Genomic DNA, 50,813 nt, shown 5'->3' with positions numbered 1-50,813 from the left:
TCCTAATAAAAACACAGTAAAAAAAACCCAAAACAAACACAGCTCTTACTTCCTTTTATTATATAGAGACGGGTCAATAAAAAAAATAAAAAAATATACCCCCCCCCCCCCTCCCCCAGGCGTTGTCCGAGGCCCAGGACCCGTACAGCGACATCCTCGACGACGACCTGGAAGGGGACGAGCCTCGGGGAAACCAGGACACCTATTGGTCGGAGCAGGACCGGCGTGTGATTGGCCCGTGCCAGGGGCTGATGAAGGCGTCGGCGGCGAGCCTGAGGAAGCTGACGTCCGCTGTCAGAGCCAAGGGTGATGTCACCACGCATCAGAACCTGGCCCAGCTGGACGACCTGGCCGACATCACCAAGGACATCAGCCCCAGGTGCACGCACGCACACACACACACACACACACACACACACACACACACACAAGCACACACACACACACACATTAGTTTGAGCAGATATCAGTGCTCATTTTCCTCCTTCATTCATTCTTGTCCAGTATGAAAAACAAACTTCCACAGAGCGAGAGAATCCATCTCAGGAAACATGAAGCCAAACTCTCTGTTTTCTCCTTATTTCATTGAACTCTCTCTCTCTCTCTCTCTCTCTCTCTGTCTCTCTCTCTCTCTCTGTCTGTCTCTCTCTCTCTCTCTCCCTCTCCAGTGTTGATGACCTGGCTCTTTGTCTCTACCCGCCCATGGACTACAGCGGAGTGGACAGCAATGTAAGACACACACACACACACACACACACACACACACACACACACACACACACACACCATCATTACTTACTTAGACTCAGACACAGTAACACTTAATTTGCTAAGTAAAAACAATGGTTCCTAGGCCGCTCCGACTAGCAGAAGAGTGCAGCAAGCCACAGCAAATCTTAACAAAATTTGGGGAATTTCCTGGAAATTGTGTACTGCTTCACCTCGAGGAAATCTGTGTTTGTAATATCAGCTACAATGTGTAGAAAATAAAAGTCCCCAAGTAAAGAATCCTGAATTGCTGTACAGACATTTAGCCTCCTGTTTCCACCTGAAGATTACAAGCTCATCAGGACAGTTTTTCATATTCACATGAACAGGCCTATAGAGCGGTCGTATATGTACAGAAAGTTTCTAGTTGTCTAATCCAGCAAAAGCAGCCGGAACAGTGTTTCCCACAGAATTTTGGCAAACTGTGGTGGGGGGCGGCTGGGGGATCTACATGGACCTGGTGCACCTGAACAGTTAATTAGGAGGGTAGATCCATTATGAATTTTGTGCTTTTCTAAGCAATGCAGTCATGACTATATATTATAAATACAAACAAGCTTATGTTATTGAATAATGCATATATTTATGTTGTGCAGTTATATTTTTCATAAAAAATTAGCTCTTGCTCTCTTATTGCCATGCTACCTCTGATGTTGTACCTCTGAAAATTATCATGCAACTTGTGTTTCACAAACTTACTCACCTCTTAACCAAACACGAACTGAATCTTCGCCTCGTGTTACTCGCGCAAGTTTGACCGCGGGATCGTTTGTGTTTACTCGAGTACACAACCCGCAAATATTCAATGTTATGCCGGGAAAGCCAGCTGTGTTGTGCTAACTGGGGCTAATGCTTGTGCTATATTGGTTCATAGTAAAGTACAACAGACACATATTTTCAGAACTTACCAGGTAGTCCAACTTCCTCGCTGACTTTTCTCCAAGCTCTCTCCTTTTTGTTACGGTCTCTGTCTGCCAGGAGGCTTGTGTCATACAGCTCCGGGAGCCCACAGGCGGCTACTATTAGCTTATCCTCCATTTTGTGATTCGACGTCAGGACGTCAGGACGTTGGGAGAATCTCAACGCTGATAGGCTTTCGCGACACAGCGTCATGTAATTTTTCGCGCGGCACGATTACATACAAAGTCAACGCAAAGACGCGAACAGACGCGATTTTTGCGCCGGGCGACACGAATGACGCAAAATTCTCCTCAGTCGCCTCCTGTGTCATCACACACATATTGGGATGGGGGGGGGTGTTTAGCACCTGCCAAAGCAGGCAGGAGGGACAGCCCTTTGAGAGGAGCCTCACTTTTTATGAAGGCAAAGACCGCAATAAAACCGCTAATAATAACGGCAAAATTTCTTTCTCAGCGACGTGGCGGCAGAAATGTGTGACGGTGTGCCACAGTTTAATACATTAATGGGAAACCCTGTGTAAGCATAAACCATAAATTGGGCGGGATGCATTACTACATCGGTCAGGGATGAGTCATAAGAAACAAATGTTAATTCATGGGGATCGGCGTCGACTTTTGTTATTTCTTATATGTTATTAAATATGAGATGTTATGAAAATTGTAATAACATCTGATAAACTTTAAAAGAGTGTAATTAACTATGTAGAGCTCCAGCGATTGAGAAAGAGCTGGACCAGCCACTAGAGGCTTCTGGTGTCATTTTAAAAATCCCTCTCTCTCCCTCGGCCGTTGTTTTGTCTTCATCCTCCAGAAGCTGCTGTCAGTAGCAGTTATGTCATTATAAAGCCACACAAAGCCCAGCGTGGGCAAGTGTCAAGAAAGTAAACTGTCTTGTTCGGTGTACAGAGCCATGGCTCCACCACAACAATACTGAATCATCTCACAAAGTGTTCAGCTATAAGCAAGAAATCCTGGGTCCTCAGGATTCAGAGCCCTGATGGTTTTCGTTCTAGCATCTAATCCAGGACTGATTTACACCTGGGGTGCAGATGAATGCAGGTAACTAGCTGGTAGGATCAGGGTTTCCGTTAGAAAAAATTGGTGTCGGTCCACGTGTCCTGGAAGATTTCAATGTCCCGGACAAATGGGAGAAATTCCGGTCAAATATTATCTGTGTTTATTGAGCTTAAAGGCAGGCTATATAAAGCATGACATCATCAAGGCATGTAGATTTATAATATTTTTTATTGAAAAGTAGGCTACTTTAGCTTAAACATTATATTCCAAATAAAATAAGTCCCGTCAATAGACTCACGTGCATAACGCTATCTCTCTCTAACACACACACAACGTTACCATGCAAAATAGAAAAATAGGATCATCTACTGTGAAGATTTGCACTTTACTTGACATGAATTGTTTGCCAAATAGCCATATGCTTTCACCATTACACAATGCCAAATGCCAAAAACTATGTGTCCTTCTCACCATTACACAATGCCAAAAGTGCAATGTGCATGTCCCGTTAACCATCATCACACTTTGCCAATTGCTAAATATGCAGCCGACAACACAGAAAAACAACACAGTAAATATGTAAAAAGCACAGCCCAGCAAAAAGTCATGAAAATAAACTGCAAAGGCATCTTCCCTTCACCTGACACACAATGTAGGCCTACCTGACACACACACATCGCCCTTGATTGGTTAATACATTACGCTACATTCAAAACAATTTAGTAAATCCTCCCCAGTTGTGTCTCATGTCACTTAAATCAACTCAGGTAGTGCAATATTTATTATTACTTTACTGAAAGAGACTCAAAGCTCCTCGTCAGGAGACAGACTGGGAGTAGAACTCAACCTGTTGCTGTAACTCAGTCTCAGTAAAACAAGGAGCACAATGTTCCAATAATTGTGCTTGGAGGGAATTATTTTCACCGGACATTATGACCGGAGAGATTTAAATATGTCGGACTTCAACAGATTTTACCGGTAAAAAAAAACGGTAATTACCGGATAACGGAAGCACTGGGTAGGATAGAAAACCAGCTGTGGGGCGGACCCGGGGTTCACCTGGTAGAGTGTGTACCATTAAGGTAAAGTCCTCATCGCAGCCGCACAGGTTTGAACCGGCCCGTGTCCTGTGCTGCATGTCATCACCTCTCCCTGTCCCGCCTTTCCTGTCAGTCTGTACTGTGACTGTCTGATAAAGCAAAATGCCAAAAAAAAAAGAACACCAGCTGTGGGACCCACCGACCAGGATTGAAAACCACTGGTTTAGACCACAGACTGAGTAGTTAACCATGAGAAAATGGACTTGTGCACATCTATAAGATCGGTGTGTGAAGGGTGTTGCATGCATTATTAAATGTTTATGGGTAGGTGTGTAAGGTTGTAAGAAACGCTCCCAGGAGCCTGCAGGGCCGAGGCAGAGTGAGTCCAAGCCAAACCCAAACAGGTTTCGGTTGGGTGAAGAAGAACATTGTTCAGTAATCGTGCCAGTAATGTAATTCATAACTCGTCTCAGCATGTTACTGTGTCTTTGCCAGTTTCACCACCAGCTGGCTGACAAGCAGTTGGTTATGCAGGGTGTAAGAGCCATTTCTGTGCATGCGTTTCATTTGTATTTTGTTTATTTACTCGTGCTGTGAGCTTCCCACCACTTGGGGCATCCCTGCTGTGAACTGTGACAGGTCTTATAATCAGCCAGGTGAGGCACTCGGGTGTGGCTGATGGAGGGAAGCAAACAGTTTTAGACCGTGGCGTGACATGGCGTGGCGTGGCGTGTCGTTTAATGGTGTTTGTTTCGTTCTGACCTGGTAAATCTGCATCTGCATTGGTAAGCAGACAGTTATTGGAAAAGTGGTAAAAGTCTGGCTCGTATTGGAAACTGTAGACTTTAAAATGTGAACAATAAACAGCACTATGATTATAATGGATCAAGCAGTGGAGTGGACATGTCATTTACACACGTCGAAACATCCTCACCATCAGCAACCAGGTGCCCTTGACTGATAAGCAAAAAGGGGTCACTACACAGGGTTTGGAAGTGTAGGCGATATTAACTGGTACTGAATTAATTAACTAGATCGTTTTAACTACAGGATCATGGATACACATTGATTTGATTGATTTATTTGAATGTGCAATGTAAAAACACCCACAAGGTTGCTCTGCTGCGTCACATTGCCTCTGGTACAATGAGGTATTTATTTTAATCATTTTTAAACAGATTGTACTTGTTTTTTTACACAGTTCTATGGAGTTTTTACCTGTTTGAGGGCCGCGTAGAGACACGCAAAAATAGAGATGAGAGATTCACCCGTCCATACCAGGCGTGTTTGCTGCAGTTCGCTGGAACTCTGGAGTTTATTCCTGTAGAGTGGCTCCAGGAAATCCCACAAGACAACCATGGAGAGCTCCAGCGATTTAGAAAGAGCTGGACCAGCCACTACAGGCTTCTGGTGTCATTTTAAAAATCCCTCTCCCTCTCTCTCTCTCTCTCTCTCTCTCTCTCTCTCTCTCTCTCTCTCTCTCTCTCTCTCTCGGCCGTTTGTTTTGTCTTCATCCTCCAGAAGCTGCATTCAGCAGCAGTATGAGGGCTTACAGACCTCTGGCTCTGTGCCGGATGTCTGGCGTACGGACGATTTAGATTCACAAACTATTCTCGCAAAAAACAAACCCAAAAAACCCCTCACTCCACATGGGTTTTTGTTTTTGATGCGTTCTATCCAATCATGTTCAGCAAAGCAATATTTTACAATTACCAATGGAATGCGAGTAAAGCAAGTTTTTATTTATCCAGTGAACAGCGAGCTGCTTTCTATCACCATGTAGCACTGATTCCGTGGTGTAGCAGCTGAAATATGGAAACGAAGCTTATGAAAGCTGGTGAAGATGCACGCGCCACCGAGAGGGGAGTAAAAAACAAACTGCGATAGGCATGGACGGAAGAAACGGGTGGAGACGGGAAACCGTTTGACACTTGGTGCGACAAATTAAGGGAAGCGGCTGTCTGTCCTGCACTGGGAGCTCAAAGAGGCTCCAGCAGAGAGAAAGTGCTCTTCCACATGAGCTGTTCTGTATGGAGGCCCCCAGGGGTCACCTGGTAAGGAAAAAAACAATTGATGTGGAAATCCATACCCACGGATTAGTGATCAGTGGGCGCCGATTGGTAAACCGTGCGCACAGATTAGGAAATGTACATTGATCACGTCAAAGAGGGACACCACAGCGGCCCATAGAGTTGCAGATACAGTAACATTTAGAGATGTATGCAGTGACATGCTTTTTCTACAAGCATGATGTAGGGAGTAAATAGGTTTCATATTGTCACCAATTTGGGAATAAAAAGAATGCACATTGGATCCTAATTTACACCTACTCATGTGGTCAATCAATGGTTATGGTTCACATATAGTCCAAGGTACCTAATGGCTATTATAGCTCACTATATGTGTGCCAAGCGGTGCGTAATGGCATTGGCTCACTGTATATAGGCCTACAAGTCCCTCTTTGACGTTATCAGTGTACATATTACAAATCCGTATGTGTATGTTGAACCTTCATTCATTCAGCATAGAAACGTGTCAGTTGTTTTTTCGTTGTTGTTGGTGTTGGACTACTTTTTATAGGTAAATAAATAGAAATAAATGGGTCAATGGTGCCAGCATGGGCATGGGCAAAGGAAGTAACCTGTCTTGGTGTACAGAGCCATGGCTCCACCACAACAATACTGAATCATTCTGATGTTACTGATGCATTCAGCTATTTCTGCAAGCAAGGAAGACGGACCGAGCCAAACTAGCTGACATCTGTGCAAACAAACTCAGAATCAGAATCAGAATCTCATCGCTCTGATGATTGCTAAAGATATGCAACTGCTCAGTACTTGAGAATTATGTAAATAAATCTTTTTGTCTGTAATCTCCTTTAGCCTAAGTAAATTTTGGCATGTATTGAGTATCTGTTTTTTTCCTTCAGACCAGTGGTTTTCAGTCCTGGTCCTCAGGACTCAGAGTGCTGATGGTTTTCATTCTAGCATCTAATCCAGGACTGATTGACACCTGGGATGCAGGTGAATGCAGGTAACTAGCTGGTAGGATAGAAAGCCAGCTGTACTCTGGGTCCCACTGACCAGGACTGAAAACCACTGGTTTTGACCACAGACTGAGTAGTTAACCATGAGAAAATGAACTTTCTTGCACTTTCTTAATATCGGTGTGTGAAGGGTGTTGCCTGCATTATTACATGTTTGTGGGCAGGTGTTGTAAGATGTTCCAGGTGTCCCTGGAACATCAACCAGGCCACAGCCTGCAGGGCCGAGGCAGAGTCCCACAAGCCAAACCCAAACTGTGGTAAACATCCAGTCAGTTAGTAGGAAAGCGGTCGCAATCGATAGAAAAACCAGTTAAATTGTTTATTGGGTGTGTTAAGTAGATCAATGTTCAGTAAATCGTCCCAGCATGTCACTGTGTCTTTGCCAGTTTCACCACCAGTCACTGCCAGACAAGCCTGAGATTTCTCTGACAAATCAAAAGCTGCATCCACACCAGGCAGGTTTGGTGCAGTTTGTTCGATCTCTGGAGCCTTTACTCCTGCCGAGCGGCTCGTTTGGTCAGAATAATAGGAAATGAGAAAAATAGATTAAAATAGCGCACACACACACACCACTGCGGTCTCTTTTGTGGCCTGAGACTCAGACCGCTAACAAGAGAACTAACTCCAGGAAAATCCCACGAAAAACAAGGGATTATGGGTAGAAGGAGACGGATGCGGTTCCTCATGCTGAAGCCTAGCAGAACAAAGTGAAGTCTGGACTGATGCTCATATTCAGCTATTTCTTCACGTGTTCTTAACTGGTAATGAACACCACAGAAGAAGAGACACTGACTCTCTAACCTGCAGGATGACAGGTTCCCAAAACTCTGTCCAAAAATGTAGTCATGTGACTTTTGTTTACAAGCCCTGGTTCTCTTGTACTTGGTCAGTCTGAACCTAAATGAACCAAATACAAAAGTACAAGAGAAAACAAACTGGAGGTGTGATCATACACTAAGTCAAAAATATATGGATTCATTGAACAGCCCCCCATTTGTTTTTTTCCCCTTGTCTTTTTACTGGTCATTTTTCTGAACATCGAAGTGAAAATGTGAAAATCTGTTCTTTGTCTACAGGCGTCTAAACTGGCGGTGCTGTTAAAGAAAGTTCTGGAGATCATCAGGTAAGTTTCACCTATTGGCCCAAAAACTGACCCAACATCTAACAACACCTGTCCTGTGGATCTAAAATTTGAACTGAATTGAGTTGATTGTTGGTCTGAGAGTACGTCATATGTATGTGTATTTTTCTTAGTATTCTTTATTTTTAGTATTAAATGTGACGTAGCATTCTTAGCGTTACTCATATTCTAGGTTTAGTATTACTCGTGTGATGTCGCCATGCGTTAGCGGTTGAAAGCGGGATGTAATTGGAAGCCTGTTCACACCACCGAGTCCGAAGCTAATCCGCATGTACGCATAAATTATCCACCCGCCACCCACCCGAACAAATTATTTCCTACGATTTATAGACCCGCACCCGCATGGACATTTCACTCCACCTCTATATCGCCTTTTAAATTATGTCCAGCAGCACGAGCTTGATTTCTATATTGTGTGTTCATTGTATTGATGTATGAGTGTTTCCTTTAACGATTTACTTTAAAGATTAGAGAGGCTGCTTTCAGTAATTAAACGTTTCCATGGTGATCTGTGCCTTTGCAATACAGTTTCATATTTATGCAGCGGTCCTGTTTCTCTAATAATTGTTATTAGTGTCGACACAGCGTCTCTCTTAATAGGGAGACACACTTATCCTTTCTGCTGCGGTGGGATCGCTGCAGGTATTTAATGAACTCAAAAAAATTTTTTTTTTTTTAATGCGCACCGGATCACACATTACCATTAATCCTCCGTGGGATATACTGTATGTAAGCGTGATGGTATGGTAACATATTACACTGAAGTAGGCTGGTTTTAAATAGCCTAAATAAACAATATTTTCCTCATTAATGATGTATTATTTCACCCACCCGCAACCCATCCGCTATTAATCAGAATGTTAACTTTTATGACCCTCACACGTCCTCGGGGAGTTTGGCTGTTGGAGGCTGGGAACAGTGTGGGTGGCGTGTCGACTTTCTGCCTCCTGATCCCAGATCATCTTATCACGGTGTCACATCAAACCTCAATCAGCCAGTTTGTTCACCTGTTTCCTCATGACAGCCAGCGAGCCGACTGTGAAGTTATTATCTCTCTAAAATCTCTGTCATCTCTCTCTCTTTCACTCTCTCTCTTTCTTTCACTCTCTCTCTTTCTTTCTCTCTCTCTCTCTCTCTCTCTCTCTCTCTCTCTCTCTCTCTCTCTCTCTCTCTCTCTCTCTCTCTCTCTCTTTCTTTTGCTCTCTCTCTGTGTCTCTCTCTTTCTCTCTCTCTCCGTCTCAGGTCCAGTCATGTGTGTGGGGAGTCTGAGCTGTCCTGGGTTCAGTTCTTAGAAGGAGCAGTCGACCACAACCTGCAGAAAGCCAGAGACCTCATCCAGCAGGGCAGCTAGTGTGTGTGTGTGTGTGTGTGTGGTTGTGTGTGGTTGTGTGTGCAAATGCTGAACAAGAATGATTGTAAAGGTGTGTGTGTTTGTACAGTATGAACGTCCATGTTGCAACTTAAATTCAAGAGTGAACATAAGGAATGTGTGTGTTTCTGAAAGCTTGGGTGTGTGTGTGTGTGTGTGGGTGTGTGTGTGGGTGTGTAAATAATGAGAATTAAGGGCTCGAGTCCTTACATCAACTCGTCACAGGTCCTGTTATGTAACCTTTGCATCTGATTTCTCCCACATATATCTTCATCTGACTCTCTGCCAGGAGAATTATGCCACAACTGCCAAGCAAACGGCAACTAAGGACACAGACATACACACACACACACACACACACACACACACACACACACACACATATACACACACTGCTCCCAGAGCGAAGCTGTATATTTACTGTGTAGGAGACTGCAAATATATACGCGGCCTGTTTAACATATTTACACAGTGTTTAGTGTGTTGTGGAGTCATTCATAGTGCCTTGTCCCCGTTAGCTCTGTTAAGCTCTGGTTTGGTTTGGTTTGGTTTGGTTTGGTTTGGATCTCCACTGATTAACCAGCAAGCTAAAGAACATCCAAATATAAAATAACACATCTCACGTACGTTGAATCAAGAGTGAAAGAACAGCGAAACAAACAGCAGACAACTGGCAGTTTCATTATTCCTCTCCCGAGCAGATATCAGTGTTACCATTTAGTTTGACAGCTCAGTGCTGCACAAGGAGGTTTTTTTTTTTACTCATAATATGTAGGCAGCATTGTATTTCAAATCAATAACCATTAATCCTTAATCTGGGAGTCTGTGAGCAGCTTCAGCCGATACTGGTCTGGTTTTGCAAGACAACTGACTCAGCTGTATTCCAGCCTGGATCTAAACAGTGGAGACCCAGACTAACTAACAGCTGATGAACTTACTAGTTGCCCGGTGTCGGGGTTAGACCAGGTTAGACCAGGTTAGACCAGATTAGACCAGGTTTGACCAGGTTATAAAGGCAGTGGAGATGTTGGCTTTGAGTCACACAGACTGCAGCATGACTAAAGAGTGTCCAGTGGAAACCAGGCAGGACTCCTGACCCCTGAACCCAGGTGGTCTGACATAATGAGATGCGTTAAGGTCTGTGGCTTCTGAACCTTATTACAGTACATATTTCAATGCAAATGTACACTGCTAAAAAACAAGAACTGCTAAAAGAAGATGTTGGGAAGAACAACTTGGTTGTAAACATCCGCTTTTATTGATTTTCAATAAATTCCACCAACAACAACTGTACATTCTCTGTCTCCTTCATATTTCTAGTGCTGGAAAGCGTCTCTGGGCTCAAACTGCCTGTTGTGTAATAGTTTCTGTGGTTAATGGGTTACTTTTACAGATTGTCCGTATCTGTTGTAGTGAAATGGGGATTTATGGTAGTGTGGCATTGGGTGAAAACTCTGCTTTTCATGAGTTTCGGGGGAAGTTATAAAAAAGTGGTTAATTTTCAAGCTGAGGTGGATTTATTGGACGAGGTGTTTTGAGTCGGTGGTCCTGCTGTCATGAAACCTGCTCAACATGTCAGACTATCAGAAACAGAATCAGACTCTGTTAAAGTACGATCAGTATACAGGAATTTGTCTTGGTGTCAACATAATGACAACTCAATACAGATAAATACAGATACATTTATATTCCATAAAATGTAAAAATCCATATATATACGCAGTATATACGGAAATATCCACATATATAGGGAAATTTAAGCAGCAAGCCAAAGGAGGCCGTGCTTCAGAGTGATTACACAACAGTTTAAAGGTTGTTAGATGCAGTGCATGATGTGAAACAGCAGTATCATGCCATTGTAATAAAACAAGACTAAATGTTCATAAATCTTTTATTTTTAATCTATTATAATCAAGTGTTATTCTTACGCCAAGAAATACATTTGCAGTAGTGATATGAGTGGTGATTTTAGGTCAGTGCTTAACATTAAAATGAGTTGCAGTTTAGGAAAAAATGCAACTTAAAAGGAACCTTTTAGGTATTGCAGATAGGCCTAGTAAGGATTTGGTATGTTAATATCCATTGTCTGTTTACACTGAATAGGCAAATCCCTCAAATATTGCAACATATTTAGCCACTTAACCTTCAGGCCATGTAAACACAATCAGGTGGCTGCAACACACCCAGGACAGGCCACATTTAAACATGATCACCAATATGTGCACTGACTCTTTATAAGCTCATGAAGAGCGCATGTATTATATATCCAGAGCACCATATCACTATTTCGAGGGCACGTTTTGGCAATTTGTGCACGTGAAGAGGAAATCGAGGGAACGAATTGTATCTTGTGTGCGCGAAAAAAAGAAAACGAGCTCGAATTGCATATCGTGCACGTTACAGTAAATCGTGGTAGTAAATACATTATTTTTCTCCCGATGGCCACTCCCGGGCTCCGTAAAATAGTGGAAGTGGCTTCTATTTGCCGCTGTGGCCGGTGGGTGAAATAGTTTGTTTCCTGCCTTCTCTTTGACCTGAAGAGGCTCAGCAGTCCGTCCAGCAACACACAACAAGCCACGTTCAAGATGAGATGAGATGAGATGGACAGAGATGAAATGAGATGAGATGGGCAGAGATGAGGTGAGATGAGATGGGCAGAGATGAGGTGAGATGAGATGGGCAGAGATGAGGTGAGATGAGATGAGATGAGATGAGATGGGCAGAAATGAGGTGAGATGAGATGAGATGGACAGAGATGAGATGAAGTGAGATGAGATGAGATGAGATGGACAGAGATGAGATGAGATGAGATGGACAGAGATGAGATGAAGTGAGATGAGATGAAGTGAGATGAGATGGACAGAGATGAGATGAAGTGAGATGAGATGAAGTGAGATGAGATGGACAGAGATGAGATGAAGTGAGATGAGATGAGATGGACAGAGATGAGGTGAGATGAGATGAGATGGACAGAGATGAGATGAAGTGAGATGAGATGGACAGAGATGAGATGAGATGAGGTGAGATGAGATGGGCAGAGATGACATCAGGTGACATGAACTGTGATGTTTTACCTTTTTACATTTTTAGTCTCCAATTAAGGACAGGGCAACAGATGTTCTTGATTTCATTTCTGTGATGCATTCATCACAAAATAAAAAATGTGATTATAAACCATCATGTGACCAACACTGACTGGGACCTCCCATACTGACACTGCACATATCACAGTCATGGTGCTTCAACACGCTTCGAATAAAAAGAACCAAGTTGTGAATGAGAGTTGAGATCAGACCGACTCTCAAATGACTAATAACACAACATTAAAACAACAAAACACTCTTTTTAAAGGACAGTACGCATCCTAATTGTTGTTTGACAGACTGGATCTATGATGAATGATGAACTACAAGTAATGAACTTAATTCCAACATATATAGCAGTTGGTAGTTTGGAAATGAGCTCTTCATGTTATGAAATGGCTCCGTTGTTAAAGTGGGGCGTTGCTGATAGAGTGAGCACGCTCCGCCAGCCTCCCTGGATAAATAGAGATTAAAAAAAGGATAATAATCAGATTAGTTGTGGTATTTCCACACTGGCAGACATTTGTTTTGTCAGTGTCCCAGCGCTGCCTGGCTTCACACTGATCTGCCCAGTTCAACCACAGTCTGGGGATTGGAACCAGCAACCTTCCAGTTCCAAACCGCTCCCTGACCTTTAGCCGCTGCCCTCTGCCGGTCCGACCGAAAAGATCAGTCCAGCATTACCATTTGTTTTTTAGAATTTAAAGCTCTCAATCTCCATATACACCATATAATTACAATTTTAGGTTTATTTTCTCCCTCTTTTATGTGAAAAAAAGGTTTCAGCGTTCAGAGGGAAACATAAAGACTGAAAAGGTTCAGGTGCAGCTTCTCTTACAGCATGTAAAACCCAAAGCTGTGTGCAAAATGTACTTATTTAAATAAAAAAAAAATAAAAAAACAAACATCCTGACAGAAACACAGAACAGTGTCTTTATTGTTCTCTGTTAAAGGGCAGAAGTAAGACTCACAAACAGACCAGAATATTTCTGTGTAGGTTGATAAAGTTATTGATCAGTACCAATACAAAACCTCCCCTCCCACTGGAGTTTCAACACTCCTAATTCAGCAACGGATAATGTAATAACTGTTTGATGATGTAATATCTTGCCAAAACAAAATAAAAGCTCCCTCTACATGCCACAAAAATGACATGAAAACTGTTCATCTGGATAATATAATAACATCACATTATTACATTAGTGATTATATCACTACATTAGCAGATGTAGCCACACATGATTAGTGTATTTAGAGGAACTAACATATAACTGCTGGTATGTTCCCATGTTATTTCTTTACATACTACATAATTCATTAGTATTATAATCACCAGTGACTACCAGAGAGATAATGAATACATAAACTGTGACATAATGATAAAATAAACTGTCAGTTAACTTTGTTGTTATTGATTCATTAATAAGTTCTTAATCACTTATCATATTACATAATAGTGACTAAGATGTAGTGAGTAGCTAACTAATATATCAATTAGTAGTTAATCAATGATAAATTAACAACGTAATTAAACTATAAGTATCAACCTGTAATGTAAAATGTTACCGGGTAACAGCAGTTTGTTTGGATTAAAAAAGGAAGGCGATGGCCGATTGCTCCATCTGTATGTGCTATTTACTTGTTTCCTGTCGTATTCCTGTACAATTTATGTATATTTATTATTATTTTATTTATTTATTTATTTATTTTGTTTTACTTGTTTTTCCTTTCAATTTTAACTTTTACATATGGCAGCATCTGTTGTTGGTTTGGGGTGGGATTTTTCTGTTTTGTACGTTTTTCTGTTGTTTATGTTGAGAGGTGTATATGTGTTTGTTAAATTTAAAAATCAATAAAAAAGTAAAAAGAAAGAAGAAATATGCTGGGCCGACTGAGCAGAACACCACAGCAGTGACTGTTCATCACCAAATGAGTCACAGAAATCAAGACAAACAGGAATCGTGCTGTTTATCACTTTAATGTAAAATATCTGTTTTCATCAGTAATCACTGCTGTAATCAACAACTCCTGTTATACAGTATCAGGGGTCATTTGCATAAAGATAGACCTGGTCTTGGACTTAAATGTGACCTTAAATCAAACTTGCTATAGACACTGATATTTACCTGTTGCTTCTTGAATGTTGTAGATCTCTAACAGGTTGTTTCTCTCTCTCTTCTCCAGGTTCTTTCCAAAAAACAAACATTTGTCAGTCGTAATATTAAAGTAACAGACAGTCTTAATCAGTCTAGTCCAACCTGAGAATCTCAGACCGGTCTAAGGTTTACACTAGTCTTAAATGAGCTTTATGCCCCAAATTTAGAAGCCTAATCACCGCTATGTGTTGTTTTGATGTGATTGTATATACTGTAATGCAGTGGTTCTCAACGTGGGGTCCGGGGACCACCAGGGGTACTTCAGGGGGTTCCAGGGGGTCCCCAGCAAATTGATGATTGATCATTTACAATAAATCACAGTTAGAGAATGTAGAAGAAAAGACTGTTCTGATCATAGTTTCTCTGTTATCTCTCTACCTACAATACAGACAGTCATGGACTTCTGGGCAAAATCATATCTGACAATAAAAATATTCCCAGATTTGGGCCCGAGAGACAAAATCTCATCAAATGGGGGGTCTGTGGCCCTAATGTGGACTAAATTAGGGGTCCTTGATATGAAAAAGGTTGAGAATCACTGCTGTAATGCGTTGCAAACCGCTTTGGCAGAACTGTGAATTTTCTTGTGAGTCACATCAGACGTCAGACGTCCACACACAGGCTGAGAGCGGCAACGGGTGACTGACAGGTCGATCCAGGTTGCGTGACATACTCCACATTGCTCAGAAAGGGGGCGGGGCCTGGCAGGTGCTTATAGAGACGTCGGCCCTCTGTCTGCTGCTCCAGTCACCGAGACAGAGAATCCAACTGACAGAGACACTGACTGCTCACTGGAAACATGGATCTAGGTAAGTACAGCAGAGTCTATCTATCTATCTATCTATCTGTCTGTCTGTCTGTCTGTCTGTCTGTCTGTCTGTCTGTCTGTCTATCTATCTATCTGTCTGTCTGTCTGTCTGTCTGTCTGTCTGTCTGTCTGTCTATCTATCTATCTATCTATCTATCTATCTATCTATCTGTCTGTCTGTCTGTCTGTCTGTCTATCTATTGCAGGGGGGGAAGGAGGTTGTGTCTGACACTTTTCCATCCCATTGTTGACGCATGCAACATAATGTGGATTTTGATGTGGACGTTAAAGGAGAAATCCACCACTCAGATCTGATCCTCTTCCGCTGTTATAGATCTCATCGGTCTGCGGTGTTCAGTGCAGGAGTTATTTACTGATGACGTGACATTTTTTTGGCGAACCCGCCGCAGTCGGTGATTTACGTGTTAAAGCGCTTTAGGGGGATTTTTCTTCAGTGGAGTATTTTGAGACACAAGAACAGACTTGTGGAAATCTCAGCAGTAAACAAAGTGTCAGTGGAGTCGAGTCTTCATCCCGTGTGTTAGGAGCGTCCGATGAAGACCGACTCAGTCGAAACAGCGGCTGCGTTTACATGCACACCAATAATCCAACTAGAATGAAATGAAGGCAAAGTAATGTGAGCAAGGCCGAGGGAATGTAAACACCAAACTCAGATTAATGCGATTATGCTCATAGTCAGAGTAACCAGTAATCAGTAATCAGTAAGATATAATAATAATAATAATAATAATAAACTTTATTTATATAGCACCTTTCAAAACACGGTTACAAAGTGCTTTACAATAAAAACAGAACACATTAGAAGCACAGAGAGATTAGAATGAACTAAAAGCCATAAAAATAGATACATTATAAACACAAAGGGAGTAAAAACACAAAATTAAAAAATTAAAATAATAAACATGAAATTAAAAACAAATAAAAATCAAGTAAAATAAGGAGGCAGCTCAGGTAAAATCAGGAAATGCTTTCCGATAAAAGTATGTTTTAAGAAGAGACTTGAAAAAGACGCTGACTCAGCCTTATTTCCTCGGGCGGGTCGTCCCAGAGCCTCGGGGCCCTGATGGGAAACGCTCTGTCCCCTTTAGTTTTCAGCCTGGACACTGGAAGGGACAGAAGACCTCTCCGCCCGAGGATCTCAAACTACGCAAAGGTTCATAAGGGATTAAAAGGTCTAAAATATAATCTGGAGCCAGGTCATGAAGAGCCTTAAAGGTAATCAATAAGATCTTAAAATCAATCCTAAAACAAACAGGGAGCCGATGTAAAGAGGCTAAAACAGGTGTGATGTCATCGTGCCTCTTCTGGTGAGAAGCCTGGCAGCTGAGTTCTGTACAGTCTGTAGTCGTTTCAAGGTTTTTTTGATTAAGACGGAAGGAGAAAAGGCTGCTGCAGTAATCGAGGCGCGAGGAGATAAAAGCATGTACAACAGTTTCTGCATCTCTAAAAATTTGAAATAGATCTTATTATATGTGGACTACTGCGAAGGCATGGATACATCACATCCTTAATCACATTTCTTCCACTCTGACCAAGTCGTGCCTGAACCCAAGTTCCACACTGACTGTGTTTACATGGACTTGAGTATCCCGGTTATGAGGCTTATCCCGGTTTTGATCATATTCAGGATATGGCGTTTACATGGAACACAGAGAAATCTGGGTATTCATATCCCCGTATACATGATAAATACTAGTATCCCGGTTACTGATCACTGCATGCTGTTTGCTCAGGCGCCTGTGATGTTTACAACACAAACCGGCAATTTTGAAATCGTTAATCTGATATTCCTCTGTAACTGTTAACCTTAAATTAATTTGACTGTTTTGTTCTGATGTTTGGCTGTAGTAATGTTTCTTTAGTATTTTCCACTGTGACCTGACTTGCTCCACTGTGCGTGTTGGGAAACCGGCGTCCTGTAGTCTGTATACTACAGACTTGAACAGGTCAGCATTTACATGCTTTCTCCCATCTAAACTGCCAAGTATATTTAATTCTTTCATCACCGAAAGACAAAACTCTGCTCTCGTTGCCACCATTGTTTGTGTTTTTCTGTTCCGTCTCTCGGCTGAAGCTGCACAGGTAGTCCGCAGCGGTCAGAAACCAGGATCAGATGTTTACATGCAACAGTATCTCGGTTTCTTTCAGAGTACTCCGGCTAGCATAATCGGGTTTCTCAAAACCGGGATAAGGGCTTATCCAGGTTTCTGAAATCGGGATATGATGTTTACATGCGCAAACACAAAAAACGGGATACTTCAAAAAACCCGATCGTAACCGTGAGACTCAAGTCCATGTAAACGCAGTCAGTGAGGCGTCTGCTGCTTCCAAAACACTCCTGAAGGTGTCAGGAGGACGGAGTGTTGCAGCTGGAACAGGCCGATTAAAATAACAGCAACAGATCTGACATGGGAGACTAGCAGAGTGTTGTTTGTTTGTTTGTTTTTAAGATTTATTTTTAGGCATTTTATGCTTTATTTGATAGAGACAGTGTGAGACAGGAAGGTATGGGAGAGAGAGAAGGGAGGACATGCAGCAAATGACCGCAGGCCGGATTCGAACCCGGGTCGCTGCGGGACGGACTGATAGCGGGACAGTAGCAGTATAAAGTGGCGAGACGGATTTAGAAACTACCCACATTTCTGCAAATAATCAAATAACCACAAGCTGCATGCAAACAGGATTTAAAGGAAGTGCCGAGTCATGTAATCATTTTAATCGGAGTAATAATTTACTCTGATTATTGGCCATAATCGGCATTATTAGTGTGCGTGGAAACATAAGTTATTGTTTACCACAGTAAAAATTGGTGGAGGAAGAAAAGAAAGAACAGTCGGCTTTTCTGCTCTGACTGATGTGACCAGAGGAGAGATCGACTCAAGCTGCTGACTCTCCCTCTGTGTGCAGAGTGTGGAGTCTGGCATGCAGTGTAATCTGTTATGAAATGTTAAACATCCATCAGCAACAAAGCAGGAGGAGATACCAGCTGCACACACACACACACACACACACACACACACACACACACACACACATACACGCCTACTACTGACCTACATTGTGTTTCTCTCACACACACCTAAACAAGCTCGTACATGATGCTACTTACAAAATCATCTGCACACACACACATAAACACACACAAAATTACACTAAACTACAGTGTGTGTGTGTGTGTCTCTCTCACACACACACACACACACACACACACACACACAAATCCAAAAGCAAACACACCCATAAATGTGTGATTGAGTCCAAGTGGCTTCATCAACATTCCTGTCTGACATAATGAAAGTTTCTCAAACCGCGGGCGATTAAACAGTATCCAATAAAGTTCTGCTTATAAATAGCAGCAGGCAGATTACTGTATAACCTGAGTTTACTCAGTTACACACACACACACACACACACACACACACACACACACACACGCACACACACACACCCCTACAGGAGGTAATGAAATGTTCAAACCAGCAACCAGCAAGGTCACGTACAGTCAGTGTGATCGATTAAATAAATAGATTAAAACAATTAGAAGCAAAAGCAAAATTTTCAAGCAAAATCAAAATCAATGGAACAAAGGATGGACTAACTTTTAGTGGCGGATTAAAATATTAAAGATTGGGGATTAAGTGACAAAGAACCATATAGTCGAGTACATTTATGTCTCCAGGTATTTCATGTTTTCAGGATTTATTATCTAAACATTATACTTTTTTTTTTTAAACCTTTTACCTTCAGTGGAGTTTTGTTTTCACCCCTGATAGTTAGTCTATCCGTCTGTCAGCAGCATTTCTCAAACTTAGAAATGGATTTCCATGAAATCTGGTGGTCAAATGATAATATTTTGGTGGCGATCTGGATCTGGGATTTCCACCATTAGACGATTATGATTTTTCAGCCAAAGCTATGAAACTAACGGAGACAGAGACTTGATTCCAGATCCTAAGTGGATGTTTGCAAGGTCAAGAAATCGAATCCAAATCCAAATTTATTTATAAAGCACATTTAAAAACAACAACAGTTGGCCAAAGTGCTGTACAATCAAAATAGCAAAAACCATAAAACAACACAATAAAAACAAAGACCAGTTTAAAAGACAAAAGGACAATAAAATAATAAAAGCAATAAGACCATAAGAAAAAGAAAGGCAATTCTCATACTGAGTTAAAAGCCAAGGAATAAAAATGAGACGGGATTTAAAAACGTGTCAGGACGAGATAAAAGCATGTATAACCCTTTCAAAACCACTAAACGATAAAAAGGACTTGACCTTAGATAAGAGCCTCAGCTGGAAAAAGCTCGATTTTATCACTGGGTTTATCTGTTTGTCCAATTTAAAATCACTGTCCATTATCACACCCAGATTTTTTTACAGTGGGTTTTACATATGGTTCCAGGGAGCACAGGGTCCATATGAGGGGGCGTCAGTTGAACCTCAGACTGAAGTGACAGGAATGATGAGTTTGGGTGGAACAGCAAGCTGGAGAGTGGGTCAGTGTGGGCGGAGGTCTGTACTCTGAGTGTCTTCAGTTTATCCAGAGGAGGTTTCTGACCGGGCATCATCTGTTTCAGCAGCTCCCTGCTTCACATCCATACAGCTCACACATTCCACCTGCTTTTAGTTTGGTCCTGACACATTTGGGGCGTTTAAGGTACGAGAGTCTCCTGTAGTTCACCAATCAGGAGTCATGTATAAACACAAGATGAGTCATTAGATTATTCCATTGAGACAATGAATATAGGCAAGGCAAGGCAAGGCAAACTTTTCATACACAAGGCAAATACAATGTGCTTCACATAAAACAGAAAAAATACATACACAGACCACAACTATTTAAAATGGCATTAAAAAAGAAAGAAAAGAAAGAAAGATAGAGATAGAGATAAAATAGGTAAAACACACATAAAATAAATAAATAAAGATAATAACACATCTACATCTACATACAGATGATTTAGCAGAAGGCCACAGAGAAAAGGAATGTTTTGAGCCGACTATAACATAAAAAAGGATCAGATCGGGTGAGTCTTCAGGCTCTGGGGATGAGATGCTGTTATGTGTTACAGACTTTGTGATTTAAGCTGATAAGACGGGTGGATTTCCACAGAAAAATGTTGCCTATCAGGTTTGCATCGGTGTATCAGAACAGGGCAGTGCTGCGTCACCCACACACACACACACACACACACACACACCTTCCTCCAGTCCTGCTGTGTCTTGCCTCATTGACATACAGTACACCTCCGTCACGTATATCACTGACGTCTTACGCATGTGTGACTATATATTAGTTTTGGCGCCTGCCACTATCAGACCAGTCCAGCCTTGTTTTTGACATCATAGCTAGAAAGCCCAATGACTTTAAACAAACCAGTCAAGCCAAAATAAACCCAAACTGAACACTCCTTCCACAGAAGTGTCAGCTGTGGGCGGGTTTGGTTTCATGCATCGTCAACAGCAACATCAGGGGAAACATTTGTGCAGTTCTGACTAGAGTAGAGACTGATGGGGAAAGTGGGTTTTCAGGGCAGGGCCGGATTTACCAACCACAGGGTCCCTGGCCCCTGGACCCTGGACCCTGGACCCTGGCCCCTGGCCCCTGGGCACACACGTCCTACGGACTAACCCACTATATTCAAATGGTCAATATCTCATTTTAGAATGAAAGAAAGAATAAAAATACTATAAAAGATATAAGATAATATATAAGATATCCCACTACTATAATTGGAGAGCGGTTTGTGCGTTTGTGTGTCCCACCATGGAGGAGAGGAGAGGAGACAAGGACAGGAGAGGAGAGGAGACAAGGTGAGGAGAGGAGAGGGGAGGAGAGGAGAGGAGAGGAGAGGAGGCAAGGAGAGAGGCGAGGAAAGGAAAGGAGAGAGGAGAGGAGACAAGGAGAGGAGAGGAAGAGAGGAGACAAGGAGAGGAGAGGAGACGAGGAGAGGAGGAGAGGGGAGGAGACAAGGAGAGGACAGGAGACAAGGAGAGGGGAGAGGAGAGGAGACAAGGAGAGGAGAGGAAGAGAGGAGACAAGGAGAGGAGAGGAGAGGAGGTTATAAATTCTGGTATGAAGAAATGCTCTTGCCTGATGTTAAGTTGATGTGTTTCCCTCCTGTCAGTGTTTCAGAGTGTGGATTTCCACTGTGAGGCCAACAACACTGAGCACCACACCTCTGACATCAGCACAGAGCAGCTGGTGGTGCGGCGGGGCCAGTCCTTCCTGCTCACCATCACCCTGCCGCGGCCCTTCACCCCGGACCGAGACCGGCTGCTCGTCACCGCGGTGACCGGTAGGTCTCTCCCTGACTAACTAGTGACAGAGACACTACCAGTATGTTTTACATGAATCTGCACATTTTATGCAGGGTCAGATAGGAACAGCGGTGGAAGAAGTACTGAGATGTTTTACTTCAGTAAAAGTAGCAATACAACAATGTAAAGATACTCCATTACAAGTAAAAGTCCTGCATTCAAAATCTTACTTAAGTAAAAGTACATAAGTATTGGCAGCAAAATTTAGAGAGTTATATTTTTCATAAATTATTGGAATATTAATACTGATTTATTGACATACATGTACATGTGAGCAGCATTTTAAAGTTGTCAACGTGAAGCTAATCTTAACAATGTAGCTATACTTTTGGGTAGTCTAATCTATAACAATGCTATTTTATAGTTATTTTATAAAGATGATCAAATGTTTTAAATATGAAATATTGATCTGAAAAGTAACTAGTAACTATAGCTGTGAAATAAATGTAATGGAGTAAAAAGTACAAAATTTCCCTCTAAAATGTAGTGGAGTATAAGTACAAAGTAGCATAAAATGGAAATACTCAAGTAAAGTACCTCAAAATTGTAGTAAAAAAGTACAGTACTTGAGTAAATGTACTTAGTTACTTTCCACCACTGGATAGGAAATATTGAGGTTAATAGTTTCATATTATTAAACTAGGTGTGTAGTTTTTTACAATGCAAGTCACTTTCTGTACATGTGTGGATCTTAGACCTGCTAATGTGAATACAGTTCACATTTTTGCACTTTATGAGTAAATGCTGTACATTCACCAACAGAATAGGATTTGATTTGGAATTTAATTCTGTGAAATTCCATGTTTTTTAGTTTATCTGAGACATATCTGAGATTACACATAGTTTTATATATCATCAATATATATCATCAATACTGAATATCATAAAATGTTAAAGGATCTTTTCAGGTGGTATTTGATGCAGAACATGTAACGATAATCCAAACATTATTACCTCTGCCAAGGAGGTAAAGTTTTCACCTGCCGTCCGTCCGTCTGTCAGCAGGATATCTCTAAAAGTTTGGCACGCATTTGCACAAAACTTGGCATGAAGGTTGGTTATGGGCCACGGAAGAACCAATTAACTTTTCATGTCGATTGGCCAAAAGGGGGCGTGGTGGTGGGAGTAGCTTATCACCAAAAGGTGCATAACTTCCTTGCGGGGTGTTGTCAGACATGGAGGAGGTCTGTCTCTGCTGAGCACTTTTTCTAGTGATCGAATGTATTTGATTCCTTGAACTGTCTTTTATTTGATTCATGATGTTTAGCGAGTCGAGACAAACTCTCTTAGAAGTGGGATTTCATGGAATTTCCTGTCGTTCCAATTCAATTCACATTCTGTTTCCTCACAGCTGGGTGACATTCCCGTTCACACTCACACTGCAGGAGCTGAACTGGAGTTTACCTGCACTCTCAGTTCAGGTCATGACTGGCCCGACGTACGGAGGAGATTTATATCAGTGAATGAGTGACCGGTTCCCTCCATCTCTCCCCCTCTTCAGGTTCGAAGGCGTCTCAGGAGCGAGGCACTCTGTCGGTCTTCGGTGTCCCAGAAGGCGCTGCGACGCCCTCGGCGGCGGCGAAGGCGGTGTGGAAGGCGGAGCTTCGCGGGAGCTCCGCCTTGAACACGGGCAGCGTGAGCCTGGCTGTGACCCCGCCCCCCGACGCCCCCGTGGGCCAGTACTTCCTGTCTCTCAGCAAGGGCGAGAAGGAGACCAGTCTGGGAAGCCTGGTGGTGCTCTTCAACCCCTGGTGCTCAGGTAGGGATGGTGGGGGGAGGGAGGGAGGGAGAGAGAGAAAGAGAGAGACAGAGAGAGAGAGGGAGGGAGAGAGAGAGAGAGAGAGAGAGAGGGAGAGAGAGGGAGAGAGGGAGGGAGAGACAGAGAGAGAGAGCGAGAGAGAGAGAGGGAGGGAGAGATAGAGAGAGAGGGAGAGAGAGAGAGAGAGAGAGGGAGAGACAGAGAGAGGGAGAGAGAAAGAGAAAGAGAGGGAGAGGGAGAGAGGGAGGGAGAGACAGCGAGAGAGAGAGAGAGAGAGGGAGAGAGGGAGGGAGAGATAGAGAGAGAGAGAGAGGGAGAAAGAGAGAGAGATAGGGGGAGAGAGAGAGAGAAGGAGAGAGAGAGAGGGGGAGAGGGGAGAGAGAGAGGGATAGAGGGAGGGAGAGAGGGAGAGAGAGAGAGGGAGGGAGAGACAGAGAGAGAGAGAGAGAGAGAGAGACAGAGAGAAAGAGAGAGAGGGAGAGAGAGAGAGACAGTGTGAGAGAGAGTGAGGGAGGGAGGGGCGAGGTTCCCGTAATTTTATTGCAAAAAACACAAAAAAAACCATTGCAAATTGCATTGCAATTTTTGAGAAAAGCCACGGCAAAATCAAGCATTTTAGGCTGCAACAATCAGAAAAAAAACTCCTGAAATCCTGGTAGGTCTGGTGTTAGTACTAGTAGTAGTAATAGCAGTAGTACTAGCAGTAGCAATAGCAGTAGCAGTAGTACTAGCAGTAGTGGTAGTAGTAGTAGTAGCATTATTATTGAGCAATTCAGTTGTCATGATTCATTTATTATTTCTGCAACAAATCAGTGGTAACGTTTTATACTTGTTCTGTGTTTCAGATGTTAAATTCTATTCTAATTCTATCATCAGTGGTAGATGAGATATTTATTTGTTTTATGAATCTCTTCCCCTGGCTGCAGATGACTGGGTGTTCCTGGCTGACGAGGAGCAGAGGCAGGAGTATGTGATGAACGAGCAGGGAATCATCTTCAAGGGAAGTGACAACTACATCACCTCTATGGCCTGGGACTATGGCCAGGTACACACACACACACACACACACACACACACACACACAGCAGTACCTCTTTTTTTGTTTTCTTTTTTTTTGTTTGTAGCGTTTTATCAGTATGGGTTTTTGAAAGCTGATTACCCATACTGATTTTTTTTGTTTTTGTTTTACTGAAGCTGCCCATAGCTGATATTATGTGCCAGAATTCACCATTTTCATGCTAAAAAAAATTAAAAGTAAAAAAAAAAAAGTATTCAGTGTTTCCCTCAGAGTGTTCTTCTTGTCAGGGTGGAAAAGCCTCTGAAACATTTAGAGCATCATGGGACACTAAAACTCTCCACTGAAACCAGACTGATAAAACTCTTTTAGTGTCAGCAGCTCTTTAAGGCAGAGTGACACCACACCTGTTCAATGGTAGATAAACTAAATGAAGAAGATATTATCAAAAACATTATTAAAAAATTAAATGAATAAAATAAAAAATGAAAATCAGATTTCACAGTTTTTACAGACAGTTCCCTATTTAGTCTTTTTTTTTTTATGTCCGTTACTTGCATTGTATCATGTCTATGAGTTTTTTATTTTTCTAAACTGTTTGTCAGAAAAACAAAACAAGTATTTATTTTTCTCTACTTTTCCCTGTATAGTTCCATAAGTTGTCATGCTCACTAAATTTACTGATCTCAAAAACATCTTCTAGTCCAGTGGTTCTCAACGTGGGGTCCGGGGACCACCAGGGGTCCTTGAGGGGGTTCCAGGGGGTCCCCAGCAAACTGATGAATTGTTAAACTTCAGCATTATTTCATTTAGTTAGAGACAGTTAGAGAATGTAGAAGAATGACTGTTTTGATCATAGTTTCTCTGTTATCTACCTACAATACAGACAGTCATGGAGTTCTGGACAAAATCATATCTGACAATAAAAATATTCTCAAATTTGGGTCCGAGAGACAAAATGAAATGGGGGTCCGTGGCCCCAATGTGGACTAAATTAGGGTCCTTGATATGAAAAAGGTTGAGAATCACTGTTCTAGTCCATGCTGCAGTGTGGACCTTGACTTTCAGTCCGTCTCTGCTCGTCCAGTTCGAGGAAAACATGGTGGACATTTGTCTGAAGATGTTGGACGTCAACCCCAAACACCTGAAAGACTCCGCCGACGACGTCTCTGCCCGCTGCAACCCCGTCTACGTCGGCCGCGTGGTCAGCGCCATGGTAGGGCTCCCTGCATGTGTGTGTGTGTGTGTGTGTGTGTGTGTGTGTGGTGTTATGCTTAAATCAATATTCCACTTAGTTTTCACATGGGAGTTATTCGGCTCTTGACCGCCGTGAAAACCAGAATATAATCTCCTCACCAAGATCAGATGCAGCTGGACCAGTTTGTAGCGTTCAGATTTTTTACTTCCCATTCATTTGTATAGAAACTGACATTGAACACGTTGGTGAACAGATTCAACATCAGATCCTGCTGTTAAGACAACAAAGCATCCTGGGTCCGTCGTCATTTTGCATTTCTATTCTTGGTTTACACTAAAATTAGTATTTAACAATAGTAGTAGATCCGGTCTCCCAAACAGGAACTATCTCTCCTAAATAAATGGTATCCCTCCGCTGTGTTCTCTTCTAATGCTATTTGGTGAAATTATGGTCTGAAGCGTCGGACCAACAGTCAGCTGGAAATCACAGCAGCAGGATCTGATGTTGAATCTGTTCACCAACGTGTTCAATGTCAGTTTTCAGTCTATTCCCCCCCCCCACACTGTCATTCTGTCATTCACACACACATACAGAAAGCTTCCCAACCATAATTAATTTAAACCCCCAGTGCTCGTTTCAAAGGCTTCTACTACTTCTTGAAACCTGGAGGAACAAACCTCTGTCCTGCACAATTTTAAATGTTTTGCCACTGGGGATTTTTCTTCATGATTTCTTATTTTACTTTTACACTCGGATATTCTGACTTTTAACTCCCTATTTGTTTGTTCCACCATAATATCAAAACGTTTCCAAACACACTGTACACAACATATTTACATCTACAAGAAAGACTTTTATTTTCTTCCCTGTGTGTAGATGTGATAGACCATCCCATCTTATCATAGAATTGCAATTCATGTAATTATTGCATGGAAAATTCCCTGAAGAAATGTTGCCGATCTGTTCTTGCCAAATTTCTGGCACATTCATTTGCATATACTGGAGGATGAGTAGGCTTGGCTTACACAAGGATCACTTGATAATGTGCCAGCACTCCTTGACATTACAGCGACTTGCCAAAAGTATTCACCCCCCTTTACTTTTTGCACATTTTGTTGTGCTATGAAGTTATTTCAAAATACATTTATTCAAGATTTTTCTTTTCTGTGCAAAGCAATCTGTTCCATCAAAGTGAAAACAAATGTGTAGAAATTTAACATTTTTAATTTAAATTAACAGAGAAATCTATTTTGCGTAAGTATTCACCCCGTTTGCTTCGTTTGGGCTAAATTGCCACACGAGCACAAAAATTGGTCAGCATTTCTTATCATCTGTTATTCAGATGTCATGTTTAGATTGTATTTAGTGGTTCTGAACAATGTTTTTCTTTTAAACTTTTTTTTTAATTAGTCTTTTTGCTAACAAAGCTGAGACCAGCACCCATAATGGGACTCAATGGTTCTTTAGGGTGCAGGATGGACTGTCCACCAGAATACTGCAGCACATCCATTCATTTATGGATGAGATTAAGAGTCCAGTTCTTGAAGTTTCACAGAAAATAAAAATCACCCTCCCATCACAGTTTGGGAAAAGACAGAATTTGAAATATTTATGAGTTTTTCCTCTCCGTTGACTTCCATAGTAAAAATTGACTGGAAAACCCCACTGAAACTGGACCTTCTGGATTTTCCATTATAGTGACTGGAAAGGGATGATTTCCATTTTCTCTGAAACTTAAGGAACTGGACTCGAATGTCATCCATAAATGAACCATGTCTCCCAAGCTGTGTTGACGTATTGTAGTGGACAGTCCATCCCACACTCTAGAATCCCACTGAGTCCCATTACGGGAGCTGGTCTCAGCTCTCTGTTTGTTTATCTATCCATCCATCCGTCCCCTCCACCAGATCAACTCGGAGGGTGACCGCGGCGTGTTGGAGGGATGCTGGAGCGGCAACATGTGGGACGGGGTGCTGCCGTCCCACTGGAACGGCAGCCTGGACATCCTGGAGCGCTGGCACAAACTCGGCTGCCACCCGGTCAAGTACGGGCAGTGCTGGGTGTTCGCCGGCGTCATGTGCTCAGGTAACATTTTCACTTTTACTTCACCAGATTTCTTAGATTTTTCTTCTCCTTCTTCTTGATATTAAAGGATAAGGCTGGTGTTCTTTAATGCATTTCTTACCGTCAACAAGTCCTATGAAATAAATCAGCAATGAATTTGTTTTGCTAACAAGTCTCGTCCATGTAGCCGATGCCTAATGAAGCCATGTCCCAGCAGCCATAGAACTCCATTGTATTAAAAAAAACGATTAAAAACAGCATATTTCATCATCACGATGCACCGGGCCGGCCGACTTTTTCCTCAAACAACTTAATAAGCCGGCTGTAAACACGTTTTCCATCTCAGGAAAGTAGTTCCGTAGCACTGAAAATAGTTTTCATGGTAACAGTTAGCGATTTTTAAAATGTAAACTATGTCTTTGTGAGCTGTATTTAAAGGTTTTTAGCTTACAGTTGGAGCCAATGACTTCCGGGTTGACGGCTAAAAACGGTACGCGGGAAGTCAGAAAGTAACGGGAGTAGAGCAAACGCATTGTTGATTTTGTTATTTTCATAGGATTTATTGACTATAAGAAATGCATTAAAAACACCAGCCTTATCCGTTAAGTTAGAGTAAAGTAGGTGAAACTTTAATGATCCTCGTGGGAAACTCATTGCAGGAGCAAATGATAGGCTACAGCAAACAAAATGTGGGGATCTAAATAAGAATAGAGTGAGTGGGGTGGTATCAAGTGACTGAAGCAATGAATGAGAAATATGTAGGCTACAATGTGAAAATATACAAAAATATATGCAGTATAAAAATAAACTATTAAAACATCAGGATATACGTAATATTGTACAAATGAGAAAACGAGAATGTGAAGAAAAACATGAATTTACAGCGCATTTACAAAATATTATATTGCATTATCAGCCTCAGCTGTCCAGAAAATCATGTTTCATTTCTGTATTTACAACCCTCTGTTTCCCTCAAACAGTCAGATATAATTCAGCATCTCTTTCTATCTTCTGCCAATTTCATAATTCCTTCATCTATAAATTGCTGTTGTCCAACTCAGGTGTTATAATTCTTCATCATTTCTCTCTCTTTATTTTCCACATCTAATTACAACACACTCAACTGCTGATCTGATCACATGATTCTGCTGGATGTTTCCTAGTAATAAACAGTCAGTATGAAACAGTGATGACAGCCTCCTCCCTCTTGTTTCTGCCAATACTAGCATTGTTTTGTGTTCTTTAGATTCCCTAACAGGGCGTGTTAGCATTGTTAGCGTTGTTAGCATTCCACATTGAAACCAACGGTCCTAGCTAGCTAGTGTAACTGTGCTCCCTTTGTTTCAATAAGCAATGCTAACAATCCTAATAAACCAAAAAGAGAGAGGAAGAAACGTTTTCTTGCATTGGGAGGTGTTTGATGAAAAATAGATACCAGCTAAAATTATTTAAGTCAAGTCCTGCTTTCATTATCACTTCCAGTTTTAGGCTGTAGGCCTATGTTGTTTTAAACTGTGCATCTGACAAATTCAGTGAAACTTAGTGACTACACCTTTTGAAAAATTGACTGAAATAATTGAAAATAATTGCTGGCCTGAGAGTAAAGCACATTGTGGCCCTCTGCTGTTATTGTTACTCTGCACAGGCGCGTCTTTTCAGCTTTTCAGTTCATTGGTATCAGATATGGGTTACATCCTACAAAAGATATAACAGTCATCTGAAAAAATCAGACATGAGCAGAAATTCAGAGTTGAGCCTGAAGACCTGTGGTGAGAAGCGAAACCTCTGATGATGACTGATATGGACTGAATTGAATTGATTTCATGATTAAATTCAAGTGTGTGTGTGTGTGTGTGTGTGTGTTTCCAGTGATGCGCTGCCTGGGCATCCCCTGTCGCGTGGTCACCAACTTCCAGTCAGCCCACGACACACACAAGAACCTCATCATCGATGTCTTCCACGAGGACTACGGAGTCAGACCCATCAACTCCGCCGACAGTGTCTGGTGAGAAAGAGAAAGCAGTTACACCTGATGTTATCCATACATAGATTTGATCTGATTCTTTATTATGATCTCTTTTGGTCCAAATGAGCTGCTCCTACACAACATTAAAAATACACTTTAATCAATACAAAATTAAGTCATACCAACAAAACACAAATAAAACATATACACACTCATAAAATCTTACACATTTGCGTATAGTATACAGTTTCATTGGATACTTCATGGACAGATTCAACGTTGTGCAAAGAATTATAATATAAAATGTAGAACATACTGTATTTGAACATATTCTTTATATGTTTTTAAATTCTCCTTTGGATAATCTCCGAGTATCTTATTCTATAAACACTGCTGCGTACCACATTCATGTTTGAATCTTGGGACGACATAGTTTGAACCTTAACCTCTGCTATAAAATAGATTAATGGAATAGTTCACACAAAACTGAACATTTTGTCATTATCTACTCACCCTCCTGTCAGCTGAAACACTGGTGAAGTTTGTATGTCAATATAACACACAGCAAGCTAGCTGCTTCATTTCAGCCTTCTCCAAAACAAGTAGCGTGAATGGAGACCGTTTCTTTAGAGTTCCAAAGGGGTAAAAAAAAACCCACCATAAAATTACTCAAAACAGCAGAATCCAAGTGTTCTGAAGCCAAACGATTGCACTGTGGGTCCAAAAGTCCAATATTTACCTCATTATCTCCTATATTTTCCACATGTTCTGCACCGCGTCAACAGCCACAGCAGTAGCAATCTGATGTTGCCTTCAAATGCTGTCAGAAATATTATGATTAGGGGTAGAGGGCACTTGAATGACCCAATAAAGTGGCAAATATAAATAGGAAAGTCGAACTCAAGATGCCAAGATGTGACATTCGAACTCTTTGTTTACTTACTTGTTGCTAACTTTTAGGTGCATACGACTTTTAGCCAAAAAACATATTAAAAAATCAATTACAAAACTGATGCAAATATTCTCCTCTTCATTCTGTCGTTGCAGCACAAAGTGGCACTGTACCACTTGGTTTCTAAAATAGTCTTAGACCTCTTCTTAGATGTGACTGTTTTTCACCATCTCATCTCTTGGTCTCATTTGCCTTTTGATTATAATAATCAATTAACTGCTCAAGATCCCCAATACTTTCATGCCAGCGTGATTCCAGAAAATGCGAGCTGTTCAGATAAAAGATGAATTGATATTGTGTCTAGAAAGCACATCTAGCTACATCAAACACAGGTTTACGTTTTATCCATGGAGGAGTGGAAACTGCTAAAATTCTTTTGTCTTGACTTCGAGGACTTCAGCAGGGCGGATGCTCACTCATTACTCCACTCTGCTGCCCAAACACCTGAAATTGTCCATATACAAATAAAATAGAATCTTGTATCTACATAGGGCTCCAAACGGAGTATAAACTGGATTGGAAATCTGCTATAGATGTGGTTTGGTAAAATTAGATTCCAGTTGTTTTGGGGGGTGATTTAGACTTGTGATTAATTATAGTTCACTGCCTCAGAGTTGTTGTTACATGTGTAGATATAATGTGTGCATGAGTTTTTGATGTTTGGTGATTTTGCATGGGTTCAAAAACACCCATCCATCTTCACTGTGGCTACTACCTGAGTGCCAAATCAAAATCTTTCCCACAGGGAAGCTTCAAATGAACTTAATAACAGACAGTTTGTATGTAATTATCTTTCGGTCTTTATTTGCTCCGGAGAAAAAACGTATTAACTTATAATGCCAAGGACTGATCGTCTCAGTGGTGCCATGGTTGGAGGATCCACCCTAACATGGTAAAATTTCCCTGGGTGTGGTTCTCCTACAAACCACAGCCACACCCCACAGGCAAGTATGAACTGTAATTCGAGATAAAAAAAAACCCCAAAACAAATAATGCAGAGCAATGTGCAGACGCCTCAGAAGGAAAAGTGTTGCCAGCTTTTTTAGATCCAAGGTTAGACGATATATCGGGCCGATATCTACAATTATAATTACAATTTCCCATTTGGCAGACGCTTTTATCCGAAGCGACGTACATGTGAGATTTTAATACAACACAAGCAAGGATCTAGTCAGGAGTAGGAAGAGTAAGTGCCATAAAGTTCTAGTCCGACAGGACATAGGTGCCAAGAGGCAGTGCATAGAGTGCATAGAGGCAGATAAAGATTTTTTTTTTTTTAGCAATTACACAGTCCATCAGGTGACGTGAAACAGCTGGGTTTTCTTAAAGATTGAGAGGGACTCTGCGGATCGAATGGAGTTTGGTAACTCATTCCACCACCGAGGAACCACAGAAGAGAAGAGTCTGGCTAGAGACTTAGGGCCTTGTTGTGGTGGCAGCACCTGGCGCCGTTCTTTGGCAGAGCGTAGTCGGCGGGAGGGATCGTAGACCCGAATGAGGGAGTTCAGGTTCAGGTCGGAGCCGTTTTGGTTGCTGCTTTGTAGGCGAGCATCAAGGACTTGAACTTGATGCGGGCAGCGACTGGGAGCCAGTGGAGGGAGATGAACAGCGGAGTGACATGTGCTCTTTTGGGCTGGTTGAAGACCAGACGCGCCGCCACGTTCTGGATCATCTGCAGAGGTTTGAGCGTACATGCCTGGAGATGTTCAGACAGGTAGGGTCTAATCTTCCTGATGTTGTACAGGGCAAATCGACATGACCGAGCAACAGAAGTCACATGCTCCTTGAAGGTTAGTTGGTCATCAATCAAGACACCCAAGTTTCGGGCAGACTTTGCGGGAATGAGCTGAGCTGATATGAGCTGTATACTGATCTGTTGTTGTGTAGAGGGACTTGCTGGGGTGACAAGGAGCTCAGTCTTTGATAGGTTAAGCTGAAGGTGGCGTTCCTTCATCCATGCTGAGATATCGGCGAGGCATGCCGATATGTGCCGAGACTGTGGGGTCTTCTGGCGGGAATGATAGGAAGAGCTGGGTGTCGTCAGCATATGAATGGTATGAGAAGTCATGTGAGCGGATGACTGCACCAAGTGAGGTGGTGTATATTGAAAAGAGAACGGTCCAAGCACTGTGGACAAGCAGTGGGATTTAGACACTTCCCCTCTCCAAGACACTCTAATGGATCTCCCTGAGAGGTAGGACTCAAACCAGCAGAGAGCAGATCCTGAGGAGCCAAGCTCAGCAAGTGTGGAGAGGAAGATTTGGTGGTTAACCTTGTCAAAGGCAGCTGATAGGTCTAGCAACATTAGAACTGAAGACTGACCAGCAGCTCTAGCTGATCGCAGTGTTTCCACTACAGACAAGAGTGCAGTCTCAGTAGAGCGTTTGAAGCCAGACTGGTTAGGATATCTGCCTTTTATTATGTGACATGCAACATTGGCCAGAATTTCATGAGTATGGTTTTAGTGTCCCACAATACTGTACATGCTGTTTCAGAGGCTTTACCACCCTTTCAACAACAACATTATGAGGGGAACACTGAATCCCTGTAATTTTCTGGTATGAAAATGGTTGAATATAAAGATATTGAATATTGGCACAAAATATCAGCTATCGGCAAACTTTAGTCTAAAAATATCAGTACCCGTATCAGACTTGAAAACCCCATATCGGTGGAACCCTATGCATCTAACCCAACATCTAAAAGGTTTCTCAAAGCACTAAATCTGATCTTTCAGAGCGCTCATTACATCGGTGTTCCAAAATGCTGCGTCATGTTTCAAAATTTTTTGTCAAGTTCCTCTATGCATCATTTTTGTGTCTCGAAACACCAACCGAGGTTGGCAAAGTCTCCCACTTTGGGACTTTGCTACCACTTTATGGAATTTGGAATTCCCATTTAGAACTTAATCTTTTAACAATATAGAATGTCACATAATTCAGAGTTTTTCAGAATGTTATATGTTATATGTCTTTTCAAACCAACAGTGTTCTAGAATGCTGCGTTTGACTCCAGAGCTCCACATTTCAGTGTTCTAGAATATTCTGTCCTTTGCAAGAGTGTTCTAGAATTTTGTGTTTAGTATTCTGGAATGTTCTTTTCAACCAGAGGGTATTCTGGAATGTTTGCTGGTGTCCAGTGTGTCCTAGAATGTTGTGCTTGACTCCAGTCTTCCAGAATTTAGAGTGTCTAGAATGTTCTGTAACTGACCCCATTGTTCCACAATTTAAAGTGTGCTAGAATGTTCTTCTCAAGCACTGCTCTAGAATGTTGTGTTTGCGTCTGACATTTTACAAACTTCAGAATGTTCTAGAATGTTGTGCTTGACTCCAAAGTTCCTGAATTCAGAGAGTTCTAGAATACTGGACTTGACTCCAAAGTTCCAGAATTCAGCGTGTGAATGTTGTGTCTATTATCCACAATTGCTGTAGAAAATAAATTAAAAAAAACTCAATGTTTTCACTCTGTAGGAACTTCCATGTGTGGGTGGAGGCGTGGATGAGAAGACCGGACCTGTCAGAAGACGGCAGCTACGACGGCTGGCAGGTGCTGGATCCAACACCACAGGAGATGAGCAAGGGTAATGACGATCATCATTTTAAATATAATATTAGATATATCTTTTGCTTCCACTGAAGTCTGATGGTACACGTTGAAAGAATGAATCCTAACTCCTAACTCGACAATATAAACACATAGATAGATACTCTTAGTTTAGAATAGTAATTCAGGGGAGCTGGAGCAGCGCGGCAGGAAAACGCTAATCCACCACCATGGAGATCTGGGTTTGTATCTCGGTAGCGGTGCCTATGGCTTGTCCGGGCGTCCTTACAAACTCGATCTCCATGAACGTTACGCTCTCCCGGGAAAAACTCCTCGCTGTCAGGTGAAAAGAGGCGGCTGGTGACTCCTCATGTATTGTAGGAGACACATGGTCGCCTAACAACGAGGACTATAGTGCACATCGGGAATTGGCAATGACAAGAAATTGGGAGAAAAAAGGGGGAAAACGGCAAAAAAAATAAAAGTAAGTAAGTAAAAAGTAAATAAGTAATTCAAATAATACAAAATATTATTAGAGAATGGAATACCCTTTGATGTAAAGCACTACATTGTCAGTGGAGCAGTTAGTTCAGTCTCTGTATGGTAACCTGAACCGGTTGTCCTCCTGCAGGTGTGTTTTGCTGCGGCCCAGCTCCGGTCATTGCCATCCTGAACGGAGACACTGACCTGAAATACGACATCCCGTTTGTCTTCGCTGAGGTCAACGCCGACTGCATCCACTGGCTGGTCAGGATACAGTACTTTACATGACCAGGGCTTGAGCCGAACAAAAGCTTGTGGATCTAGAATTTTACCTGCCAGTTTATTATCTCAGGAGACTAGATCGTTTTTATAGCAGGAAATGCCCCATGTTGGCTTTTTTGGGGCAGCATGTTGGGTAGAACTGAGAGCCAAATGTAAGTTTGACATGCTCCGAGATTGCAGCAAATACAGGTTTCAAGAAGCTAATCGTTTGGAATGGCATACAATGACAATCAGCTTTGATTTCCAGTGAACTGTTGTCTGTGTTTCCGGGTCTTCTTAGGTCAAAGCTGACGGCTCGAAAAATAAGATCTTCTGCGACATCACAAGAGTTGGTCAGAACATCTCTACCAAGTCTGTCGGCTCCAACAAGAGGTGGAACATCACTGACACCTACAAACACAGAGAGGGTGGGTAGAGAGCACACACACACACACACACACACACACACAAACTTCACAGCTACATGCTTTAATAGGGGTTAAAGCCTGTAGCTGTGAAGTTTGTGTGCGTAACTTAACCTAAGATCTAAGCTTCAAACCATAAAATAATTTTTTACATGTCATGTCCTCACAAGTCATTTTCTGAGAATTTCACTGTATTTGTGGGTGTTTTCAGACCTCACAAGCAGAGTTTAACCCTACATACACACACACACACGCGGACACATTCAGCCATTTCAACTCATGGCCCCTAGTGAGCATGCTGAATGTTGAAATTTGACATCAAACCAAATTTTATTTCTTTTCAAGCTATTTTTTTTTTTACTTCATTTGATAATTAGGAAATACCCAGAGGCTGTAAATATTCATTATTTCACCAAAAGAAAAAGCATTTATCAGAAAGTGGTACCTGGTAAGTGGTAACTCAGAGATGAGGCACAGTTTCCTCCCTGCTCTAATGATTTATTTTTCCCTTTTTGGATGCCATGTTAAACTTTTGAGCGCTGTTTGCATCAGAGGCAGCTAGCAGGCTTTGGGACAGGAACATCTGACCATACAAGGTGCATAACAGTGGTTCTCAACCTTTTTGACTCGTGACCACTTGAAACAAAACAGTGCCTACTTGCGAACCCCATCACAGGCTGCATATGCAGAGTGGCGAACAGTTCAACCAGAGAATGATTTTTCCTTTTCAGACTGTTTCATTTGATTATCAGAGGAGGCTGAGAGGCTGATAACTATTCAGTATTTCACAAGAAAAAAGCAAAAATTCAAGAAAAATCCGAAAAAATAGACATGATAATAAATTTGTAACGTAGAAATGTGTTTTTTCCCATCTCATAAATCATCTTGTGACCCCGCCCAAATTATCTTGTGACCCCCTGGGGTGTCCTGACCCCCAGGTTGAGAACCGCAGCTTTATAAGAGAGAGAGATTCTGACCTGTTCTCTGTGATACCGGGCCTACAGGATCGAAGGAGGAGAGGTCCGTCTTTAAACACGCCATCACCAGAGACTACTCCAGAGACGGACGCGGAGGAGTGGAGGAGGAGGAGGAGGAGAAGGAGGAGGAGGAGGGAGAGACAGAGGAGAGAGAGGAGACAGAGGAGAGAGAGGAGACAGAGGAGATGAGCAACGGAGTGAATGGAGTTGAAGAAACTCCGGAGGAACCCGTAGAGATCGTCCAACCGCCCCAGGAGGTGTCTCTGCGGTTTGAAGAGGTACGTTATGATAAGGAAGCAATACCATGCAGCAAGAAAATTCAGCCCATTACTTTAGTCTCATTAGTTTTTCATTCATTAGAAGTTAGCAAGTTTGGTTGTTCTGATCAAAGACTCTCTCCCCACCTACAGTAGAGACAAACAACAGAAATCTTCCTACGTTCTGGGAACAAAACCTTTATTGAATGGGGATCTGTGGTCTCTATTTGAGGGCCCTTGACATGAAGAGTTTGGGAACCTCTGTTATATCATATCATATCATATCATATCATATCGTGTCGTATTGCGTTGTGGTGTATCACATCATATCGTATCACGTGTGTGTCGTGTTGTGTCATATCGTGCTGTATCGTATAGTTTTGTATAGTATCGTATAGTAGCATACCATATCGTATCATACTGTGGCGTATCGTATCATAGCATGTCGTACCATACCGTATCATAGTGTATCGTATCGCATGATGTGTTTGGGTTTAAGTAGAGTTTAAGTAGTTTAAGTAGAAGAGTAGTAAGGAATGCTCTTTTGGGTATTACAGCTATGACATTGCAATGTATCATATCATATTGGATTGGACTACAATATATAAGATAGGTATATGTATGATTTATGTAAAATCTCCTACCATGTCTCATATCTCACGCTGTATGGTGCTGCAGGTGTCCAAGCCAGTGAACGGGCAGGAGGTCAGCCTGAAGCTGGTGCTGCACAGTACAGACAGTGCTGCCCGGCCTCTGTCCATCAACATCAGCATCCAGGCCATGAAGTACACCGGCGAGCCGGCTGCTAACATCAAGACAGAGGTGAAGGAAGAAACACTGCAGCCTGGACAAGGTAAACTCTCATACTGAACGCCGCCTGTTATTGGTCCGTGATCGGCGACTGGACAGGCGACCTGTCAATCACTTGGAAAACAACCCCGTTTTATAGCCGTTATATCCCGTTAATGACGCGATTATTTTGAAAATCACCATACGGACACATATTAGAAGAAGTAAAATTAGTTACTGAGACCATAATCTCGTCGAAAAGATTTATTGACTTTTTGAGTGAGAAACTGAGCTGTGGTCCCATTGACATCAATGGAGTTGGGCGGGATTTGGAGTCTTTTTGGAGCCGACTCTAGCAGACATTAGAGGAATTGCAGCTTTCAGCCAGTTCCTTATTGGCTTCAAAATTCACCCGTGGTTTTGGCTGTTTTGAATTTGGGTGAATCTATAGCATCTCAATTAGTGGAGATGGGACTCTCTTCTCTGTTGCAGCCCCACTTTGTGATTTAGGCAGGTAAGACAGGTGTATTTTTACGTAAAAACCCTGCCTAGTGCAGCTTTAAAGCTCCCATATGGTGTAAAGCAGGACTCCCCTTGCCTCTGTGATGATAAAGGAGTTGGATGGTCTATCTAAACATGGTGAAAGTATCAAAACGCACGGTCGCCAACTAAATCCACACAATCCATATTAGAAAAGCGAGCCTCTAAACGAGCCGTTTGGACTTCCGTAACTTTGTGGCGTCACAAAGGTTCGCTCATTATCATTTCTGTAAGAAATAATAGACTAACAAAGTGTTTTTTTCAAAGCGGTTGAGCGGTTGTCATTGTTTATTACCGGAGAGTTTTCCCTACCTGTAGCCGCCGGGCCGCGGCGTCTCACGTTTCACTCTCGAAACGGTTAGCCAATCGGAACAGAGGGGTCGTTAATATTAATGAGCCTTAAAGACACGGCGACAGAAACAGCCTGTTCTTGGTATTTGGCTTTGAATGGACCTCAAGGCATTAAATAAAACTCTGGGAAGTGTAAAATATGGGACCTTTAAGTGAGGATGTGAGGTGGTGAAGGAAGGAAGCAGGAGAGGGCCAGAGTAGTTGTGCATGACTAATATGGCTCTGAATTAACCGAATTAAAGGAGGAAACACTGCAGAGTTCAGATAAACCGCAAAGAGTGGTGTGAACGCACTCTAAATCTTGCTCTCTCTCTCTCTCCCCCCCCCCCCCTCTCTCTCTCTCTCTCTCTCTCTCTCTCTTCCAGATCTATCCATCCCTGTCCAGATCCCGTTCTCAGTCTACGGTGAACACTTGTTGGACAACAACAGCCTGAAGGTTTCAGCCGTGGTGACGGACAAACAGCAGCCGGATCTCATCTACCTGACGGAGACAGACGTCGTCCCGCAGGATCCGCCCATCTCCATCACTGTCAGTGGATCAGAAACCAAACCTCAGCCTGTCTGTCTCTCTGTCTGTCTCTCCACACTCCTGTCATCGCTCTTCACTCAGCTGTCTGTCCATCATTTCCCTTTTGGCTCATCTATCCTCCCACCATTCCCACCCCAAAGTCCCTCTAAACCAGTCTGTCAGTTCCTTTAGTGACTTTAACTTGAACTAGAGAGAGAGAGAGAGAGAGAGAGAGAGAGAGAGAGAGAGAGAGAGAGAGAGAGAGAGAGAGAGAGAGAGAGAGAGAGAGAGAGAGAGAGAGAGAGAGAGAGAGAAAACAAAGACTGGTTTCACAGTATTTGACAGATGCCTTCAGGTCATCTGCTTTCGCACGCAGCTCCTTGGTATCTCTTAAAGTCATAATGTGGGATTTCCAGATGAAAAATCTACTCTCAAAGCAAATAAACAAACAAACAAAAAAATCCAGATGACAGGTTTAGAGAGTATTTCCTGACCCGAAGATGCTCTTTGGAGAGAGAAAAATATTATATTGGAATATACACTGCAAAAAACGTCCACCTTAACAAGTCATTTAGTCTCATATTCAGCCTTTAAATCTTATTTTTCTTAAAACAAGAGAAAAAATCTGCCAGTGGGGTGAGATAACTCCACTTGTTTCCAATGCAGCTTCACTTGTTTCAGGAATTTTCTAGAAATGAGTGTCAGTATCTGGAAACAAGTCAGAATAAGGCAAATCACTGCACTACTATCAAGAAAATGACACTTGATTCTACAAAATTCTTGAAACAAGTTGATTTACACTGGAAACAAGGGACATTATCTTTCCCCATTGGCAGATTTTCTCAAGAAAATTGTGATTTATGGACTCAATAATAGACTAAATGACTTGTTAAGATGTAGATTTTTTGCAGTGTACAACAAAAGATTCCAAGGCACTCAAGATGTCAGGTGTAAAGTTAAAAAGCCTTTATTATTTTCTTGGCTTTATCATAATATAAAAAAGTAGGACATAGATCTTACAGTATGCCTACGCTGTCTCCCTGATGAAGGCAATGTTGTCGAAACGCATAGTTGTGCTTTTAGATCTCTGCATATCTGGGCCTTTACCTTTGTCTCTATTATGATATAGCCAAGAAAATAAGGGATTTTTATCTTTGTACCTGACATCTTGAGTGCCTTGGATAATTTCTCTTGCATTTCAAAGAGACATATACATTGGATAACAGAATTTAAAAGATACAAAAGAAAATGAGTTTGGTGTCAAATCACCGAACCCTAAACTCCCTGCATCTCAACTCATTTACCACCAAAACTTCCAACTTGCTTCTATCGACTTGATGAAGTGGAGCCATGATTGATGACTGACAAGATGATACTATTTGGTTAATATGATTGATAATTAGACGTTGGTGCTTGATCTTGATCTCTCCATTATAATGGTAAAAGCAACAAGATTAAATTTGGACTCACTGGGGGATTATTATGTAAGAGATGTGTGTGCAATCCTGTGTTTGCCGAGTCCGCATGGCAGTGTGTTGCTGCAGGGCGCACGCACACACACACACACACACACACATGTATTCCGCTCGTGAAGCTGTAAAGCTAAAGTAAGCTTTATCTGGCTGGGTTAGTCTCACAAGGATCAACAATCTTTTTTTTCCAGGGAGACTTGGCTAAGAAAGCAGACCAACAACATTCAACATGTGTAAAGTCAGAATAGAGTCAGATTACAAGTTACACAAAAGAGAGAGCAAGTAAAGGAGAGAACAAGGTAAAACATTCTGTTAAGCGCTCCTAAAGATAATATTCTATAATATCAAACCAGCAGGATCATAGGCCAAACCTTTAAATCCTGAGTAAACAAAGACAGCAACTAACTGAGTCTGCCACAAAGCTGCCATCACACCTACAGTCTGTTTTCTAGTGGAAAAGTTTACTTTCCACTTGAATTTAGGTTCACACTGTTCAATTAGAAGCCAACCAGGGCATGTAAACAAAAGTCACATGACTCGCAAGTAGCTTGTTTATTGGACAGAGTTTTGGTCACCTGTCATCCTGCAGGTTAGAGACCTGGGTCCCGTTTCACGTACGTGGTTTAAACAATCCAGGATAATTGGGCACGTGCCGTATCGAATTATTTTATCAGTTGAGCTCAGGCTTTTCACAAACGTGGATTAGGATTTCATTAGTCAATCCCACATTACTTCATCTAGGATAACTGCACGCTCCCGCTTTGCCACAAAGGGGAGATGAATCGCACGCCGAAAACAGGATCACACTCCTTATATGGACGTGAGGCGAGGACACCTTTGCAGGGTGACGTAACATATTGAAATTGACCAGAGCAACACCTTTTTTTAATTCTCATACGTATAACACGTTTCCTTCTAACTGCTCCTCATAATGACAGCTCCAGAACCTCTCTTATAAACGGTGCATTCATTTCTGCTGCTGGGTGTGTGTGATTTCTGGCTTATTTGTGTTCATACTATCCAGCTAACTTAAACTTAAACCTGGGTTTTTGCATGGTTGGGCTAAATTGTTATCTCATTTCATGAAACGGAAAATCCTGGGCTTATGCCAAATTGTCAACAAACTTATCCAGTTAACTGAGTTAGCCACAGAACGGGGCCCAGGTTAGAGACGTAGTTGCCCTTCCTTATCCAGAGTGATTTACAACAAGTGTAACAGTAGAATAAGTTTAGTTTCGAGATCATCAACATTACAAGAAACAAAGTAAGGGGTGAGCTCAAACAACAGATCAACAAACATTACAGTGAATCCAGATTCTGCTGTCATGCTTAATTAAAGGGGAAAGTCTGTTGGGAAATACTCTTTTCTCTTGGTGGTGTGTGTGTGTGTGTATGTGTGTGTGTGTGTGTGCGTGCGCGCCTGCCTGAATGTACAGTGGCTGAGAGAGCTCAACGCACTGCAACTTAAGAAAACACATGCAAATAGACAAAACACAAGCAAATTAAGAAAACATCTTCATCAATTTGACAACACATGCGCTGCAAATACACACAACACAACCAAATACACACAACACAACCAAATAGACAAACGCACTGCAAATACACACAACACAATCAAATAGACAAACACTAAAATAAACGTTAAAATAAACCAAAAAAACTCATTTTCCAACACCACTGACCAGTAGCCGACTTCAGTAACTTAAAAAGTCGCAAAGCATTGAACAACAATGTCCCAGCCGGGTTCATCACATTTTTGTGTCCCCTGGAAACAGATCCGTTGTCTGTGCTACTTATTTGGTTGTGTTGTGTGTATTTGGTTGTGTTGTGTGTATTTTGTTGTGTTGTGTGTATTTGGTTGTGTTGTGTGTATATGTTTGTGTTGTGTGTATTTGCAGCGCATGTGTTGTCAAATTGATGAAGATGTTTTCTTAATTTGCTTGTGTTTTGTCTATTTGCATGTGTTTTCTTAAGTTACAGTGTGTTGAGCTCTCTCGGCCACCGTATGAATGAGTGTATTCAAATAAAGTGTGTGAAATGTGTGTGTTGCAGGTTTTGAGTAAGGCCTCCCTGTACCATGTGATGGAAGTGGAGGTTTTGTTTAAGAACCCGATCGACGAGCCGCTGAAGGACTGCTCTCTGACCGTGTCTGGGAGTGGCCTGCTTAAACACAACGTGGAGGAGAAGTCAGTGTGTGTGTGTGTGTGTGTGTGTGTGTGTGTGTGTGTGTCCATCCTAAGGCTTTCAAGGATTCTGTCGTTGAATTGGGAATGCAAGTGGAGAGCATGAAGGCACCATATTGTGACAAGCAGTATGTATTTGTATGAGTGTGTGTGTGGTGTATAACGTATCTGCTTTCAGAAAAAAATATATATATATATTACTGTACCGCACTGCATCATATTGACCTTATTCACACAGCGGCCATTTTGAACACTGGGAAACTATCTGGAAGATTGGTAGCCAATATAAAACTAGCATTAAAGTGCAGACTTCAGATAACCTAACAGTTACCAAATTTGCTAGCAGCCTCAGGAACAACCACCATGACTGCTTAAAGCTGCACTAAGCGATTTTTTCTGACCACTAGAGGGCGACAGAAACCGCAACACATTTTGTAAACACACACAGCGACGGAAGCCCTTAAGGACAAACTGTGAATAAAGGCTAATGGCTAAAAGAAACGTACAGAGAAATATTGCCGGTTACCAGTCTCGCTTTGCCAGATTTTTCTCCCGCTGAAGGTCACATGTCCCACAATGACATGTGAAGAGGCAGGTGGCAAGCTGAAAACGCTTCATCGAGTCCACCATTACTCGGGCCGAATTTGACAACAAACTTTAGGAGAGCTTGTTTCAGCTGCTGCTGTGTGGCTGTTTGTTTATATCATTACGTCTCACGGAAATCTCCACGTAGCACACGTTAGTTTCAGGATCGGTTACAGGGTCTGAAATCGCTTATTGCAGGTTTAAATACAGCAGGGAAGAGAGCTAGCTAGCAAGGCTAGACTCTGATAGCTACCAATAATGGGCCAAATATAGTAAAATGTGAACCCATATCAAGATTCAATTGTTTCTAATATTTTTTGAAATAATAAATGTTTTATGATGCATCTCGGTTCACAACAGTAGGACAGAGCTGGGCTGGATTTGCACTTCCAGGTAGAGTTTCCCACCCAGAGTGTTCAAAATGGCCGCTGTGTTGGTGTGATCTTTCAAGTGAGAAACCCTATTTAATTTCAAATCAATAAATCAACATTTTCTGTGTTTGTTTTTCTGTGTTCTAATAATTTTCACGTCTGTAAAACAACTGCATGATCATTATAATTTAATTATCAGGAAGTCACAAAATGCTAACAAGCTAGCAAACAAGAAAGTCATGTTAACATTCTGAGACTTCAAGATTTTTTTTTTTTTAATGATCATGCTGTTGTTTGAGAACCGTGAAAAGGTAACAACAAATTATTTACACCATATACATTTCACATCAATTATTAAAATACAGAAAAAGCAACCACAGAAAATTTTGATTTGTTTTGTACTGCACTTGTACCGCACTTTGTAGGCGTGGCCTTTCCGCGTCATCGCCATTCTTATCTATAAGTTCAATAGGCCCTTTTCACATCGTCATGGTAACAGCTTCTGCACTGAGAAACAGGTGCATTACAACTTCCTGTTGCCAGCTCTGTCCTTCACTAAATCGCTCCACAACCTGCCCAACATTAACATTAGTGAAGTATAAAGACTATTTTTGTAGACCCCTGGATCTAAACTACAAGTTCTTTGCCTAAAGTTTCCTCTTCGCAAAAAGAAAGTTGCCACGGGACGTTGTAAGGCACCGGTTTCTTACAACGTGAAAAGGGCCTTCTTCTTCTTCTTCTTCTTCTTCTTCCAACGTGAAAAGGGCCTTCTTCTTCTTCTTCTTCTTCTTCCAACGTGAAAAGGGCCTTCTTCTTCTTCTTCTTCTTCTTCCAACGTGAAAAGGGCCTTCTTCTTCTTCTTCTTCTTCTTCTTCTGTGTTTCTTACAGCCTGCTGTGTTACCCACAGGTTAGAAGTGCTGCCGGCCGGTCGCCAGGTTCGGTTCAAGATCTTCATCACCCCCAACAAGCCTGGAAAGAAGACTCTGATGGTCGACTTCGACTGCTCCGTCTTCAGAGACATCAAGAGCAGCTGCACCATCGACGTCGATCCCTACAGCCCTTACTCAGGCAATTACCACTCAGGCACTTACCGCTGAGTTACAGTCAAGTCGGTTTTCCGTTTTTACTTTTTACATTCATACAAAATGTCGGATTTCTAACGCTTTGCACCGCACACCAGATCTTTTCATTTCTGTCTGAACATGAAGAAGCAGTGTCGACTTAAAGGAATAAAATCCCCCTCGGCTCAGTCTGTGATGTTCAGTGCGTTATTCTGTGATGAAGGTGAACCCGCTTTCCCTCAACCTGCCTCGTCTACTTCCACTGCAGTTAGTGATTTCCTACATTTCCCAAAATGCCTTTCGACAACCCCCAGAGAAGGGCCGTGAACTTGTTGCTTTCAATCAAAGGTGAGTGTGTGGGCATAGACATATAGCTGGCTAGCTAACTAGTTAGTGAACTAGTGTCTATGGGGTGTGTGTGTCTATGGTTGCGGCTGTGCCCCAACATGTGTTGTGGCTGCATTGCATTCTGGTCTATTGAGGCTGCTGTCAGGCTTCTACGCATCTGTGGCTGATAGTTATCTGGATTTGGGTTTGAAGAGTGCACAAACACTCTACTTATTAACTGTTTTGATATTTTCGTGGTTGTCCAAACAGAAACTTGTTGGTTGTGTAGCTTCCTGGACATGGTATAACCCCAAAATGGGCGATTCTCTATTATCTGTTGCTCCGGGGCTCCGGTAGAGACGACTGGAGAATCCCTACATTTGTTGGATAGGTAAGCAACCTATCAGGGCTGCCCACTCTCACGCAACTGACACTTTTCACACGCTCTCACGCCACAAGTCCATTTTCTCACGCAGTGGAAAACAAATTCATATCGCAAGCCTAAGCTGCCAAATTAGGCTACGTCACTTTTCAAACTCGTTTTGTTAAAAAAAAAACGCTGTAAAATCCGGCGTCATATGGCACTGGCAGCAGCACAGCGTCTCCCTCTCCTCACGCCGTGCGCATGCAGGCAGGCGTGAGAGTGAGTTACTATGGTTACGGGGACGCTCTGTGGACAGAGATATAACACAAGTGTAAGTATAACACAAGTGTTTTCTATAGTATTTTTATAGTACTCAGTACTGCGGCAATTTTTTTAAAATTAATTGCAGGCTGTTTCTGCCAAGACGCTCCTTAATGATGGAAGTGACACACAGTGACGTATGGTGGCAGACAGAGAGGACATTCATTTGCATATCTGTAAAGGCTACTGTGGATTTTAAGTTGATTCAAGTGTAGCGATGTTTGTTTTTACTGTAGTAGTCTACTTGTTTACATGATGGCATCTGTAGAAATTATTTCTTTATGGATTGTAATAAAGTAAAAAAAAAAAAAATGTGAGGGCTTATGTCCATTATTACCTGCTTAAATTGGCTTAGAGCTGTCACACTAACCACTTAATGGCATTACATTTGTCTTTTATTGTATATTTTATCTGGGTGTATTGTTAGGTGTGTTTCAGTGTTGGTGATATTTAATTGCTGCCAACATCTGTTGCTACAACAACAGATCATTTGGGGGTTTTACATTAAATATAAGCAGATTTTCATATACTCTTAATACAACTACTCAGTACCAGAGTACCAAAGAAATCTGGGAATTATTAAGTCTTCTTGAAAAAAGGATTCATAGTTTCTGTAAAGTAAATGCACCATTAAAATACTTCCAGAAGGTAATCTTTATGATTTAAAACATAATTACTTAACATAGTTTCGCTATTTTTATCTACAAACTACAAAAAATGCTCATGTTTGGTTCCATTTCAGACAGTCACAGTTGTCTTGCATACAGTGAGCTAAATAAAAAGTAGTAGTGATGTCTCAATAAAAAAAATATTAGCATTATAATGGCAGCATAAGGCACTATCACCATTGATTCCAATTACAGTCAGCTGAGCAGTTGACCCAGGTTGCCATATGGTCCCATTCCAGAATAGGAATTCTGTGACAGGTCCCCTCTACTGTTTTATCTCTATGGCTCTGTGTCTTAGTATGCCTATGCAAAATCATGAATGTAAGCACCTCAATGCTGAAATCTAGTAATATAACATAATTTTACATTTTTGGTTAACATTATACAGGGTTGCTGTTTCTTGACTTAATCCAGAGGTTAGGTGGTGTAGAAATGCAGGAAATTTGTTTTAAATTACTATTAAATGTGTATCGTATATGTATATGTATCGTACCAACCCTGCTTTGTGCTGTCTGGCTGCAGGACGTTTACAGTGGTGGTGACACTTCTGGTACCAACTCATGTCAAAAATGAGAGTTTACATAACAGGAATGCAGCTGAACCTGAAGCGCAGACAGTGAACAATGGAACACACACACACACACACATACACACACACACATACACACACACACACAAAACTCCTGTCTTCAGCTCCTGAAGCTCCCTCAAGTTCAGGTTCAGGAAACATGCTTTGCAGTTTGTTAGCTTTACAGTATGTAGCCAGGTTGGTCTCACAAGGATCAACAATCTTTTTTTCAAGGGAGACTTGGCTAAAAAAGCAGACCAACAACATACAACGTGTGTAAAGTCAGAATAGAGTCAAATTACAAGTTATAACTGCTTTGCTGTACTTGCACAGACTGTTATTCCTAAACCCAGCCTCAGCTTTAACCCTCACCAAGAAACACATGACCTTAGCCCTGACTTTGAATCAGAATCAGATTTATTTCAAAGTAAAAATAAATGGTGAAAATGTCCAAACTCCCCCCAAAAAACTCCTGACTTTTATGTTCCAAACTCAACATGGTGTTCACAAGTAAACTAATACAAGTAGATTTCTTACTCTTGCATAAGTTCATCCTCTGCAGCCTCTGCTGTGGCTGCAGGAGGAACAGACCTAATGCTGGATGTACTTACAGTGTGTTACCAGTTTTAACTGTGATGTTTCAGTTATATTTGATCTGCACAGAGCTCAAATAAAAGGTTTATTCCCCGGCCTGTGAGTCACTTCTTTCGTATTAATGCTACGGATATGAGGACTCCATAGTTCATCGTGTTAGCTTATGATGATGATGATGATCACAAGAGGGACAAACACACACACACTCAAAATATACTGTAGAAAGAAAGAAAGAAAGAAAGAAAGAGACAGACAGAGCGAGAGAGAGAGAGACAGGCAGACAGAAAGAGAGAGACAGAGAGCGAGAGACAGAAAAAGAGCAAGAGACAGAGAGAGAGAGAGACAGAAAGAGGGAGAGACAGAGAGACAGAAAGAGAGAGGGAGAGACAGACAGAGAGACAGAAAGAAAGAGCGAGAGACAGAAAGAAAGACAGAGAGAAGAGAGAGAGAGAGAGACAGAAAGAAAGAGAGACAGAAAGAGAGAGGGAGACAGAAAGAAAGACAGAGACAGACAGAAAGAGAGAGAGAGAGAGAGACAGAGAGAGACTACAACCTCCTTCATTTCTTGAAAACAGATCACAACCTGTTACATTTTCATGATGAGTTTGCATTCTCAGAGTGATTCTGCAGGTCGGGTTGAGGAGAGAGAGTGAAATTGAGGAAATAAAATGCAGAGCAAATGAAGTGGCCAGAACAGCAAAACTTAAGAAAATAAGGCCCAGGTTGAAAAGGCCCTTCCTTCAGACCTAACTTCACTGGTGAAGTTGGATTTGGCTGTCAAGGGTATCAATTACAGGGGGCAAATCTTTTTGAACTAGACTTCTATCTGTTCACTCAGATAAGTGACGTAAGGAGCAACGTATAATTGTAAGATTTACCCTCTGCATCTTTCCCATTGAGTTGGCACTAAATAGCGTCTATAGGTGATTAACTAGGGCTGGGTGATATGGTTGAAATCAATATCATGATAATCATAAGGATTTTTCTCGATATCAATATATATCACAATATGGTTCATGTATGCAAAATCACGTTAAATAATCAAATGAATGTTCATCTCATTGAACCGAATGGTAATGTTAGGTGTGGTGTCAAACAAAACTGAAATTTTCAAATAATATTCCTACCATATCTCATTTTATCAGAGTTTTTAAGTAAAATTTGCTTCTCATCATCAATTTAGACAGAAAGACGATAGACGATAATATTGAATTATCGCCCAGCCCTATGATCAACATCAAAATTGTATCTTTTTCTGACCAGTATGTTGCATCTTCTCTTTCATTTAGAGTTGCCTTTAAGAGATGTTGACCACCACAGCCGCTTCAATGCATGGGCTTACAGGAGCTTCAGCCCCAGGCCTACGAAGATCGGGGGCCTATCACGAGCCAATATATCTATTTTTAAAAATCACATTGTTTTATAATATGTCGAATTTTCTATCCATCACTTGATATCCATGTTTGTGGCTGACGATTGGTCCGATTTACAAGTGACCCACGTGGCCACACGTGGAACAGACACACTAACCGCCAATAGTTTTGTCACATGAGTTGATGTAGGCAACAATAAAGAAATGCTCGTGACAAGTGACGTTAGAGGCTAGGTCAAAATGTCAGACAAGAAAAAGTTTGAGTGGTGCACATAAAAGAAAAGTGTTACGAGAAAAAGAGATCCGTGATAAGGAATTATTAAAAAACATTCCAAAGCTAACAGGATTCTTTAAACCTGTAAATGAGAAGGAAGGATCATCAACCTCACCAACTAGCTCAGGAGGAGGAGAGCTATCGCCATCATCACCACCATTAGAGCAATTAGGCCCTCATCATCAGAGGATATACTAACCCAGGAGCCAACTACGTCTGGGTCTACTACTAGCTATGCGGCTACTGACACCATGGAGTGTGAGGGGGCAGCAGGAGGAGAGAAGAGGGCAGGAGAGGACGAGCAGACAGGAGGAGACGAAGAGCAGGCGGGACGAGACGACCCCTGTAGCGCTGATCCGGGTCGCTGGGGCAACAACAACATGAACAAACAGGTGCGTGCTTACTGGGTGACTTGCTTTTAGGGGTGATAGCCACAGGTTTGGAGACGCCAACAATGGCAACTATTTGGGTAGCATGGAGCTGATCAGTCAGTTCGATCCTTTCTTAAAAGCCCATATAGATAAGTATGGAAACGCCGGCAGAGGAACCCCCTCCTATCTCTCCCTGAATGTGTGTGAGGAATTCATACAGCTGATGGGACAGAAGGTGCTCGATGAAGTCATCAGTAGAGTGAAACTAGCAAAGACACTCTGTCAGTGTGGACTCCACGCCAGATGTTACCCATGTGGACCAGCTGACGTTCATCCTGCGGTACGTATCACCGGAGGTAACACTGTTCAATTCAGTTCTTAGTGTTTTAGGAGAGATGGGCATCGACATTAATACCTGTAGAGGACAGTGTTATGACGATGCCAGCAACATGTCGGGCACCTACAAAGGTGTGCAGACCCGCATCAAACAGATCAACCCACTGGCAGAGTGGGTACCCTGCGCGGGGTACCCAGACTTTGGTGGGGGTTAACAGTGTTAACTGCTGTGAGGAGACGAAACAGTTTTTCAGTTTTGTGCAAACTCTGATTAACTTCCCCTCAAAGAGCACGTCACGCTGGCAGATGATCAAGGCGGGGTTGCAACCTAATGATAATCACCGAATAGAAACTTTAAAAACTCTTTCTGATACCAGATGGTCAGCGCACGCTGTCACCACCAAAGCCCTGTGTCAGAATTACGTTGGTACAGCCACCAGATGGCGACGAAGAGCCAGAGCTCCCACCATAGGGATTCAGTCTGGCTGGACTAAAAATATTTAGTATATATTATATATATATAATATATATAGTATATATTAAATATTTAATTTTTGTCAGTGTGACTGTAAAATTTTGACTGCTACGTTTCCCCGGTAATAGCGGAAGTTGTGTTGCTCGGATCGTGGTGGGTTTAGGGTCCTTGGAAAGCTCTGAATTTCCAGTTTCCAGCGATACCAAGCATGTTATTGTAGACTGACGAGAAAATTATCCCGCCGCTTTTGATCAGAACTTGCTCTTATATTTACGAAGTTTATATTTGTATGACTTTATTGTTAAAGGAATAGTTCACCCAAAATTTAAAATTCAGTCATTATCTACTCATTCTCATGCCAGTACAAACTCGGGTGAGTGTTTTTTCTTCATACAACTTACCTGGAGTTCTCCAGGCTCGCTGCTGGAGAAGCTTCTTCCAGTGAATGGGGAGTGAATGGGGAGCTGGACGTTCTGCTTCAAAAAGGGCAATAAATGTCCATAAAACTACTCCATAAAGCTTGTGTAGTATAATCAAAGTCTTCTGACGCCTGACGATCGCTCTATGAGTAAAAAAAAACGAAATTTGATCCATTATTTCATGAAAATCCGAGTCGATCGACATTGCATTTACTTCCGCATTACCAAACCTCACGAGGCCACCGTGGCTGCGCAAGGTTTGTGTG

The 50,813-nt window shown here is 41.9% G+C and overlaps 2 protein-coding genes across 2 annotated transcripts in view; both read left to right on the top strand.

Annotated features, from left to right (window-relative positions):
* Nucleotides 1-9,839, top strand: part of ccndbp1 (cyclin D-type binding-protein 1) — an 18,271-nt gene extending 8,432 nt beyond the window's left edge. The window contains exons 8-11 of the mRNA XM_071529538.1: nucleotides 120-379; nucleotides 669-729; nucleotides 7,868-7,914; nucleotides 9,175-9,839. Of these exons, the coding sequence (XP_071385639.1) occupies nucleotides 120-379; nucleotides 669-729; nucleotides 7,868-7,914; nucleotides 9,175-9,283 (477 nt within the window). The 3' untranslated portion in view covers nucleotides 9,284-9,839. The remainder of the gene's footprint in view (nucleotides 1-119; nucleotides 380-668; nucleotides 730-7,867; nucleotides 7,915-9,174) is intronic.
* A 5,449-nt stretch (nucleotides 9,840-15,288) lies between these two features.
* On the top strand, nucleotides 15,289-47,384 carry tgm8 (transglutaminase 8). Its single transcript, XM_071529536.1, has 15 exons — nucleotides 15,289-15,349; nucleotides 21,502-21,672; nucleotides 23,196-23,453; nucleotides 24,380-24,498; nucleotides 25,556-25,684; nucleotides 27,574-27,751; nucleotides 29,600-29,735; nucleotides 34,119-34,228; nucleotides 34,823-34,938; nucleotides 35,237-35,363; nucleotides 36,365-36,615; nucleotides 37,273-37,447; nucleotides 38,640-38,803; nucleotides 42,310-42,443; nucleotides 44,305-47,384. Exons 1-15 carry the CDS (start codon nucleotides 15,340-15,342, stop codon nucleotides 44,492-44,494), a joined length of 2,268 nt encoding a protein of 755 aa, XP_071385637.1. The 5' UTR covers nucleotides 15,289-15,339; the 3' UTR covers nucleotides 44,495-47,384.
* Nucleotides 47,385-50,813: the final 3,429 nt, after the last annotated feature.

This window comes from Centroberyx affinis, unplaced genomic scaffold (genome assembly GCF_046629955.1).
Source record: "Centroberyx affinis isolate AG114_WGS23_722 - 3 ecotype Tasmania unplaced genomic scaffold, CSIRO-AGI_Caff_v1 ptg001798l_1, whole genome shotgun sequence".
Lineage (NCBI taxonomy): Eukaryota > Metazoa > Chordata > Actinopteri > Beryciformes > Berycidae > Centroberyx > Centroberyx affinis.
The sequence above is the reverse complement of the archived record's forward strand: the minus strand, read 5'-3'. Positions and strand labels throughout refer to the sequence as shown.

Bases quoted from the DNA above. Each gene is read 5' to 3' on its own strand.
- tgm8 (XM_071529536.1), top strand. The intron at 29,736-34,118 runs GTGAGAAAGAGA...TTCACTCTGTAG, and splicing joins AACTCCGCCGACAGTGTCTG to GAACTTCCATGTGTGGGTGG. The intron at 36,616-37,272 runs GTACGTTATGAT...ATGGTGCTGCAG, and splicing joins TGTCTCTGCGGTTTGAAGAG to GTGTCCAAGCCAGTGAACGG.